This window comes from Cibotium barometz, chromosome 28 (assembly GCF_041138505.1).
Source record: "Cibotium barometz isolate CiBa-2024 chromosome 28, ASM4113850v1, whole genome shotgun sequence".
Lineage (NCBI taxonomy): Eukaryota > Viridiplantae > Streptophyta > Polypodiopsida > Cyatheales > Cibotiaceae > Cibotium > Cibotium barometz.
This window is the reverse complement of record NC_141073.1, coordinates 43184504-43256592: the sequence shown is the minus strand read 5'-3', so window position 1 is coordinate 43256592 and position 72089 is coordinate 43184504. Positions and strand designations below refer to the sequence as shown.

The following is a 72089-nucleotide window of genomic DNA, read 5'->3' as shown; positions in this document are numbered from 1 at the left end:
GGATGTGAATGAATGATATATGATGTGAATGAATGTGATAGCATGTGAATCGAGATGTGAATGAATGATATAGTATGTGAATGAATGTGATAACGTGTGAATCAAGATGTAAACATGTGAATTGGGATGTGAATGAATGATATAGGATGTGAATGAATGTGTTAGCATGTGAATTGGGATGTGAATGAATGATAAGGGATGTGAATGGATGTGATGTGATGTGACTCAGGATGTGAATGAACGATAAGTGGTGAAGTAATGAGATGTAAGGGTAGATACAAGTGGATGAGATTTGATGAGGATAAATGAGGAAATAAGTGTTGAGATAGAAAAAAATGTGATTAGATGAGAATGAGAATGCTTATAAAAAAATGTGGATTGATGCATGCATGGTGTGGATTGATGTGGATTAATGTGGGTTGATGTGGATGGATGTATGGATGATGTGGAGGATTGATGTGTGGATAATGTGGATTGATGTAGATGGATGTATGGATGGTGTGGATTGATGTGGATTAATGTGGGTTGATGTTGATGGATGTATGGATGATGTGGATTGATGTGGTTCATGTGGATTGATGTGGTTCATGTGGATGGATGTATGGATGAAGTGGAGTGATGGGTGGATAATGCGATTGGATGTGAATTGATGTGGGAATGATGTGATGTGATAGGGATCGATGAAGAAAATAAAATTGTGGGAAGATGAGAAAAGATGGGGGCTAATGTGAAAGGATGTGGAGTAATGAGAAAAGATGGAAATATCGTTGGAACTGTATTTGTATGTGAAATGTGTTTTTAAATGACTGTTTTATGTCAAGAATGTTGGGAAAGCATTTTGACTGCCTTGTGAATGAGGTCGTGGAGACCTATCTGCTAAGTTGCAACTCTTGACGGAGAGTCATCGGAGGACGTCTCGCGTAGCAAGGTCGGCCGAGGTCTTGACTAGCCTCGGTTTGATTTAAATGGATAATGTGGATTAATGTGTGAATAATGTGGATTGATGTAGATGGATGTATGGATGGTGTGGATTGATGTGGATTAATGTGGGTTGATATGGATGGATGTATGGATGATGTGGTTCATGTGTATGGATGTATGGATGATGTGGATTGATGCGCGGATAATGCGTTTGGATGTGAATTGATATAAGAATGATGTGATGTGATAGGGATCGATGAAGAAAATAAAATTGTGGGAAGATGAGAAAAGATGGGGGCTAATGTAAAAGGATGTGGAGTAATGAGAAAAGATGGAAATATTGTTGGAACTATATTTGTATGTGAAATCTGTTTTTAAATGATTTTTATGTCAAGAATGTTGGGAAAGTATTTTGACCGTCTTATGAATGAGGTCGTGGAGACTTATCTGCTAAGTTGCAACCGCTGTGAAACGGAGAGTCATCGATGGACGTCTTGCGTAGCAACATCGGCCGAGGTCTTGACCAGCCTCGGTTTGATTTAAATGGTGAGCTTCCAATACAGTGGATGAGGGACCAAGGAAGCGGCCTATGAGTGAAGTGCTAGGTGACCTGTGAAGGATCCTAGAGGGTGCTGACCATACGGTGCTCGGGCTCTGGGTCACTGAAGATACCCACAAGTACGTCGGGGAAGATATTGGAACAAGGAGTAAGAGTTGTTTTCTGAATTCGGGCATGGATCTGGTTGTTTACAATGAGGATGAAATGGGACGAGACCCTGTGATAATGTTCGTTAGCTGGAATGAAGTTAATGACTTCAACAAATCAATATGAGAAGTGGATTGTGCTAGCAGATTGCTGCTGTTAACACTTGACCCAGTGGATCAAGTTAAGGGGTGTCAAATTCAAAATCTGTAAAATTGAAAATTTCCACGAAGGACTGTTCAAATAGAAAATTTGATCTAATGGACCATTATTGTGATAAGGGTTTGAATGTTATGATCTGAGTGAGTTGTTAAGACTATAAGGAACCCCGGAATCAGTTGGATCTTAAGGAAATGAAGTGTCCTCTAATATTGCGAGATGAGGACATCTCGCGTTTTTTAAGTGGGGTAGGATGTAAGATTCCTCCCTCTAGCTTTTGAGGTGTGCAAGTGTAAGAACCTCCCCTTCTGATCTTATAATTATTCCCCTCTCTAAAATAAAAGAAAGGTCTTATTTTACCCTGTTTTGGCCTAGAGAGAGAAAATGTTCTAGAGAGAGATTATTCAATTTTTAGATATTTTTGGATGGAAAAATATCTCTTCTTATTAAAATAAATTCCCCCGAATCAGAAGTTCAAAGAGATTTTCAGAAGGTGCATTAGAAATAAATTATAATCTGTTCAAAAGGCCTTATCCTGAGGGTCCAGATTTTTGAATGCACATTATGGTCTTCTTTATGAGCATGGTAAAGGCTTGGATGTACATGGGCTCATGGTAAAGGCTTGGATGTACATGGCTACACAGACACAGATTAGGCAGGTAGCTCGTATGAGAGGAGGTCTACTAGTGGTTATGCCTTTACATTTGGAAGTGCAGTGGTGAGTTAGAGTAGCAAGAAGCAACCTACTGTTGCTTTATCTAGTAGAGGGGCTGAATACAGGGGTGCAGCCATTGCTACATGTGAAGGAGTATGGTTAAAGAGTCTCTTGGCTAATTTGGGTGAGCCTATTTGATGGCAAGGTTGTCATTCATTGTGACAACATGAGCAGCATACAGTTGGCCAAGAATCCATTTTTTCATGCGCGGACAAAAACACATAGAGGTCCACTATCATTTTGTCAGAGAGAAAGTGTTGGATGGTACAGTGGATTTGTAATATGTGAAGACTGAAGAGCAGGTGGCCGACATCTTTACAAAGCCACTTAGCAGGGAGAAGTTTGAGTACTTCCGTACTATGTTGGGAGTACATGGGATGAGCTTGAGGGGGAGTGTTGAGAGTTTTGATAGCCCAAGCTCATCTACATCTTCATCTATGGCAGTACATCATGAGCTTGAGAGGGGATGTTGAGATTCAAGCTTGATGTCAGCTTGTGCCAGCTGCACTATGTGCTGGCATGTTAGGTAGTAACATGTGTGAGACATAAATGACTGTGTCCAGCTGGTCATAGTGTGTGGACATTAGCTAGGGTTAGCAGTGTGTGGACACAACACATGTAGTGTGTTGTAGATTATAGATTATGGCTTTATGCATTGTGTGAGAAGGGAGATAGCTTCCCTCTATGGTTAGGGTTTGCAATATACATTAGGGTTTGCTCCTGTGTGTGTGTCTCCTCTCCCTCTACTTGTTTTTCATCAAAGGCTAACCCACATTAGGCTTGTGAGCATGGGAGCATGGGAATAAGCTCTAGTGGAACATGGGTTAGGACTAGCCTTAAGGGTTAAGGTTAGGGTCAGGTGTCCAAGGGTCACACATGGAAAATGGAAAGTAAAGAGTCACTTGAGGGCCCTCCTATATAATAGGGGCATGGGGCACAGTCAAGGGAGGCCAAGGCTATGTTATCTTGAGGCTTAAGCTATGGTCTCTTAATGTTATCTTGAGGCTAGGTTATGTTATGTTCTCTTGTGTTGAGGATCCTATCTACTCACCTACCATTTCACACTATAGCTACATGCTATTAGGTTGGAGTTATACCTTTTGATGATATGGGACATCAAGGTAAAGGTATGATGTACTTCATTATATTTCATGTGTGCATCCCTTGGGCTCGGGGGTGGTCAGGTGGATGAGTTTATGTTTGATTTATGCATGTTTATGCATAACAATTATCTAGAGAGATCTTAGGGTTTTAACAGTGGTATCAGAGCAATCTCTAGTTAATTGTTGTTGATTTTTTCTTTCTTATTGTAATTGTTGACATTTTTTGAAGTAAATTCTAATATTTACTAAATAAAAAATATTATTTTGTTGATTTGTGTTGATTATTTGCACATGGATCATGGATATGGCGGTTGGAACACCTGTTACTACTAGTCAATGGACGAATCGACGTTGCGGGGGAATTCCATGAGTTTAATGCTATTTTTTTCTATTTTTTATGGTTTAAAATAAGCATTAATGGAAAGTTTTACCAAAACACCACATATTTTATTATGAATATTTTTGGTAGAATGGATTCCTTGAATTTCTATAATTTTTAGGAGTTTTTCTAATTTTTTAGAAATTTTACGAGCATTTTTATGGTTAAAAATGTATTTTTTATACATTTTTGTGGGTTTTTTCGCGGGTATGCGATCAAATTTCTACCGATTTTTTGCTGAAATGTAGTAGGGGACAGCATGTTGATGCATTGAATGCTCTCCTGTGTGCGTGGGACCCTCTTTGTCTCTCAATTCTGAATTTTCCTTCTATTTTCCTCCCGCGTGTATGAACCTCTTAAAAAAGCACATTTTTTATTAATGTTAAACATAATTAGAATATAATTATTATTAAAAAGATTAATTAAAAGCCTCTCTGTTAACATAGAGAGAAGGAGGAGGTGAAGAGAGAAATGAATGGAGAAGGAGTATGAGATGAGTGGAAGAGAGGAGAGGGCTCCTCCCTCTCCATCTCTCTCACATCGCAACAACGGGGGAGGGGAGGGGATCCCCGACCCCACTGCGCAACGAATTTGGGGGTGCTAGCAATGAAAGTAGCACTTCTTGCGCAAGGTAGGGTCCCACACTCAGGGCCTCACCCACGGATATCCAGACAAGAGACTAATCCATCGGTTTTTCCAAAACCGAACTCGGAAAAACTTCCCTTGCCTGGAAAGCACGGGCGATTCCTCTAGGATAACTTTTCTCTAACGTAGTCAAAAGCCTGAACTAACTGAACTAATCTGACCAAACCCGTAAGTCCCATAATCAGATCAGGGAAAAGATTGTACTTGGATCATAGAGACCAACGCCTTTTTCCTCATTGAGAGGCACAACCATTGATTCTTTTCCATAGAACAATTTTTATCCAAGATTTACCTCATCTATCGTACTATACAGAAATTGAGCCTCGATTTACGAATCCATCAGTCCAGCCTAACCCCATCCAGTCCCATGGGTTAGCCAACCGCCCAACCACTGTAGTGATGGGATCAAAATAGGAATTTGGTTAGGTTTGTCCTGGGTACCAGGAAAAAGAGTTCCCAGGCCCCCTAGCCGGATATTCATGCAACATAAAACTAGTCACACCACTTACACACCCAATATGAACTTGTCTTTTTCACAGATTCAACAATCTTTAAAACAATCATTTAATGAAACCATAGTGTTATTGATCATAATCCTGTAATCATCCGGTTGAATCCTAATTTCTAATTCCTTCCTTCTCATCGGTGTACCTATGGCATCATTGGCAACAACCAGAACGCTCACCACCTGTTCACTCAGGGGCCTTTTCAATAGTTCCTAGCCCATAGTACCCGACAATATAATCACATAAAAATATCCAGATGGAATCTCCGTTGAAGATCTGCAAGATCAACCAACAGATCCATATAAAAGAGCCATAGACTCATCCGTTGAGAACCAGCAAGGTCAAACAACCAGATCCATGCCCGAATTGAGAAAACAACTCTTACTCCTTGTTCCAATATCTTCCCCGACGTACTTGTGGGTATCTTCGGCGACCCAGAGCCCGAGCACCGTATGGTCAGCACCCTCTAGGATCCTTCGCAGGTCACCTAGCGCTTCACTCATGGGCCGCTTCCTTGGTCCCTCATCAACTGTACTGGAAGCTCACCATTTAAATCAAACCGAGGCTAGTCAAGACCTCGGCCAACCTTGCTACGCGAGACGTCCTCCGATGACTCTCCATCAACAGTTGCAACTTAGCAGATAGGTCTCCGCGACCTCATTCACAAGACGGTCAAAATGCTTTCCCAACATTCTTGACATAAAACAGTCATTTAAAAACAGATTTCACATACAAATACAGTTCCAACAGTATTTCCATCTTTTATCATTACTCCACATCTTTTCTCATCTTCCCACAATTTTTTTTTCCATCAATCCCTATCACATCACATCATTCCCACATCAATTCACATCCAATCGCATTATCCATGCATCAATCCACATCATCCATACATCCATCCACATGAACCACATCAATCCACATCATCCATACATCCATCCACATCAACCCACATTAATCCACATCAATCCACACCATCCATACATCCATCTACATCAATCCACATTATCCACACATCAATCCACACCATCCATACATCCATCCACATCATCCACATCAATCCACACCATCCATACATCAACCCACATTAATCCACATCAATCCACACCATCCATACATCAATCCACATTTTTTTATAAGCATTCCCATTCTCATCTAATCACATCTTTTTCTATCTCAACACTTATTTCCTTATTTATCCTCATCAGATCTCATCCACTTGTATCTACTCTTACATCTCATTACTTCACCACTTATCGTTCATTCACATCCCGATTCACATCACAGCACATCCATTCACATCCCTTATCATTCATTCACATCCCGATTTGTTGAAAATACAAGTGAATAGGGTGTGTGTGGGAACAAGCTCTTGGATAGAGGCTATAAAAGAGATGTAATTGTGAAAGAACCTGTGAAAAGGTGAGAAGAATCTACTGGGAGAGAATAAAGGGTAGCATGAGAGAATTTAGGAGTGTGGAGTTATTCTGGGAGATATTCAGGGAAAAGAGAAGAGGTGGAGAGAATCAGGCAAGAGGTGGAGATATTCTAGGAGTGAATCATGGAGAAATCAGTGGGATTTGATGCTTGATGTAAACTCTATAAATTGAGGCATTGCCCTAATGAGAATTTGCTGGTTTTTGAGTATCCATGCCTACATTAATCTATTTGCTAATTATTCATATCCATGCCTACATTAATCTATTTGCTAATTACATCTTAATTATTTGCTAATCACTTTGTTAATGATGTTGATTCTAGTGTTTGATCCACCATAGCTCATCATTATGCTCAAATTTCAACATGGTATCAGAGCCATGCCTAGAATCCATCAGGTTTATGAGCCCATTAGTTAATTAATTAGGATTAGTAGATAATTAGCAAATAATCAGATTTTTAGTTAGTTTTTCACTTCCCCCTTCACCCCCAGCAGTGGAGGACTCCATTCTTCTTGCACACACAAAAATAGCTCATAAGCTTCTAACACAAGCTAGCTAACACACTTGGCTACAAGCCCATCCAAACCGGGCACCAAACTGCGAAGGAATTTAGGAGAAATCGCTATTTGCGTCGGCGCTTTTTTCTGAAGGAGATTGGAGATTTCTTCTTGCTCAATTCAAATGTCTCTAATTCCTCTTAGCCTAAGGTGTATTCAAGCATGCTCTACAAGCTGGTGAAGACAGAATTCAATTTCATCAAGTCTACAGTGAGATCCAAGCTCTTCATCAAAGCTACAGGTGACTTTGGTAAAACAGAGATTAAGCTTTCAATATTTGGTCAAATCTTGTGTTTCTTGGCTTAATCCTCTACTAGACTCATTGCTATTGATGCCTTTGAAAGCATTTGAGCTCATTTGAACTGGAAGGCACCAGATCTAGACTCCCCGCATACTCTGTTTTTTGCACACAAAACAGAGCATTAATTTGCTAATCAGTGATTAATCAGTGCTAATCATTGTATTTTGGTGCAATTGAGGGTTCAAATTAACCATTAGGTATCTGATACAGATCCCTATAGCTTTAGATTGCAAATCGGAGTTGGTTTGATACTCCAACCATCCCGTACAAATTGGTTACCCTTGATTTAGTGTTTCTGGTGATTTTATGCTGATAAATTTGTTGTAATCATCTATTAAACACCAGATTGAGTTGTAAAAGGGTAGACACTGTCCTTGAATCTTGAAATTGGATCAAGAGGTAAGACCCCCTTCACATCACCATGAGTTCAGCACAGGAAATAGCCAAATTTAATGGGGAACAGTTTTATACATGGCAGACAAAAACCATGTATTTGCTGATGAGGAAAAATCTATGGGGATTAGTTTAGGGAGAGATGAATGCCCAGAGAGAGGGAAAAATGAGTGGAAGAGCAGGAATGAAAAAGCATTGGGACTTATTGCACTCAGTTTAAATGATGAAATCATTCATCACATCACAGGGATACAATGGGCAAAAGATGCATGGGATGAAAATAAATTATTTGGTACACAAGCAAAAAATTCAAAGATAAATCTGTTAATGCAATTCTACAAATTGGACATGAAGGAAAGTGAACCTTTAATCACACACTTGAACAAATATAAAAGCATTAAGCAACAGCTAGCAGCTATTGGCAAAAAGGTAGAAGATGATGAAGCATTAGCTGTACTTCTGAAGAGTGTGGACAAAGGAGATTATGAAAACATTGTAGCAACACTAAAGAATGTACCTGAATTGAAGATACATGAGATAGAAGTAGCTCTAGTAGAGCAAGAGAGCAGAGGCAAAGAGAAGAAAGGGCTCGACTCAACACCAGGAGAGGAAAAAGCATTCTTCACCCGAGGAGGATTCTCTCGAGGATGAGGACGAGGACGAGGAAGAGGCAGAGTAGGAGGGAGGACCTTCACTTGCCACAAATGTGGAAAGCCAGGACACATGGCGAGAGACTGCTACAGCAAACCCAGTGAAGAAGGAACGACATCGGCAAACTTCATGGAGGCTCCAAAGGAAGTGGAGTCGGATCATCTTTTCTGAGAGAGAGAGAGAGAGAGAGAGAGAGAGAGAGACCCCACAACCCAATGTAACCTGCCCCAATAAAGTAAAACCACCTCTGAGCCACCGATGATGTAGGCCACGTGGTAGATGTATGTGTGAGCACTTATAGTAGCCTTGGACACATAGAGAGAGAGAGTGTCAAGGACTATGGAGTTTAGGGACTTGAGGCACTGGTCGCGGGCTATCAAGTAAGAGGGAAACTTGGTATAGGGTCCAGGTGTGTTAGGATTATTCACTTGAGGGGAGGTGTTGAAAATACAAGTGAATAGGGTGTGTGTGGGAACAAGCTCTTGGATAGAGGCTGTAAAAGAGATGTAATTGTGAAAGAACCTGTGAAAAGGTGAGAAGAATCTACTGGGAGAGAATAAAGGATAGCATGAGAGAATTTAGGAGTGCGGAGTTATTCTGGGAGATATTCAGGGAAAAGAGAAGAGGTGGAGAGAATCAGGCAAGAGGTGGAGATATTCTGGGAGTGAATCATGGAGAAATCAGTGGGATTTGATGCTTGATAAATCTATTTGCTAATTATTCACTAATTACGTCTTAATGATTTGCTAATCACTTTGTTAATGATGTTGATTCTAGTGTTTGATCCACCATAGCTCATCATTATGCTCAAATTTCAACACGATTCACATACTAACACATTCATTCACAGCCTATATCATTCATTCACATCCCGATTCACATGCTAACACATTCATTCATATCCTATATCATTCATTCACATCCCGATTCACATGTTTACATCCCGATTCACGTGCATTCACATCCCGATTCACATGTTTACATCCTGATTCACGTGCTATCACATTCATTCACATCCTATATCATTCATTCGCATCGCGATTCACATGTTTACATCCTGATTCACATGCTATCACATTCATTCACATCCCTTATCATTCATATTTATCCAATTTACATCACATCTGATTGTCTCAATTCTCGTTCATATCCATCACATTTATATCCACATGTATTCTCCCACATACATCCACATCCATACTTATCACATACACACATCCACATCCATTCTATCACATACATCCACTTCTATTCTTCACATACATCCACATCCATCCTTTCACATACACACATCCACATCCATTCTATCACATACATCCACTTCTATTCTTCACATACAACCACATCCATCCTTTCATATACACACATCCACATCTATTCTATTCACATACATCCACTTCTACTCTTCACATACATCCACATCCATCCTTTCACACATACACACATCCACATCTATTCTATCACATACATCCACTTCTATTCTTCACATACATCCACATCCATCCTTTCACATACACACATCCACATCTATTCTATTCATTCTCATCTATCTGGTTCATATCATATATCATCACATCTATTCTATTCATTCTCATTACTTCTATTCTCATCACACCCATTTATAGAATGTAAGAATTCTTATTTTTGATATAAAGATTCTTTACATCTATTTATGCATAAATTCAATTCTAAGGAGAATAACACTTTTAAATTAAAATAAATCTTTTATGCATCTTTCTATGCATAAAATCAAAATTGATGAAAATAACTCTTTTGAAATAAAAATAAATTTCTTTATGCATCTTTCTATGTATAAAATCAAAATTGATGAAAATAACTCTTTTGAATAAAAAAAATTTTCTTTATGCATCTTTCTATGCATAAAATTAAAATTGATGAGAATAACTCTTTTGAAATAAAAATAAATTTCTTTATGCATCTTTCTATATGCATAAAATCAAAATTGATGAAAATAACTCTTTTGAAATAAAATAAATTTCTTTATGCATCTTTCTATGCATAAAATCAAAATTGATGAAAATAACTCTTTTGAATTAAAAATAAATTTCTTTATGCATCTTTCTATGCATAAAATCATAATTGATGAAAATAACTCTTTTGAAATAAAAATAAGTTTCTTTATGCATCTTCCTATGTATAAAATGAAAATTGATGAAAACAACTCTTTTGAAATAAAAATAAGTTTCTTTATGCATCTTTCTATGCATAAAATCAAAATTGATGAAAACAACTCTTTTGAAATTAAAATAAATTTCTTTATGCATCTTTTTATTCATAAAATCAAAATTGATGAAAATAACTCTTTTGAATTAAAAATAAATTTCTTTATGCATGTTTCTATGCATAAAATCAAAATTGATGAAAATAACTCTTTTGAATTAAAAATAAATTTCTTTATGCATCTTTCTATGCATAAAATCAAAATTGATGAAAATAACTCTATTGAAATAAATTAAATTTCTTTATGTATCTTTCTATGCATAAAATCAAAATTAAACTTTTATATTTACATATTGCATAATGCATCTCACTGCATCCAAATAAGGTTTTCTAGGGCTCTGCATAAATTGTCTTACTAGCCCCATAGCATAACTCAGATCCGGGCATATGATAGTCATGTAAATAAGACTGCCAACCATCTTTCTATACATAGATGGATCATCCAACTCTTCACCAAAATCAGCCCGCAGCTTTACATTCTGCTCCAAAGGTGTACTCATTGGCTTACACCCTGTCATCCCATATTTTGCCAACATATCCAATGCATATTGGTGTTGCACTAACCATGTTCCTGCATGGTCTTTGATCACTTCATAAATTGTCTTACTAGCCCCATAGCATAACTGAGATCCGGGCATGTGATAGTCATGTAAATAAGACTGCCAAAGGTTTTCTAGGGCTCTGCATAAATTGTCTTACTAGCCCCATAGCATAACTGAGATCCGGGCATGTGATATGTAAATAAGACTGCCAACCATCTTTCTATACATAGATGGATCATCCAACTCTTTACCAAAATCAGCCCGCAGCTTTACATTCTGCTCCAAAGGTGTACTCATTGGCTTACACCCTGTCATCCCATATTTTGCCAACATATCCAATGCATATTGGTGTTGCACTAACCATGTTCCTGCATGGTCTTTGATCACTTCAATCCCAAGAAAATATCTCAATTCACACAAGTCTTTCATATCAAACTACCCACTCAATGTCTTCTGCACATGCATAATATCTGTAGCATGATCTCCTGTGATAATCGTCATCCACATAGATGACAAGCAAAACAATCCCATGATCTGTTTTCTTCACATAGAGTGAAGAATCTACTGAAGAAATCTAAAATCCAAGGGAGATAAGATATTGGCTTATCTTATCACTCCAAGCACGAGGTGCTTGCTTCAAACCATATAATGCTTTCTTTAATCTGCATACATAAGTGGGATACCTCGGGTGTATATATCCTTCTGGCTGTGCCATATAAACTTCCTCTTATAAATCACCATTTAGAAATGCATTTTTCACATCCATTTGATGCATTTCCCAACCATTTGCTACAGCCATAGCAATGACTACTCTCACTGTTCCCATCTTTGCAACTGGACTAAATGTTTCATCATAGTCCAAGCCTTGGGTTTGTGCATAACCCTTAGCTACCAATCGCACTTTATGGTGCTCAATGGAACCATCTGATTTGCATTTCACCTTATAAACCCATTTGCAACCAATGACATTTTTGCCTTGTGGTAAGGCAACCAAATCCCATGTTTCATTTTGAACCAATGCATCCATCTCAACATCCATTGCCTTCTCCCATACATGCTTTCCACCAATAGCTTCTGTATAGTACATGTAGGTTCCACATGCTTCACCAAAGATGTCATATATGCGTAATGCATAGCAAAGTCACGATATGTCAACCTGTCAACTGGATACCTGACCCTTTGGGATCTCCGCAATGCATGCGGATCACTCTGAACACCTGTCACTCTAGCATGTGGGGGCACATATCTATCCAGCCTTGCGCTAGGTGTGCGTAAAACTGGTATGCCAAGTTCCTCATCCAAACTTTCTAAACTTGACGACTCATAACCTATAATGCCAATTCCTTCAACCTTCTTTTTTCCTTTATCCATAGCACTACTCCCAGTGCTCACACTCTCATGTCTCAAGCATCCTGACCATGGACGTATAGTGCTACTCTTAGACTCTACTGGCCCAGACATAGAAATAGAACTTGCTTGTGGTGTGGCAAGTTCACATGCACATCAGCATCAATGGAATCAATGACACCCTCATCCTTTGCTTTGTACCAACTAGTAAGTTCATCAAACACCACATCTCGTGAGATAACAACTTGCCTAGTTTGTGGATTGTAACATTTATATACCTTGTTGCGATCTAGTGCATACCCAACAAAAACGCACTTTTCTGCTGCCTTAGGATCCAATTTCCTCCTTCTCTCATCAGGCACATGTACATAAGCTATGCAACCAAACACTTTGAGGTTTCCAATGTCTGGCCTAAAACCTGTAAGCCACATCTCTGGCGTACTTCCATGTATGGCTGCTGTGGGTGTCTTATTAAGTACATACACCACTGTGGGTGTCTTATTAAGTACATACACCACTGTGGCGCACACTTCTTTCCAATAATAGTCTGGCATGCTCTTTTCATTGAGCATCGCCTTGGCCACATCACAAATGACTCTATTCTTCCTCTTAGCAACACCATTTTGCTGAGGTGTGTACCTGCAAGTTAACTACCTTCTTATGCCATGCTTTCTCAAGAAATTCTCATAAGCATGTGAGGTGTATTCACCACCTCCATCTGTCCTCAAACATTTTATCCAAGAGCCATATTTCTTCTCTACAAAAGCTTTGAAGTCCATAAACTTTCCCAACACTTCACTTTTCTCTCTGAGAAAGTAAATCCAAGTCATTCTACTGAAATCATCAATGAATGTCACATAATACAAGCTGCCTTTAATGGATGGGTTTTGTGCAGGACCCCATACATCGTTGTGAACTATCCCAAGTGGCCTGCTACTCATGTTGCCTTCTTTAGGAAACAACAACCTTGCTTGCTTTCCAAACTGGCAAGCATCACAAACATGCATATTCCCATCATACTTGAATCTAGGTAGCCCACTAACAATGCCTCTTGCCTACATGTTCTTTAACCTTTGTATGTTCACATGTCCAATCCTTTTATGCCACATGTCAATGTCCTGTACCACATTTTGGCCTTTAGAGACTGGCTGATTTCAACTCAGGAATCCCAGCATCCAACTTAAATAACATGCCTTCTTTCTTGCCTTTGGCAATGACTCTACATCCATTTTTGAAATCCTCAATGAAGCAACCATGCTCGTTTTGAAAAGAACTTGTAAACCCTGTTCAATCAGTTGACCAACTAAGGCCAAACTTTTTGTAATAGACGGCACATACAAGACATCTACCATAGACTTTGTTTCACCATTGTGCATAACCAATGGTACACTTCCAACATGTGTGATAGCATGTTGGGTATCATCTCCTGTTTCCACATATCCTTTCACATCCATAGGCTTCATATGTTCAAACCATTCACCATGACAAGTCGTATGGTTTGATGCTCCAGAGTCCATATACCAAGTGTCATCACTTTCACCATTTGTCATCAGAGATCCCACAACATGTTTCATGGCAAACAAGTGATTTACGCTACCATCATTACTGCTTGATGCATAATTTCCACCACTTGCATAATTTCCACCATGTTGTGCATAATGTCCACCATGTTGTGCTGTACCCCCTCTCAAATCATTTTGTTTGCAGAAACAATCACGATCCTTTTATGGTATGATAGATGAAGTAAATCCCGGATAAAAATTGTTCTATGGAAAAGAATCAACGGCTGTGCCTCTTGATGAGAAAAAAAGCGTTGGTCTCTATGATCCAAGTGCAAGTCTTTTCCTTTACTATGGGACTTATAGGTTCGGTCAGATCAGTTCAGTTAATTAAGGCTCTTGACTACGTTAGAGTAAAAATATCCTGGAGGAATCGCCTGTGCTTTCCGGGCGAGGAAAGTTTTTCCGAGTTCAGTTTTGGAAGAACCGAGGGATTAGTCTCTTGTTCGGATGTACGTGGGCGAGGCCCCGAGTGAGGGACCCTACCCTACGCAAGAAGTGCTACTTTTGCTGCTAGCACCCCAGAATTTGTTACGCGGTGGGAACAGGGATCTTTCAGCTGGTATCAGAGTGAATTTGCTAAAGTGGATCAACCAAGAAACTAGAAATGTCAAAAATTTATGAAGTAGCAGTAAAAGGTTATAATTGATATTCAGAATGAAGATTCATAAATAGGTCATTGGGTCTTTAAATGGAAGTACCACAATTGTATGGAATCTCTGACTTGCTTGAGGCCTAGACATGATGGTATTTACCTTATAATTCTAAGGACCGTGACTACCTGTATATACCGAGGGTATAACTGCAGCTCTTTATTACTGGTAGTATATACGAGTAAATCTAAGACCTTGAAATTATAAACAAAAATGCTATCCAGATGATGAATTCGAATGTGGTTGATATGATTTTAAAACTCTGGTTGAGAACTGATGAGTTGATTTGGATTCTGATTGAAAAATAATGATTCTTAAATTTTGGTTGAAAAGCGATAAGCTGAGCAAAAACACAATGAGGATGAATGGGACGAGTCCCTGTGATGATGTTTGTAACTGGAATGACGATAATGACTTCAGCAAATCACTATGAGATTAGTGGATTATGCTGACAGATTGCTACCGACCCACTGGATCAAGTTAAGGGATGACAAATTAAAAACTTGTATAATTGAAATTCCCATGGAGGAATGTTCAGATGAAAATTTGATCTAATGGACCATTATTGTATAGCATCAAGGGAATAACCGTCAACTTCCAGTCCTCCATACTTTAGCAGAGTACCAAGGTAAGAAATTCAAGCTTTTGATTGATTCAGGTAGTACTCATTCTTTTATTTCCTCGGGATGTCTGCGTAAATTAGTCCTAAATCAAAAATCAAGGAAACCTATGCAAGTGGAATTGGCCAGTGGAAAGATTCTTTTCACACACCTTGAGACAGACCTTATTCAGCTTAGCCTAGATGGGAACGTAACAGAGTGCCAGCTCATAGTCCTACCCTTGGGAGTCTATGGATGGAATCCTTGGAATGGATTGGCTCCATAAGAATCAAGCTAATATTCATTGTCACAAAGGAACCATCTCTTTCCTTAACCTTCACGGGAATAAAGTTCAAGGAATTGGAATTTTTGGATCCCCAGTGTGCTGCAATTAGTCAAGGCTTCTAAATTATTAAAAGGGCTTAGAAAGAGGCAAGCTGTTTATGTCGTTAAGATAAATCCGGTAGACATAAAATGCAAGGCTAAAGAACCAGAGTGGTTAAGTGAGTATGCAGATGTGTTCCCTGAAGAGGTGACTGAGATGTCTCCGCCTCGCAAAGTAGATCATGAGATCGAGTTAACCCTCGGAGCTCAGCCAGTAGCCCAGCGTGCATACAAAATGCCAATCCCTGAAGCCATAGAACTTAAGGAACAGTTAAGACAACTGTTAGAGCAGGGATTCGTCAGACCCAGTGTCTAACCTTGGGGTGCGCCCGTTCTCTTTCAAAAGAAGAAAGATGGAACATTAAGACTCTATATTGACTACAGAGGATTGAATCAATTAACAATTAAAAATAAGTATCCTATTCCTAAGATTGATGAACTTCTGGATCGGTTAAGTGGGAACTAGATGTTCACGAAGATAGATCTCAAATCCGGGTACTACTAGATCAGAATCAAGGAATAGGACATCCTGAAGACAACAACAAATACTCGCTATGGGCATTATGAGTTCACAATCATGCCGTTTGGATTGACTAATGCCCCGGTGACATTTAATCGTCTTATGCAGGATATTCTCAGAGAATACTTGGATGATTTTGTTCTTGTCTTCTTTGATGATATCTTGGTATGCTCAAAGAATACTACAGATCATGAAGACCATGTGCGCAAGGTCCTGGAAATCCTAACGAAACACCAACTCTTTGTAGAAAAGAGCAAGCGTTCTTTCTCTGTCGACCAGGTGGAATACTTGGGATTCATAGTATCAAAAGATGGGATTTCTCCTGACCCCGCAAAGATCCAAGCAATCGTAGAATGGCCAGAACCCAAGACGGTAAAGGAAGTCAGAGGATTCCTAGGATTAACCGTATGGTATAGGATCTTTATACCTAGGTATGCTCAGATAGCATCCCCTTTAACTAACCTTCTCAAGAAGAGTACACTTTTTTAGTGGACTGTAATGTGTCAGAGTGCCTTTGATAAATTGAAGACAACCTTAGTAACCAACCTTGTCCTTATGTTGCCAGATTTTACCAAACCCTTTGAGTTGGTTACTGATGCCAGTGGGTTTGCCTTAGGCGGTGCTCTTATGTGCAGGAAGGTCATGCAGTGGCCTATGAATCCAGAAAACTCAGAACATATGAGAGAAATTATGCCATCCATGATTTGGAGTTACTCTCAGTAGTTTATGCTCTGAAGTTGTGGAGACATTATCTTTTGGGACAAAGGTTCACCTTGATGAGATCATCAAAGTCTAAAGTGGATCTTCACCCAAAGGGATCTCAACATGCGTCAAAGGAGATGGATGTAGACCCTGCAGGAATTCGATTTTGAAATTAAGTATCGACCGGGGAAAGAAAATGTGGTGGCAGATGCGCTCAGCAGAAAAGCCTCCTTGCTTGCAATTACAGTGGTGTCAAATCCATTGATCAGTGAAGTAAAGGAGAAAATCATGCAGGACAAATTCTTTGCCCCTATTGCTATCCTTCTGATGCAAGAAAGCAAGACTCCTCAGGAAATGAGTCGAGTTCTTGGGTACAAATTGGATGAAGGATGCATGTATTAGAATAATCGGCTATGTATTCCCAATGATGAGGGAATAAAGGTAAGAATTCTGAGAGAAACCCATGATAGCCTGATAGCTGGACATCCAGGGTTTATAAAAACCTATATGTCTATGAAGAAAAGCTTCTTTTGGCCAGGAACTCAAAAAGGATGTACTTGATCATGTGCAAAAATGCTTAATGTTTCAGAGAGTCAAGGCAGAGAGAGTCAAGATGCCATGGAAACTGCAGTCTCTAGACATTCCTCAGATGAAGTGGGAATGTATCAGTATGGACTTTGTCACTGGATTACCTTCAGTGCAATCAGGTTACAACTCCATTTTTGTGGTAGTTGACAGGCTAACCAAAGTTGCCCATCTAATTCCAATGAAAGAAACATACACTGCAATGGATGTTGCCCGAGTTTTCCTTAAAGAGATCTTCAGATTGCATAGCTTACCCCAGGAGGATAGTAAGTGACAGAGATCCCAAATTCACATCGAAATTCTGGACTGCATTCTTCAAAGCAGTAGGAACTTTCTTGGATCTCTATCACCTCAAAACAGATGGCCAGACTAAAAGAGTGAACCAGGTAATAGAAGATATCCTTCGGTCATGCTGCGGCAGGGAACCCAAGAAGTGGTTAAGCCCATTGCATCTGGTTGAATTCGCTTACAATGCTTCTCATCATCGAAGCATTGGGATGAGTCCTTTCAAAGCATCTAGTCGAATTCGCTTACAATGCTTCTCATCATCGAGCGAAGCATTGGGATGAGTCCTTTCAAAGCTTTGTATGGATAAGGTTGCCTTACACCGTTGACTTGGTCTGATCCATTGATCAGAGTCGAGATGACTAGATAAATGCTTGATGACATGGACCAACAAATGCAATCAATCCGTAAAGATATAAAGGCAGCCCAAGATAGGCAAAAGCAGTATGTAGATAAAAAGAGATCAAAGAGAGAGTTTGAAGAATCAAATATGGTCTTCATTCGAGTACGACTAAAAAGAAGTTCCTTATCCTTAGGAAAGTACAAGAAGCTCTCTCCCAAATACTGTGGACCGTAGCTGTTTTATAAAGAAAGTGGGCGATCTAGCCTATAAACTTCTTCTACCTCCCCATCTCAAGGTACATAATGTATTCCATGTCAGTTTGCTTAAGAAATATATACATCTTCATTCGAGTACGACTAAAAAGAAGTTCCTTATCCTTAGGAAAGTACAAGAAGCTCTCTCCTCCCAGATACTGTGGACCATAGCTGTTATAAAGAAAGTGGGCGATCTAGCCTATAAACTTCTTCTACCTCCCCATCTCAAGGTACATAATGTATTCCATGTCAGTTTGCTTAAGAAATATGTACCCAGACCGAGTCACGTGCTTAAGGATGAACAATTGATCTCTTCGACTCAAGGCCAGATGGTACTCCAACCTGAGGAAATCCTTGACATTCGGGAGAAGATTCTTAGGAGCAGAGTCCTTAGAGAATTTTTAGTAAAGTGGAAGTTCTTCCCTCTAGAAGACGCCACCTGGGAGAAAGAAGAAGAGTTGGCGAAAGATTACCCCCACTTTGCGAGATGATGACATCTCGCGTTTTTCAAGTGGGAGAGGATGTAAGATTCCTCCTCAGCCTGAATAATGAATAAGCTTTACTTCAATCCCCTATAATTATTCCCTATTTCTGAATACAAGAAAATATTATTTTTCCTTGTTTTTGCCTAGAGAGAAAAAATTCTAGAGAGAGGTAATTTAATATTGAGATATTTTTGGATACACAAGTTCTCTTAATATCAAAAATATGTTTCCCAAAAACAGAAATTCAAAATAAATTTTCCAAGGTGCATTAGGAATCAATTAAAAATGATTAAAAAGACATTAGCCTAAGGGTCAAGATTTTTTGAAATTTTTAGATTATGGTCCAATTAAGGTTTCTATGGGCCAATAAGATTAATCCAAGTGTTGAGATGAGATAAATCCAATGAATAAAAGAAAATACCCAAAAATGAGTAAAACTATGAGATATTACTAAAAAAATGAGATATTTTGAAATAATGATACATTTTTGACACCTTGGTAAGGAGGGGGGAAGACTTTAAGGAGGCACCTATTTCACACATGTGGATGAGTTTTTAATTAAAAAATATTAAGATATTTTTATCTCTCCTCTCTCCTGAATCAAACTAGATCAAAATGGAAGCTAAACTGGTCCAAATCTTGTCCAAATTCAGCCAAACTGAACTTGGAAAATTCTAGAACTTAGTTGGACTCAATTAGTGACCTCCCTCACCTATAAATAGACCCTCATTCTTTTGTATTCTCATCTGTGAGCTAGACCATGCCAGTATTACATTAAAATAAGCATATTTTCTATTATCCTTTAAAAATCCTCTACATTTTGGAGAGATTGGAGCTTCTCTCTCTCTTCAACCATCCTTGGAGCTTTCCTCTCAACACACTAACCAATTCATTGGTTGGGGGCTTCTTCTAAGATAGAGAAGCAAGCAAATCAAGAGGTAAGACGTAATTTCATGGTTTTTGCCTCTAATATTCTCCATGTTTTCACTTCTCAACCCCTCTCAAGCTTGAGAAGTTTCAAATGAATGGGTTTTCAATGCAAATTAAGCTTTTTAAAGAATTCTAATGATTAATCACAAAAAGTTTTCATTTATGCTTAATTAGGATGCTTTTTATGTATATATCTCTCTCCCCAAAAGAATGGTCATTCCTATGACCAATTCTTATTCAAACGATGCTTCTCATTGATAAATTCTCAATTCAAAGATCAAAGTCTATGCTAGTTAAGCTAGAGGTTAGAAAATGGCTTTTTTATGCTTTTATACTAATAAAATTATGGTAAAATTATGATTAATTTGATAAATTGGATTTAGGTCCAAATGATAGTTACTCTATCATAATCATATTACTAAGTCTTATTCTTTTAGAAAATATTAAAAATTATTAGTAATAGCAGTGAAGCTATGGTAAAATTTTTAGAAAATTAATACATAAATCATTTTTATGCATAATGTAAAAAGAGGACTTCCTACCATATTCTAGGATTAGTCATCCTATGCTAAAAGAATAATTTTCATCACAGCCATGGAAAATTAATTTTTAATATTTATGCATAAATAATTAATTAGAGAAAAAGAAGAATTTTTAGTAATTTCATTTTTATGCAAAAAGAGGAATTCCCATCATAATGGAGATCCATGTATTTCAATGAAGAAAGAGAAAATTTAGTATGTTAAAATAATGAATATTTTTATTTAAAATTAAAGAAAAATTTTAGATAAATTATTTTATGCATGAATAGATTTAAATGATGAAAGAGGAATTCCCATCATAATTGGAATTCAATCATTTAAATGGAAAAAGTGGAATTCTTGTCATATTTAAATTAATGGATATTTTTATTTAATTTTAAGAGAAATTTTAGTTAAAATTATTTTTATGCATGAGAAAAAGTTAAATGATAAAAAAGGAATTCCCATCATAATTGGAATTCAATCATTTAAATGGTGAAAGTGGAATTCTTGGTATATTTGGAATAATGCATATTTTTATTTAATTTAAAGAGAAATTTTAGATAAATTCATTTTATGATAAAAGAGGAATGATAAAAGAGGAATTTCCATGACAATTGGAATCCAATCATTAAATGAGGAAAAGAGGAATTTTAAGCTTATTCCAAAAAATGGATATTGGTATTTAGTTAAAAGAAGAATTTTTATGGTATTTAAATAGAGAAAGAATTGAATTAAATTTTGGTGACAAAAGAGGAGTTTTCACCATAATTCCTCCTAGAGAATCAGGGTTGATAAATTAAGATTGGAAGAAAGAATATCTTTAGATATTTTATGTGGTTAAATAGGTAATTGTGGCCCTTTAAGCCGAATTAGACATTTTAGGAGATCTACCTAGAACATTTCAAGGAAAGGTGACTCTTTAGATAAAACTCACAACACTAACAAATGGAGACAATATCACCACTAATATAGCAACAAATGGAGAAAATGCATGCTCAAAAGGAAAGGCTAGAATTGAAAAATAGGTTACTAGAGACAAAGGTGGAGAAAGCAAAGCTGGATTATACACAGGCAATGTAGTGTGCAGAAAATAGAGAAAAGGAATATCAAAGGGTACTTGCAGAGCATCAGCAAACAAACAATTCTTTTGGATGTTCCAAGAGCAAGATATAGCATAATCCACACTTGAGGATGACAGAACGGAGCACAAGATGGAGATACCTGCGAATACCACTTCACAATTAGATTCATTACTAATGGAAACTCATACATCATCACTTACAGTAACCCTCTTATCTAAAACACTTATCGTTAAAATTGTGGTGGATAGATCAAAGAGCCATTCATAATATGGACTAACATAGATTGCATTACTTAAAATGAACTAGTTACATAGGCTTATATAGCCTTTGAGGAGGTGCACTGCTGACATCACTAATGACCCCATAGGCTTATACAGCCTTTGAGGAGGTGCACTGATGACATCACTGTTGACCTCATAGGCTTATATAGCCTTTGAGGAGATGCACTTGCTGACATCACTAATGATGTGCACATAGATTCTTTTCCATTGATTTCTCCATGACCCCTTGAGGCTAGCGATGCCCCTTGACATGTGGAGTAATGCTACACACTTTGACTCTAGCTTAGGCTAACATTTTATCCAATGCACATTTGATTTATGGCTAAGGGACAAGTTGGGCTTATATTTCTAACACTCATGCTCTTTGCACTAGCCTTTGATGTCTCACTCACCTACCCAGTGCCTTCATATCATTTCTCTTCATTACTTGCATGCATTGACTCACAACATATTCTTTAATCACTAACCCGTTTTTCTCTTCATCCATCTCATTTTGTTTTTCTCTCTATATCTACTTCATCCATCTCATTTTGTTTTTCTCTAGATATCTACTTCATCCATCTCATTTTGTTTTTCTCTAGATATCTTCTTCATGCCTTTTCACCCCATTTCTCACACAACCTCTTGGGATGGTGTACGCTACTCTAGCATTCACAAAACTTCTCATGTGAAGAAGGCTTTGTAGAGATGACTATTATATTAGAGCCTTTAAGTATGCATGAATACAATCGATTCAAAGATGGTTAAGAACTAATCTCCTCCCATAATCTCCCTAGTTTTGAGCATCATAAAAAAGAGCACCTTTGCTAAGATTTGAGTGCAAATAAGATCCTCCACCCACTAGCTTCCCAAATAAGTTTCTCTAGCTGATTTGAAGGGCTGAATGGACCATATTATCCCTTGCTAATATTGGCTTTTGACCTTTAGAACCTATTACCTTTAGCCCCAATGTCACATACATGAGTATTTTGGTGTATTATTTCAATAGTGAGACCAAATGGAAGTGGTGCTTTTTAGCTCGGCCTAGCATGGGTAGTAGTAAGTAAGTTACCACGATAGTTATCACCTCTTTCTAGCCTGGGTTGGAGTAACAAGAGATCAAAGATGTAGAGAAGGAAAAATACCAAATACCATCTTAAATATCTTACGGGAAAGGCAACCTTTCCTTAGTTCCCTCCTTCCCTCCTCCTTAACCCATGTGGCACAATCCCGAAAAGCATGAATTCAATCACCAACTTCTGCTAGCATTCCATTAATAATGTCCTACATGCCGTATGGTTGGCTTAGCTACTTGGGTTGGCTTCAGTGACAACTTACCACCTTTATAAGGCCGTCCTAAACATGTGTTGCCACCGATAGAATTGGCCCAAAGGCTTTGCAAAAAAGTGTTTGAAAAATTGCACGTGAATATATATTTATCATATAATAAATATAAAAATAATGTGTATATATATGTGTTGTGGGTATATTTATGTGTGTGTGTGTGTGTGTGTGTGTGTGTGTGTGTGTGTATACATATATATATATCTTCAATATCTTACGGGAAAGGTACCACGTGGAAACCTTTTCCTATTTCCATCCTCCCCTCTTCCTTAAGCCACATGGCACAATCCTGAAAAGCATGAGTTCAACCACAAATTTCTACTAGCACTCCATTAATAATGTCTACAGACTGTAGGGACTGAGGGAGGGTTGGCTCAGCTGCTTGGGTTGGCTTCAGTGACAAGTTACCACCTTTACAAGGCTGTCTAAAACATGTGTTGCGGTCGCCTCGACAGAACCAACCTGGCCAAATTTACCCAACAGCTTTACAAAAAAGTGTTTGAAAAAATTGCATATGAATTTATTATAAATATATATTTATCATATCATGAATATATATTTATCATATAATAAATATATATTTATCATATATATTTATTATTATGTATGTATGTGTATATGTGTGTATGGATGTATACACGCACGCACGCACGTACACACACACACACGCACACACACACATACTATGTGCATTGAAATTGCTTGTGAATGTGTGTGTTTGTGCATACATACATATGTGTATGTGTGTATTCTCTTTGTATACATATGTGTATGTGTATGTGTGTGCACACACATATGCTATGTGCATGTGTATGTGTGTGTTCTCTTTGTGTGTTGTATGTGTGTGTCCATATGTTCTATGTGCATGTGTATGTCATAGACACTGACACGTACGGACAATGGTTTAGACCAATTAACAACTGACTTGCCGTCGAAGACGGGTTTAAGAGTCGTAGGTAGGTTGGGCCCACTTGGGAAGGGTTTCACAAAGCTGCTACGTGGCACGAATTTAGAGGTTCGGGAAGGGAAGGAGGTTCGGGTAAAATTTGAATTTGGAGGCCTCAAGAGACGTGCAAAGCACGGGTCCGCCCACTAGTTGTGAACATAGAGCGATGTGGTAAAACCATACATGGACTCTAGAGAGAGACATGTAGATAAGTTGAAGAGACACTCACTGAGTCACTAGTCACCAAATACCATTGAGAATAGAGAGCGATGGTAAAACCACACATGGATTCTAGTCATGCAAAGAGACACTAGACACTAAAAATTTGCAGAATCTCCTGAAAAAATTAAAGCAAGAGAAACATTATCCCAAGGTTGGGACTATTTATTTCATCAAGAGAAATGGAATGCATGAAACAAAACCCTAAAGCCTTGTGAACCGTTGATCCAGTTTGACGTGGCGTCTCTCTGGGAGGATCCAACGGCCACAAACACCCCCGTGCCGCGTCATAACGATTCTGGCGACGAAGGGTTCCATCATTACACAACACACCATCCGTCATCATCGTCTTCTTCGACTTCCCCTCTGCCAGACAACCGCGAGAGGGAGGGGGTGAGTCAATCTGTGCGCTTTCTCGGTCCTCTGTTCTGTCTGCTTTTGTTGTTTTTCAGGTGGGAATCGAGACAGCTGGAGGATTTCGTCCGTCAGAGAGAGAGGGCTTCCGAATCCATACGCATACACATCTGGCACAGAGCAAGCGTCTTGGGCGTGCCGCACAGGAACGCCCCTTTAGCGACCTCCATGAGCTTCACCTTCGCCGAAGAGCACCATGGATCCTGTTAAGGTTCCTGATACTCCCCTTGAGCAAGATTGGGGTAAGCCGTTCTTTTCTCTGTGTGTGCGCACGCTCCCGCGCTCTCTCTTTTTCCAAAACAGGGCTTCGATTGTGAAGTAGGGCTTCGGGTTGGGCCACCAAATTGGGGTCTTGGTATGGTGCAGTTAATGTCCGGCTTGGTTATGCTCGAACCACCCAGAAGGGTTCTGGCAGCTAGATCGTGGTGTAACTCTGTGTAGTTTGTTACTCCCCATCAAGATGGGGATAATTTTTTCTGTGTATCAGGGCTTCGTACATAATATTGGGGTCTATGTGTATTTTTCATATTAGGGTTTTGGCCACGAGCCTGCTTCCTAAAATTCTTGTATTTGTCTTTTTTGTCTGGATGCTGCTATAATTACACAGCTTTCTTTTCAATTGTATGCTTTCTGATATGCCTTTTGTATCTATTGCTGCAGATGCCGATGATTTTGAAATACCAAGCCTAAAACCAGAGAAGGAAGATTCCAATAAAGAAGAATTAAACGGGGTGAAGAAAGCTGTATTTCAGAAGGTTTCCCATTGCTATCTCTGCAGACAGTTTGTTATATTGCTCGTTTGCCCTTAATTTCCATGCTGATTGAGTCACTAATGCCATCAGCTTTTTTTTAGTGAAGGGTTCAAACTGGAGTTCTGAATATGCTGGCCCTATGTGTACAGGAGAAAGCTGAAACTGCCGTATGTGTACAGGAGAAAGCTCAAATTGGCACTATTTACCTCGGCCCCCATGGAGCTCCCCCATCTCAATTGAAGCAGCAGGAGCTGAACACTGCCAGTGGAAAAAAGAACAAGCGGAAGCAGAAGCTGAAAGACGCTGAGAAGAAAGGTTTTACTTTCGGTAGGGAGAACAAAGTGGGCTCCATCCGTGACCTAATGGGCAGCAAGGGCAATTATCAGAGCCCCCAAGGAAACCAAAGTGATTGGCTTGATCCTCATTGTCATGAGAGCCAGTTTCAGCGTCTTACCTGAGGAAAGAGTATTTGCTAGCAACTTAGTATCTTGGTGTGTGGATATACTGTAGTTGCTGTAGCTATGCTATCATATATTTGGCTGACTAAGAACAACATTGGCCTGGTACGGTCTCTGTTGAGCTGATTTGGGTTTTACTGCCATGGGCATTTGTGTTGCTTGTAACCTGATAATGGTTAATTGCTTTGCATCTATTCATAAGACAATGGCTTTGAGTGTTGATTGTCGTGCCCGCCTCGAGTGTTTGCGGAGTTGCATGTGTAGCTGCAGAGCACCATCTCTGCCTTTCTCTCCCAAAGGTTGTGCAATTGAACTGTTAACTTTTTCTCTAGTGCATAAATTTCACAGTGGATCCTGTGAAAGTTTCCTCCCTTCAGCCTAAACATGGTGACAGCTGTCCACCGTATCCAGCCGACAAACATTAATTAACATGGGTGGGCCTCACTATTATGGCGGACAGTTAGATGAGGCAGCATTGCCCATTCCTTCTGAGCAGCAGAGAGTGGTTCTAGGGCAGGTCTTCATCAGAATGAAAAATGTGTAGGTAGAACTTTGACCAGCAAAGGCTGGTAGAGGAGAGTGGGGAGTTGGTGGTTGGAATTGTATATCACAGAGAGGGGTGTGATAGAGTAATTATGCCACATGTGTATCTAAAAAAAGAGAGACCAGTTAGGGGGTGATTACTAAATATGTATTCTGATAAGAGAATAGTATATAACCATTCGAGGTGACATAGTTGATTACGTTAAATGAAGCAAGAAATTTTTGTTATTGCGGTGAGAGGAGATTCTTTCGTTTTCACTTAATGAACATAAATCATGTATGTTTTCTCATGTTTCCATAATGCACGTGTGCTTGTGTGTGAGAGATGAGTGGGAACATTTCAAGAGGAGTGAATAAAGAGAGATTTTGATTATTGAAATTGCAAGACCTATATATTTTTTATATTATTAAAAAAAGTTTTTGCTAGCTACTCATCAAAAATAAATAAAATTATTACGGTTCATTTTGTGTAAAAATTTCATTTTATATAAGGGCCTAAACATGGGGGTCTCTATTTTCTCAAATATGTAAATACTTCATTCGGCGTGTGTATTACAAAACTTAAGTATATTTTATTTATTTATTATTATTATTATTATTATTTTTCATAATACTTTTGGACCATCATTGTACATATGCTTCAACTTCACCATGCATATGTAAATCCTATGTCCTCACATTTCTACTCACACCATGTAGAAAGCTTACTATCCAAATCACTTTTTCTCTTAGATTATTTCATCTTTTATTCTCTCATTTACCTTAAAATAATGAGGATCTCCCTCTCTTTTGACTTCCATAGTTTAGTATTTTTGTATATATTTTTTACTATTAAATATTTTATATAAATATTTTTTTGTATATCAATTATTTTTGTATATTTTATTCACAATTAGATCTCTTTGTTTATTTTATTTTCCTATCATAATAACCATATTGTCATGATATGTTGACTAGTTAAATACTAGTTTGTTGGAAAAAATCTCTTCCATGTAAGTACACTCGAGTCTCTAAGGTCAGGGTATGATGTATTGGGGGGCTCACTCTTGGAGCTATCAAGAAATTCCACCAATGGGGACTAACACAAAGATTTTAAAAATTTAAAAAATACATGATTCTGCTGAATTTTTTGCGCCCGTCTCCATTCCGAATTTGAACTGGTCATCAAAAGACAAAAGTTAGCTCGGGAGCTCAGGAATATGCTCAATTTTTTTGAGAATTTTTAGAGCTAATGGCGGTGAGATATGAATTTTTTATTGGACCCCAGTCTGCCCACTTTTTGGCAAGGTACACCTAGTCTCTTTTCACCTCCCTTACACATTCATCACCTACATACTTACTCATTCCTTTCTCACTCCATCAAACCTGCAAACTTCATGTCCTCTCTCACCCTCTCCACCTTTTTCCTCTCCTTCCATCTCCATTTGCTCTCATATCTACTCTACACCCATACCTCATCTCCATTTCTCTCCCTACTACTCCCATATTACTAAATTATTTTCCCAATCTCAAAAAATACATAAAAAATCATCATGAATGTATCATATTAACCTCTGCAAATATGGGATTTTCATCTACAAAAACCCCTATGTTCTTCACCTCAATCAACTTTTGTGGCGTCAAATGCAAGAAGGAGATCAGCGGTTAACTTAAAGATCTACACATGGGAGAATCCAAGCTTCTTCGAGCTTTCAACCACACAAAGGATCTTTCCAAATCTTTACTCCTCTCACTCAACCTCTCAGCCTTTCTCACCCATTTTGTACATTGTATTACTAACCTTTTATAGTGATTACTAATAACTACTAACCACTAACATTTGTAAATAGGCACCCACTCTACTACTTTTGGAGTAGGCATTACTACAAGTTATTTGCTCAAACCTCTACATCACACTCTCCTCTCATCTTCAATAATTCTCTTACCTTGAGCCCACATCCATGTGACTCAAGGGATAAGAAGAGGCCCACTCTCATTTCAAAATAAAAAATCCATAATCTATGATTTTCCATAATAAGATTGATTAGGCTTAATCCTAATTGGGGCTTCTCAAACCTATAAATAGAGCCCTCCTCCATTCCTTGTAGAAGGGGATTACACACATTGTACACCACTCCTAACTCTAGTGTGTAAGGAGATAGTGAACTTGTGAGCTCTCTCTATACATCAATACCTTTGATTGCATAGAGAAGCTTGAAGCTTGAATCTAGTTATGTCATTGTGAGGGCTTGAGTGATGCCATACTCCCTATCATAATTGTATCTTGCCTTTGTGCATAAATAAGATTAGTAGTTTGGGTGCAATTGTGTACAAAATCTTGGACTCCTACATCTCCAAAGTTGATTTAGCAAAGCGGTCCGATGTTTGATTTAAGGTAAATTCGATCCTTGTATTTTATGGTGTGATCTTATGCTTGGCGGCTTGAGGGCCAATTTTTGATTTGTTGCCTTTCATTCCATGGTAAGAGGGTTGTATGGTGAGAGGGCTCCCGTAATCTTAAGACCATGTGTATATCGACAACAAAATCAAGTTTATATTGTCTCTCTAAGCTCTTCTCCAAGTTTGGTGTGCATCTATTTATGTTATGCTAGTCTCCTCCACACACAATATCATATGTTATGAGTGTTTGTTGAGGGTGTGTGTGCCTTTTGATTGATGTTATGGTTAGCTTGTATTGATTTGCTACAAGGAAAGATGTTTGGTGTCCTAGTTCACACACATAACTAGGTGGTGCCCCTTTTTTTGTTGGGTGTGTGGTTTTGGGGTTCTTATGTTTGTGTTGCGTTGTGCCCCAAGCCCATTGAGTAACACGGGAGCCTTGAGGAGTGCTTAGAGGCTGCTCTTCTTGTTGCCCGCCCCGGACTGCCTCAATTTTGGTGCCCCCACTGAGGATCGAGCAGTTTTTGAATGGGTATTTAAGGTACATCGATCTCTCTAACACATAAATTTCCTTGTTTGCTTGTTGGGTATCATATTTTAAGAAGGAAAGTGGTACTTTTGTGTGATCTTTCATGAACAATCCACCTCCTCCGAATCCTCTTGGGATTCAATTCAACCAGTTTCATTGGGTGCACTCCATTAGAGTGAATGTTTGCATTGATAGAAAGATTTTCTACCAACAACGCATGGTTCTTCTTTTTGGTCCAGAAAGACTAAGTGAAATTTTAGCATCACCTAATCCTGTCATACTTCCCATTGTAGATTACACCATTTCCTTTGATGTGCATATTTTCATCTTGTTTTAGCTTAGTTTTATGAATCAAGAAGACTTATACCGTAGGCCAATCTCTTATGCTAGGCAAGAAATACACATAGTTGTTGGTAGTAAGTTACAATTTCAGCGTGTCATTCGTCGTATGTTTGGACCTAGGCAAGTAGCAGCCATTAATGCCTCAGTTAATCCATTTATTTTGCCTTTGATTCGTTATGACATAAGCTTTGACGTCTACATTTTCATTCTACTTTGAAAAAGAAAAAAAAGAAAAAAAGAAAAAAAGAAAAAAAGGAGTGAGAGAGAAAGAGAGTGAAGGAAGACCTTTGTGCAATCATATTTGTGCTTCTTCTTCTTAAGCATGGATACAACTAGGCAAATGAGTGGCTACCCCTTATTCTTTGGAGAGCCCGGTGAGGATGCCGAGTTGTTCTTATCAAACTTTAGAATGGCACTCCACATAAAGAGAGTGGCAGGAGACCAAGAATGCTTAGACATGTTTGAGTTGGTCCTACGAAGAGATGCTTCCACTTGGTTTCAATCTCTACCTGCACCCGCACGAGTAGATTACAAGGGGGTCATGCAGCTGTTTAGAGACAATTACTTCACTCCTTTGAACACAAAAGCTATGGCAAGAAATAGTTGCTCATAAGCAAAAGGATCTAGAGGACTACTTGAGTTATAAGCAAGAATTCTTACGTCTTTGGACTCTTTGGTTGCGTAGTCTTCCTAACCCTGGAGATGGTGCAGAATTCTTGAAGAAGGAGAGATTTATTGCAGGGATGTACCCATCACTAAAACTGCAAGTAGAGTCAGGAGAGCCCACAACATTTGATGCTGCTGAGGCTAGGGCTACCAAGAAACTCCGAAAGATGAGGTGTATGCTTGGGGGGGGCTTTATCTTTGATGACTCAAAGCCTAGGGAAGAGGTACAGTCTTGCACTCGTAGAGAATTACCTGAGGTCACAGTCGAGGTGATAGAAAAGTTAAATGAGTCTTTAAATAACTTGTCTATCCACTTGGCACAAGCTGTGGAACAGAAGGGCCAAGCTAAAAGGGTTGAAGAACGAGAGCAACGACCTAGGCGACTCTTGCAATGTTGGAATTGCGGAGAGTCAGGGCATGGGATGTATAATTGTCCTTGGCCTCGTGGGGAGCCAGGGAAGCCTAACATGAATTATCCAGTGATGAATGCAGGTGAAGGCACTAGTCAACAACAACTGATGATTTTGCAGAGGCCCAATGCAACAAGACCACCTCCACGAGGAGTGGAAGGAATGCCACCCTTGCCGGATCCAAATGTACATGTGGTAGAGGTAACAAAGGCCAAGGAGGTAGACATTGAAGCAAATGGTGTCAAACGAGGGCGTGGAAAAGAGAAGGAAAAGGAGGGTGTGGCATCACAAAGTGACCATGGACGAGGAAAGAAAGTGAAGGAAAACAAGGAAGTCAAGAGGAGACGACGTCGTATAAACCTCCAAGATTTCCCCCTTGGACATGGTATGGCTCCATACAACCTTTTGGAAGACATGAGAGGTAAGGGTCCTGATATCTCGTGGCCTCAATTTCTAGCCTTATGTCCACAAGTTAGGAGGGAATTAACAAAGGCCGTGAGCACTAGGAGAAAAACAAAAGAGAATGTGCCTGTTGTAAAAATTTCACAAGCCGAGATGGATGAGGACATTACACCTATATTACATTGCTACATCAAGGGAAGGCTAGTTAAGAAGGGTCTAGTAGATGGGGGTGCACAAATTTGCATCATGACAGAGGACCTTATGCAAAAACTAGGCATGCATATTCATGAAACACCTGAAATTAAGGTGAAAATGGCAAACAATAGCAAAGCAAAGTGTCTTGGGATTTGTAAGAATGTTTCTGTGGAAGTTTTTGGCATTAAGAAGGTCGTTGATTTTTATGTTATGTCTACCAAGGGAAGTGGTTATCCATTTATCCTAGGTAGACCATGGCTAATGAGAATGCGAGCTTTGCAGGATTGGGAAAATGGAAAGTTAATTTGCAGGAATGAAAAATCGTAAGAAGATTATCTTTGACATGAAGGAGCAACGACAAGAGGAGATAAATGAAGAATCTTCTTAAGGCGAAACAGAGGAGGATTGGACCGATGACGCCTCAGAGGAAGAAAACAGCACTATGGACGAGGAGTCTTCCATTGAAGTCATGGGGGTAAGATTTAGAGCAAAAGACAAAGAGACACCCTGTCAAGGTTTGGAGGAGGTAGGCTCTCAAGAAGACCAAATTGTGCATGATGAAGAAATGTTTGATGCTATGCTCTCAAAAACGCTTACATTGGAGGAAGGAGAGGAGTTTAAATGTGTACTAAGGAAATTTCCTAGGTTTTTTGCTAAAGATTACACAGATGTGCGTGGCGTAGAGGCCATTCAACACAAGATCGAGCTAAAGCCAGAAGCCAAACCTAAGGCACAAAAGCTACGAAGACTAGGAGTCATCAAGGAGCAAGCATTACTCAAAGAGGTGAGGAAGCTTCTAGCAGCGGGGTTCATATATCCTGTAGAAAATTCAGAGTGGGTCTCTCCCGTCGTGGTCACTCCCAAGAAGAACGGCAAATGGAGGGTGTGTGTGGACTATCGTCCACTCAACGAGGTGACAAAAAGGGACCACTTTCCTCTTCCATTTCAAGATGAGATCCTAAATGAGGTAGCAGGTCATGAGAAGTATACAATATGTGATGGCTACTCGGGTTACTTTCAAATTGGGATTGCATTGGAGGATCAATTGAAAACAACCTTCATCACTCCTTGGGGTTGTTATGCATTCAGACTCCAGAGTCATGCCGTTTGGTTTAACCAATGCTCCAGCGACATTTCAACGCTTCATGAACATGGTGTTTCAAGCATTCTTTGGGAAATCCATTAGAGTGTTGATAGATGATTTTTGCATCTATAGCTCTAAGTCATTGCATGTGCAGAGGGTGGAAGAAGGCTTGAAGAAACTCTACGACATGGGGGGCTAACTCAATCCCGACAAATGTCATATTGGTGAGGATGAAGTAATCTTGCTTGGTCATAAGGTTTCTTCCAAAGGCATTGAGGTGGATCCTACAAAGGCAAAGGCTCTTATCGACCTACCATCTCCAAAGAGTCTCAAGGAGGCCATCTCATTTATTCAAAAGGTGAAGTACATGTCACGCTTCATTCACTTAGCCTCAGAGTTACTTCACCCTTTGCAAAAATTGACTCAACAAGTAGAGTTTGCATGGTCTAATGAGCTTGAGGAGTACTTTTGTAACATTAAAGTCATTTTGTCAGAGCTACCAACACTCATGCCTCCTTGTTGGGAGTACACTTTCTTTGTTAGCTCTAGTGTTGGAAAGGAAACAGTGGGTGCAGTTTTGTTACAGCAAGATCTCCACAGTACTAGGATGCAGCCCATCTACTTTGTTAGTAAGGTCATGAATGTCTTGGAGAAAGGCTACACGGAAGCGGAACTCGTGATGCTTGCTCTCATCCTTGCGGTGAGAAAATTTAGATCCTACTTGTTACCAAAACCTTTTGTAATTCTCACTACAGAAAATTTGTTTCCTTGGGTGTCTTCTCAAATGACTATCAGTGCTAGAATCACAAAGTGGGTTATGGAATTGCAAGAATTCCAATACTCTTTCAAGGTAGAAGATAGTGTGCGTGCACAATTGGCAGGGATTCTCACTTATAGAGTGCATGAAAAGGAGATTAAGGTGCCTGAAGTAAAGACCCTACCATTGCCACCACCCAAAACTATGCCTAATGCATTCACCTTGTTCTTTGATGGAGCTTTTAGAAAAGCCACAGGTAAAGCAGGGGGAGGGCTGGTGCTGCTCAATCCAAGTGGAGAGGTGGTTATGATGAAGGAGAAGGTCAACTTGCCAAGTTCTACTAGCAACAATGAAGCAGAGTACGACATACTACTTCATGGCTTGAAGGTGTGCATCAATCAAGGGATACAACGTCTCCTGGTAAAAGGGGATGCACTTCTTATTGTAAGGCAAATTTTAGGCATTTGGGCATGCAAGAATGAAAGATTAAGGCAAAAGGTTCATGCTATCCGTAGGTTGTTTAATCAATTTGAGGAGGTGCAATTGTATCATATCCCTAGGAAACAAAATGAGGATGCTGATCTACTTGCACAACAAGCTGTTGCATGTGTTAAGAAGGAAATGCAAGTAGTCTTGGTTGGAGCGGCTATTAAGCAACCATGGTACCAAGGAATGGAGGCACTGGCTCCTATAGTGAGCTACATCTTGGAAGGTGAATTCCCACAAGACTTCACAAAGGCACAAAAGAGGAGGCTCATGAAGAAGGCAAGTTCTTTCTTGTTCTTAGAAGGTGCCCTCTACCAAACAGGAAAAGATCAAGTGTGCAGAAGAGTACCAACAACCAAGGAGATTCCAACCATTTTAGAGGGTTTGCATGAAGAAGCATGTGGTGGCCATTTTGCTCAAGAACTAACTGTGAAAAAGATTTTGCTTGCTGGGTATGTTTGGCCAAGCTTACATGTGGATGTCCAACATTGGTATAGGAGCTGTCATAACTGCCAAGTCAATGGTAATAAGAGGTCGCTACATGGTCCACGCCAATTAGTCATTGCAAGTGGTCCATTTGAAAAATGGGGCATTGATGCTATGGGTCCACTACCTAGAACTAAAAATGGAAAATTGTATATCTTAGTGGCCATAGACTACATGACTAGGTGGGTGGAGGCTCAAAGTGTGGCAAGGGTGAATGGAAAGACTGTAAGCAAATTTGTTTACACTCATATATGTTGCAGATTTGGCACCCCCTTGGAGATTGTTTCTGACAATGGTCCAGGTTTTAGAAAAGGTTTGCTCACCGAAGTTTGTGAAGAGCTTCATATTTCACATCATCATAGCACACCCTACTATCCCCAATCAAATGGGTTAGTAGAAAAGGCTAATGCTGTCATTGCAGGAATCATAAGGAAGATGGTGGAGAACAAGACGAAGCTTTGGGATGAGTTCCTTGATGGAGCACTATGGGCATACCGGACTACCTACCGAGAAGCAACGGGGTTTACGCCCTTTCACTTGGTTTATGGTCAAGAAGCATTGCAGCCTATTGAGCTCAACATTCCAACAATGCGGCTACATGGAAAGGTGGACTAGACTAGCGATACCCAATCTATGTGCTCAATCTCATAAATGAACCCGACAAGCTTCTCTCTTTTTGAGGAATTCTCTAAGGATTTCTCTGAGAATAGTCCGGTGTTCGCGACACTTCTCCTTCATCATCTTCATTGTTCGAGGAGATGCTTGCTGTAAAACTTTCACTTAAGCCCTTGATTGGTGTTTTGGGATCTTGGGGAAAGACTTTCTTATTTCTCCTTTCTTTGCAAAATTGGTGTCTCTGTTTTTGGAAGCGTTGGGATCACAGTCCTGACTGAGATCATGTCTCTACTGTTTTAATCACAAAACTATGCTCCCATTCGTCGGTGGACATACATCCATCATGGCTAGCAAGTGCATCCAATTTTTCTCCTCATTAGGGCATAGTAATGAAGCTATGGAAGCTTCATCCTCTGATTCACGTCTTTTGTCGCTTTGTCCACTAAAGTGGTGCATGTGTATTGAATTAGAGCGAGCAGTCATATCTAACCCCAAGTTATTGTTGATAGGGGTTATGGTTACCCCTTTGTACTCATGGTCCATGGGTAGATCAACTTCTCACTTTAGTTGAGCTAGAGTGGAAAAGAGAAGCTGCATACGAGTGTTATAGAAGAAAAGCCATGCAAGCACAGCAGAGAAGTTCAATGCAACTTTGAAAGACAAGGGTATCAAAGAAGGAGATCTTGTGCTAAGGTATGACAATCGACTTGATAATCGGTTTGATGCCAAGTTTGAAACTAGATGGCAGGGACCATACATTGTCAAGAAAGTTTTCAACTCTAGCTATTATCAGCTCATGGATTTGGATGGCAAAGAACATTCTAAGAAGGTTAATGGCTACAGACTCAACTTTTCGCAGAACACAAGGAACAAAAGAAAGATGGACAAGAGAACCACATTACACCACTTGCTTTAGAAGGCCTACATTATGATGGTACATGAATATACCATCATCTAGGGGGAGGGCTAAATGATAGCCATTTTTTCGGCTATCCACATTACCACAAGGAGCTACCTCGGCCAAGGAAAATCACATAAACTCTTTGTCATGAATATATTTTTTACTATTAAATATTTTATATAAATACTTTTTTATATGTCAATTATTTTTGTATATTTTATTCACAATTAGATCTCTTTGTTTATTTTATTTTCCTATCATAATAACCATATTGTCATGATATGTTGACTAGTTAAATACTAGCTTGTTTTTTCTTATTATGTAAATCCTTTATAAAATAGAAAAAATCTCCTCCATGCAAGTGTCCACATACACTTGAGTCTCTAAGGTCAGGGTATGATGTATTGGGGGGCTCACTCTTGGAGCTATCAAGAAATTCCACCAATGGGGACCCACACAAAGATTTTAAAAATTTAAAAAATACATGATTCTGCTGAATTTTTTGCGCCCGCCTCCATTCCGAATTTGGAATGGTCATCAAAAGACAAAAGTTAGCTCGGGAGCTCAGGAATATGCTCAATGTTTTTGAGAATTTTTGGAGCTAATGGCGGTGAGATATGAATTTTTTATTGGACCCCAGTCTGCCCACTTTTTGGCAAGGTACACCTAGTCTCTTCTCACCTCCCTTACACATTCATCACCTACATACTTACTCATTCCTTTCTCACTCCATCAAACCTCCAAACTTCATGTCCTCTCTCACCCTCTCCACCTTTTCCCTCTCCTTCCATCTCCATTTGCTCTCATATCTACTCTACACCCATACCTCATCTCCATTTCTCTCCCTACTACTCCCATATTACTAAATTATTTTCCCAATCTCAAAAAATACATAAAAAATCATCATGAATGTATCATATTAACCTCTGTAAATATGGGGTTTCCATCTACAGAAACCCCTATGTTCTTCACCTCAATCAACTTTTGTGGCGTCAAATGCAAGAAGGAGATCAGCGGTTAACTTAAAGATCTACACATGGGAGAATCCAAGCTTCTTCGAGCTTTCAACCACACAAAGGATCTTTCCAAATCTTTACTCCTCTCACTCAACCTCTCAGCCCTTCTCACCCATTTTGTACATTGTATTACTAACCTTTTATAGTGATTACTAACTACTAACCACTAACATTTGTAAATAGGCACCCACTCTACTACTTTTGGAGTAGGCATTACTACAAGTTATTTGCTCAAACCTCTACATCACACTCTCCTCTCATCTTCAATAATTCTCTCACCTTGAGCCCACATCCATGTGACTCAAGGGATAAGAAGAGGCCCACTCTCATTTCAAAATAAAAAATCCATAATCTATGATTTTCCATAATAAGATTGATTAGGCTTAATCCTAATTGGGGCTTCTCAAACCTATAAATAGAGTCCCCTCCATTCCTTGTAGAAGGGGATTACACACATTGTACACCACTCCTAACTCTAGTGTGTAAGGAGATAGTGAACTTGTGAGCTCTCTCTATACATCAATACCTTTGATTGCATAGAGAAGCTTGAAGCTTGAATCTAGTTATGTCATTGTGAGGGCTTGAGTGATGCCATACTCCCTATCATAATTGTATCTTGCCTTTGTGCATAAATAAGATTAGTAGTTTGGGTGCAATTGTGTACAAAATCTTGGACTCCTACATCTCCAAAGTTGATTTAGCAAAGCGGTCTGATGTTTGATTTAAGGTAAATTCGATCCTTGTATTTTGTGGTGTGATCTTATGCTTGGCGGCTTGAGGGCCAATTTTTGATTTGTTGCCTTTCATTCCATGGTAAGAGGGTTGTATGGTAAGAGGGTTGTATGCCTTTCATTCCATGGTAAGAGGGTTGTATGGTGAGAGGGCTCCCGTAATCTTAAGACCATGTGTATATCGACAACAAAATCAAGTTTATATTGTCTCTCTAAGCTCTTTTCCAAGTTTGGTGTGCATCTATTTGTGTTATGCTAGTCTCCTCCACACACAATATCATATGTTATGAGTGTTTGTTGAGGGTGTGTGTGCCTTTTGATTGATGTTATAGTTAGCTTGTATTGATTTGCTACAAGGAAAGATAATTGGTGTCCTAGTTCACTTCACACACATAACTAGGTGGTGCCCCTTTTTTTGTTGGGTGTGTGGTTTTGGGATTCTTATGTTTGTGTTGCGTTGTGCCCCAAGCCCATTGAGCAACATGGGAGCCTTGAGGAGTGCTTAGAGGCCGCTCTTCTTGTTGCCCGCCCCGGACTACCTTAACGTGAGAATTTTTGGAGCTAATGGCGGTGAGATATGAATTTTTTATTGGACCCCAGTCTGCCCACTTTTTGGCAAGGTACACCTAGTCTCTTCTCACCTCCCTTACACATTCATCACCTACATACTTACTCATTCCTTTCTCACTCCATCAAACCTACAAACTTCATGTCCTCTCTCACCCTCTCCACCTTTTCCCTCTCCTTCCATCTCCATTTGCTCTCATATCTACTCTACACCCATACCTCATCTCCATTTCTCTCCCTACTACTCCCATATTACTAAATTATTTTTTCAATCTCAAAAAATACATAAAAAATCATCATGAATGTATCATATTAACCTCTGCAAATATGGGGTTTCCATCTACAAAAACCCCTATGTTCTTCACCTCAATCAACTTTTGTGGCGTCAAATGCAAGAAGGAGATCAGCGGTTAAAGATCTACACATGGGAGAATCCAAGCTTCTTCGAGCTTTCAACCACACAAAAGATCTTTCCAAATCTTTACTCCTCTCACTCAACCTCTCAGCCCTTCTCACCCATTTTGTACATTGTATTACTAACCTTTTATAGTGATTACTAACTACTAACCACTAACATTTGTAAATAGGCACCCACTCTACTACTTTTGGAGTAGGCATTACTACAAGTTATTTGCTCAAACCTCTACATCACACTCTCCTCTCATCTTCAATAATTCTCTCACCTTGAGCCCACATCCATGTGACTCAAGGGATAAGAAGAGGCCCACTCTCATTTCAAAATAAAAAATCCATAATCTATGATTTTCCATAATAAGATTGATTAGGCTTAATCCTAATCGAGGCTTCTCAAACCTATAAATAGAGCCCCCTCCATTCCTTGTAGAAGGGGATTACACACATTGTACACCACTCCTAACTCTAGTGTGTAAGGAGATAGTGAACTTGTGAGCTCTCTCTATACATCAATACCTTTGATTGCATAGAGAAGCTTGAAGCTTGAATCTAGTCATGTCATTGTGAGGGCTTGAGTGATGCCATACTCCCTATCATAATTGTATCTTGCCTTTGTGCATAAATAAGATTAGTAGTTTGGGTGCAATTGTGTACAAAATCTTGGACTCCTACATCTCCAAAGTTGATTTAGCAAAGCGGTCTGATGTTTGATTTAAGGTAAATTCGATCCTTGTATTTTGTGGTGTGATCTTATGCTTGGCGGCTTGAGGGCCAATTTTTGATTTGTTGCCTTTCATTCTATGGTAAGAGGGTTGTATGGTGAGAGGGCTCCCGTAATCTTAAGACCATGTGTATATCGACAACAAAATCAAGTTTATATTGTCTCTCTAAGCTCTTCTCCAAGTTTGGTGTGCATCTATTTGTGTTATGCTAGTCTCCTCCACACACAATATCATATGTTATGAGTGTTTGTTGAGGGTGTGTGTGCCTTTTGATTGATGTTATGGTTAGCTTGTATTGATTTGCTACAAGGAAAGATGTTTGGTGTCCTAGTTCACACACATAACTAGGTGGTGCCCCTTTTTTTGTTGGGTGTGTGGTTTTGGGATTCTTATGTTTGTGTTGCATTGTGCCCCAAGCCCATTGAGCAACACGGGAGCCTTGAGGAGTGCTTAGAGGCCGCTCTTCTTGTTGCCCGCCCCGGACTACCTCAACGTGAGAATTTTTGGAGCTAATGGCGGTGAGATATGAATTTTTTATTGGACCCCAGTCTGCCCACTTTTTGGCAAGGTACACCTAGTAACACCATATTAGATAATTTGGGAAAAATCCCATTCCCATTTGAAAAATGGGAGCACGGTGAACTTGTCCAAAAGTTTGTCAAAACGCTCTCATGTGACATATCATCAGAAAGATCTTGAAGAGTAGAATCTAAATCTATGATCTCCGATAAATTTGGAGTTAGTATTTTTAAGATATGTCCAAAACTATATGGAGTAATTGATTCCCAAAATGTGAGATTTTTCCCAAATTACCTAATATTGACTTTAGTCTCTTCTCACCTCCCTTACACATTCATCACCTACATACTTACTCATTCCTTTCTCACTCCATCAAACCTACAAACTTCATGTCCTCTCTCACCCTCTCCACCTTTTCCCTCTCCTTCCATCTCCATTTGCTCTCATATCTACTCTACACCCATACCTCATCTCCATTTCTCTCCCTACTACTCCCATATTACTAAATTATTTTTCCAATCTCAAAAAATACATAAAAAATCATCATGAATGTATCATATTAACCTCTGCAAATATGGGGTTTCCATCTACAAAAACCCCTATGTTCTTCACCTCAATCAACTTTTGTGGCGTCAAATGCAAGAAGGAGATCAGCGGTTAAAGATCTACACATGGGAGAATCCAAGCTTCTTCGAGCTTTCAACCACACAAAGGATCTTTCCAAATCTTTACTCCTCTCACTCAACCTCTCAGCCCTTCTCACCCATTTTGTACATTGTATTACTAACCTTTTATAGTGATTACTAACTACTAACCACTAACATTTGTAAATAGGCACCCACTCTACTACTTTTGGAGTAGGCATTACTACAAGTTATTTGCTCAAACCTCTATATCACACTCTCCTCTCATCTTCAATAATTCTCTCACCTTGAGCCCACATCCATGTGACTCAAGGGATAAGAAGAGGCCCACTCTCATTTCAAAATAAAAAATCCATAATCTATGATTTTCCATAATAAGATTGATTAGGCTTAATCCTAATTGGGGCTTCTCAAACCTATAAATAGAGCCCTCTCCATTCCTTGTAGAAGGGGATTACACACATTGTACACCACTCCTAACTCTAGTGTGTAAGGAGATAGTGAACTTGTGAGCTCTCTCTATACATCAATACCTTTGATTGCATAGAGAAGCTTGAAGCTTGAATCTAGTTATGTCATTGTGAGGGCTTGAGTGATGCCATACGCCCTATCATAATTGTATCTTGCCTTTGTGCATAAATAAGATTAGTAGTTTGGGTGCAATTGTGTACAAAATCTTGGACTCCTACATCTCCAAAGTTGATTTAGCAAAGCGGTCTGATGTTTGATTTAAGGTAAATTCGATCCTTGTATTTTGTGGTGTGATCTTATGCTTGGCGGCTTGAGGGCCAATTTTTGATTTGTTGCCTTTCATTCCATGGTAAGAGGGTTGTATGGTGAGAGGGCTCCCGTAATCTTAAGACCATGTGTATATCGACAACAAAATCAAGTTTATATTGTCTCTCTAAGCTCTTCTCCAAGTTTGGTGTGCATCTATTTGTGTTATGCTAGTCTCCTCCACACACAATATCATATGTTATGAGTGTTTGTTGAGGGTGTGTGTGCCTTTTGATTGATGTTATGGTTAGCTTGTATTGATTTGCTACAAGGAAAGATGTTTGGTGTCCTAGTTCACACACATAACTAGGTGGTGCCCCTTTTTTTGTTGGGTGTGTGGTTTTGGGATTCTTATGTTTGTGTTGCATTGTGCCCCAAGCCCATTGAGCAACACGGGAGCCTTGAGGAGTGCTTAGAGGCCGCTCTTCTTGTTGCCCGCCTCAGACTACCTCAACGTCAGAACCATTTATATGACCTTTCATTTGCATAATGCATGTAGCAAGGGAGGCATACCCAGATCAATAGATTTTGTGTTGTTCACCTCGGATTGAAGAGCGTCTTCACTCCAACCTAGAGCGAAATCGAGATCATCAGTCAATAGCGCTATCCTCTTCAATATAGTGGAGTGTTGCCGATGAAGGGTTGTCTGTTGGAGGGCATTGAGATTGTTTATGGGAGCAAAACCCTAAGCTTTCCACAGATACAGGTGAGCTTTTGAAGGGACACACTATGTATAAGTGCATAGTGGGTAGCTTGATCTACATGATCATTACTAGGCTAGATTTGAGCTATGTTGTTGGACATGTGAGTTAGATTATGCACGTCCCAAGGAAGCCACACTTGGATGTGGCTAGATGGATTCTTAGATACCTAAAGTCCACTTTTAATTATGGACTTTTCTATGAGGCTAACATAGAGATATAGCTACATGGGTATACAAATCTGATTGGGCTAGTAGTCTCTTAGACATGAGGTTTATCAGTGGCTTTATGTTTTCTTTTGGGAGTGCTGTTATGAGTTGGAGCAGCAAGGAGTTGCCTTGTTAAGTATAGTGGCATAGTATAGGGGCAGTTCTATGGCAGCGCCCTTGTACTCTACCTTGTTGAGTATAGGGGCAGGGAATATAGGGGCATTGCTGTGGTAGCTTGGTTTCAAAGGCTACTTGGTTATATGGGTGAGCCCGTGATAGGGCCATTGTTATTTATTGTGAAAACTTATAGATTGTAGTAACCTAGTCTATCATGCTAGAACGAAGCACATTGAGGTGCGTTATTATTTTGTGAGGGAGAAGGTTCTAGCAAGTGATATGGATGTGGTATATATCAGCATAGAGGATTAAGTGGCTAACATCTTTACAAAGGCATTGGGGATAGAGAAGCTCCATAAGTTTTGGATTTTACTTGGATTGGAGTGTGTGGACTTGAGCTCAAGGGGGAGTGTTAATATCTCGGGGGGTTCACCTCAAAAATTTTTAGTGTACCATGTGCGATCAAAAGGAGGGGTATTTTAATTCAAATTTTAGAAAAATTTTAACAAGATTACAATAAAACAGGAGGGATATTTTAATTTAACTTCAAAAAAAAATCCGTTAGTTCATAAGTAAAGAGGGGTAGTTTTATTGGGGAAATTTTTTTAGTTAAGGGGTTTTTTAAATGCCCCTTGAACGCACGTGATACATATGATTTTTTAGAAGTGCACCCCCCAAGGTTAATATATCAAGCTCAACACTTGGGTGATAGCTTCTACTCTTACACCACTGGTTAGGTTGGTGAGATTATGAGCGATATGCGGCTAGTGGTTTACACACTATGTTGTGAGCCACTTTGGTGTACTAGAGATATGGCATACTTATAGTGCCAGCTTATGTAATTGAGTTCACACTATGGACCTAGGTTTGTATATTATAGTAGGAGAGTACTTTACCTTATAGTATGTACTCTTATCTCTTTATGTTATGGTTGTAGAGAAGAGAAGAGAATAGAACAAAATTTAGCTATTCATCTCTCTTATGTGCTCGCGTGTGAGTGTGTTTTCTTGCAAGGAGCTCAAGCTAATCCTCTCCTCTGCATTCTTCTCAAAAAAGACCATACACAAGATATAGTGGAGAGATGGCATAATCCTAGCATGATTCTTTCCTCAAGTTTATAAATGTATTGTAGGGAAACACATTGTTTCCTCATTTAGAAAATGCATTTTAGTATTAAAAGAGTAAAGAATGGATTTTCCTTCACAAACCTGTATAACATGGAACGTATTGCACTTATCTTGATGCATAACATGGAATGTATTGCACTTATATTGATGTATAATTGAACTTATTGTTTACAACGCTTTTTTATTTTCCAGTGTGATGATGCCACTCTTGTTAACTAGTAGTGCTAGTACCAAGAGCTGGCCATCTATAGTAGCCACCTTGAGTATAATACATCTCTGACAACCACACACATGTTGATGTTGACTTTAAACAATGGGTGGAAAATTATATGTAAGTATGCATAGAGAAAATAAGGCATATCATGATAGAAGCATGAGCCACTTATAACTATAGTTAGGCTTTGCTTTCACTAGATTATAAATTATTTGGGAATTTGTTTTGTGATGAGCTTTGGTGTGTATGTGTGTGTGTGTGTGTGTACAATGAGTCATAAAAGAGAAAGTGGCAATTTTTTCTTCCATCTATAACATCACTATCCGAGATTGAGCACTATCTTGTCACACTTAAACTATTAACATAATTAAATAAATATATAAATTACATAACACAAGACAAGAGACAATGCAAAAAATGGATAAAGAGTAGTACTAGGACTGGAATATGGACTCACTTGCCCCTTTTTCATGATATATTATCAAGGAGTGTTTGTGATACAATGCAAAAAATGGATAAACAGTAGCACTAGGACTGAAATGGAATGACTCCCCCTTTTTAATGATATATTATCAAGGAGTATTTTTGATACAAGATGCACAGGCACCTTGTGCTAGATTTCAAATAACTAGAGTACGAATACTAATACTAAAGTGTTAAAACCACTTTATAGGTTAACATGGTTTCACCTGCTTGACCTACCGTAAGGCCCTATGGGCCATCTTCCTACCCACCGAAAATACACTTATCGTTTGTAAGAGGTTGTTGGACTATATAAAGAGGCCTCACCTTGTGCTTAATGTCAAGTAGGGAAAGTCTAACGATTTTGTGTACATACTTACTTAAGACTAGTAATAGACACCGTACCATTTTTAAGTTTGGTCGGCTTAGTGTGAAAACTAGTCCCTTGATTGAGCATATTTAACATGACATACTTGAATATATTTGGCGTGAAATCTCAAGTCCAGAGCTTACCTTAGCCTTGCTAAATCATGTGTTATTGAGTCTTGTGTTAGAAACATAATTGTAACTTCCATATGCGGGTGTGCCCGGTCGCATCCTCACTTCGTGTCACACTAGAATGCTTCACCAATAGGGTGAAGGGGTCGGATCTCTTCAACTAGACGGATGCAAATAGATATGATCCTTCACGATAGAGGAAAATAGAGATGGTTCTTCACCTAGGTGGAGGAAAATAGAGATGGTTCTCTCTCATAAAAGGTCCTTCACGATGGTTCTCTCTCATAAAAGGCAGAGGAAGAAGAAGAAGTTAATACAAGAGGAAAACCTACAAACAAACCTTCACAATGTTTCTCTCTCATAAAAGGTGGAGGAAGAAGATGAAGCTAATACAAGAGGAAAACCTACAAACAAACATATCTAGCATACATCCATCAAGATTTAATAGTATACAAGCAAGAAAGAGTAGACAAGTAAGCAAGAGTAGAGAACTAAGATTCAATAGTATACAAGCAAGTAAGAGTATATAAGAGCTCACAAGTATTCTCTTATCAGGGAATGCTTGTGTATTGTTTATTGTAAAAAACGACTTCTATATAAGTGACTAGTTTTCACACTAGGCCGGACCAAACTAAAAAATTATTTGACCTCTAGTACTAGTCTTAAGAAAGTATGTATGCAAAATCCTTAGACTTTCCCTATTTGACATTAAGCACAAGTCAAGGTCACTTTATATATTCAAGCACCGTCTTACAAAAGGTAAGTGCATGTTTGAGCAAGTAAGATGGCAGTGCCTTACATTAGATTCGAGCACGCAAGATGGCAACACCTTATGGTAGGTCAAGTGGGTGAAACCATGCTAACCTATGGAGTGGTTAACATACCCCCTTCCTAATGCTGAATACACCCTCAAGTCACCCAAGTTGCTGCCGGGGTGACATCTTCCCAACTAGTCATAAAAAGAATGCTAACTCCACCATGAAAGCTCATCACCCAAAAATTCCACTTTAAAAGACTAAAGTGAATTAAAAAGAAAAAACCATCAAAAGATTTATCTTTGAAAAACTCCCTCACAAAATATTTCCATGAAAGCACTCCACCCAGATGACTCCCATCTTTGGTTTTAATTGAAAAAGAAAAAAGAGTAACTAACTTCTAAGCCTCAAATGTTTATTGAGCATAGTGTGTATATGACTTTTGAAACATTTCCTTTCATGAATTTCTTAAGCTAGAATAGAAACCCTCACCTGCGTGAAGCTTCGGGAACCTATGAGAAAATGCTACATTTAACTTTGCAAGCTTATGCATGTGAACAACAGCTTATGGAAGTCAGGTCACACCAATATTTTTTAAACTTTGTGTAATTAAGTTCAAAACATTAAACCTTACCTTCTGCAATCAATCCACCATGTGTGTGGCAGCGGTAAGCTGTAGCTTGAGATGCAAGCTAATCATCACCAACCTTCAAAGCTTATAAATAACAATCTGAAATGACGATGATGGTGTGCAAATGTGCCCTGCCTCTAGCTGATGTCAGACTTTGCTTGAGCGGCCACCCTACAGATTTATAAGACTCCCACATTTCTTTGCTTGATCATGGAAGGTGATAAACACTTAATCTCACAGGCGGACATTTGGAGCTAATCCATCTACTACTGCTGGTGGTGACCGTGTGCGAATTCTGCAGGATATTTGCCACTAAGACTTCAACTAAAGCCAAGCCAAAGCCCCCTTCAGGATTACGGAGGCTTGGACTCAGGTGGCTATGCCTGCTTTAATGGTGATGCTTTCTTCTTTATGATCTCCTATGAGTTCCTTTATGATCTCCTATGAGTTCCTTTATTGGCTGGGCTTTGATGCATGCTGCTTCTTTGCTTATTGCACTGGCAATGATGCCTTGTACAAAGCATAGGGCTTGGTGCTACTCATAACATGGTGCACTTCTACATTGTCAGGACAAGGGTAGGACTAGGGGGAGTCAGGCGGTTCAGGGGAGTCTAGACTAGTGTGGACGGCCATGACTAGTTAGTCGGCTAGAGTCTCTATATTTGGCGGTTGGGTGGAGAGTTTCCCTATTCTCTTCTAGTAGGTTTCGTGGAGGTCTCATGGTGGCCTCTCACTGGTATCAGAGCTACCTCATCCATTCTTTACTTTCCTTTACATAGGAAGCTCTCATAACTAACAATACCACAATAGTCCCACTCCTTGTTTGCATTAGCATGTGGGAGAAGAGTTGTGTGCTCTGAAGCCGTGGAAGAAGTTGTTATATGCACATTATGTATGCATATACTAGGAGGCTAACCCAAACTAGGCTTAGGAGCATGGGAGTATGGGAGCATGGGAGCAAGCTCTAGTGGAGCATGGGTTAGGACTAACCTTAAGGGTTAAGATTGGGGTCAGGCATCCACCAAGGGTCATACATGGGAAATGGAGAGTTAAGAGTCACTTGAGGATCCTCCTATATAATAGGGACATGGGGCACACTCATTGGAGGCTTAGGCTATGGTCTCTTGTGTAGAGGATCATATCTACTCACCTACCATTTCACACTATAGCTACATGCTATTGGATTGGAGTTATACCTCTTGATGGTATGGGACATCAAGGTAAAGGTATGATGTATTTCATTATATTTTATGTGTGCATCCCTTGGGCTCGGGGGTGGTCGGGTGGATGAGTTTATGCCTGATTTATGCATGTTTATGCATAAAATTTATCTAGAGAGATCTTAGGGTTTTAACACTGGTATCAGAGCAATCTCTAGTAAATTGTTGTTATTTTTTCTTTCTTATGGTAAAATTTTGGTATTTTTTGAAATAAATTTTAATATTTACCAAATAAAAAATGTTATTTTGTTGATTTGTGTTGATGATTTGCACGTGGATCCTCGATATGGCAATTGGAACGCATGTTACTACTATTCAATGGATGAATCGACGTTGCGGGGGAATTCCGTGAGTTTAATGCTATTTTTTTAACTTTTTGTAGTTTAAAATAAGCATTAATAGATTTTTTTTACCAAAAACACCACATATTTTATTGTGGATATTTTTGGTAGAATGGATTCCCTAAATTTCTACAATTTTAAGGAAATTTTTTCTAATTTTTTAGATTTTTTAAAGCATTTTTATGGTTAAAAATATATTTTCATATATTTTTATGGGTTTTTCCGCAGGTATGCTATCAAATTGCAGCCAATTTTCTAAATGTAGTAGGGGGCAGCATGTTGATGCATTGAATGCTCTCCCGTGTGCGTGGGACCCTCTTCGTTCCTCAATTCTGAATTTTTCTTCTATTTCTTCTCTCGCGCGTATAAAGGCCTCTTAATAAGAAAATTTTTGATTAATGTTAATCATAATTAGAATTTAATTATGATTAAAAAGTTTAATTAAAAGTTAACCTCTCTGTTAACACAGAGAGAAGGAGGGGGTGTAGAGAGAAATGAATGGAGAAGAAGGAGAGGAGAGAGGGGAAAAGAGAGAGGGAGTCCTCTCATCCTCTCCCTCTCTGGTTTTTTGTGCACGCGGGGGGGAGGGGGGGGTTTCGCTACACGCGGGGGAAAAAATCGCCACCCCCCCAAATAAAATCTATAAGGCTTTATATTAAAGCTTAATAAAAGCTTTATTTTTGATTTTTTTTAAAAAGTTCTTTTAAAAAAAGGCTTTTCAAAAAGCTTGGAAAAAAGCGTTAAAAATAGAAGAAATTTGACATTTGAGGAAAACAAATCTATGAAAATTTCTGGATTTATCTTCTTGAAATCCTTTTGCTTTTCGCATTCCCGATAAACCTTTTGGCTTTCCAAATTCTAAAAAATCTTTTGACCTTTCGGATTCCAGAAACTTTTGACCTTTCACATTCCATTTTTTTTGTCTTTTCATTTTACTGAAACTGTTGGCTTTCCGTATTCCAAGAAAACCATTGGGATTTCGAAATTTTTTGACCGTTCGTATTCTTATGCGTTCGGGGTTAATAAAATTTTTTTTTGACCGTTCGTATTCTTATGCGTTCGGGGTTAATAAAAAATTTTAAAAAATTCTTGAAAATTAGTGAAAAATTAGACAAAGGTTATTTTAAATTTTTAGAAAATGTGGGGTTGGTGTTTGGCATGTGGTGTGTCCATTCGGGCGCCCGTGACCATTCAAATTCCTTTAAAAATATATTTTTTGACCCAAAAAAATAGAAAATCCATTAAAATTATAAATTTTCATTGGATTTGAGAATTGTCAAGCGGAATTAGAAATTCCGTGAATGACGGGATTTTCATAAAAAATTAGAAATTTTCTAGAAATTATTTTTAGAAATCCTAAAAATTGGTATTTTTAAAATATCAATGGTATTTTGGTAAAATTATTTGCTATTTTTTTTGAAAAAATATAGGTTTGGAATGCCATAAGATAGACTTGGTGGAATTCAAAATTATCGTATTTTGAAGCCCTATAAAATTAGAAAAAATTTAAAAAAATTATGATAATTTTTTTTCTCGAGAATTTAATATTTTTTAGGATTATTTAATGTTGAAGTAGGTTTTCTTGTGCTGACATTAGATTCATGCGGGTTATTCGCATATTATTAATACGATTGTACCTCGTATTAGTAGTTATTTCTATTTGGATTAATTCTAAACGATGTTTTCATGATTTTTTACCATTGTTTAGCCATTCTTTTTGGACATGTTCCGTAGTTTCTTTTGATGGCTATAATCTGCATTCAAAGTGTGTTTCACCTTTGACACTTTTCCATGATAATTTATTTTGCACTTGTTTAAGTGTGGTATGTGCTTAATTTCTTAAGCCTAAGACAATTTCTATCATGGGTTAGTTGATCGGTTTGTTTTGGTGGATTTTATTGGATGTTTTCCAAGTTTTATATAGACTCATCAGGTTCTACCTAGATCACTTGTATCTAGGGGTTTTTTTTAATGAGTGCTACATACATGTGTTTCACTCATTAAAAAAACCCCTAGATCACTTGTATCTAGGGGTTTTTTTTAATGAGTGCTACATACATGTGTTTCACTTGCTTACTTTGGAGTTTTGCTTGAACGACACCATGTTCATATACTCCGGGATTGATGAGTTGGCCACTAATTTTAATGCTTCTTTTCTCTTAGCCTCTCATTCCTTCTATGAGAGTTCACGATTTTGTTTCCTTCTAGTAGCTGAGCGACTCAATTTTGGTTCATCAGAGACTTCATCAGAGACTTCAACCTTAGCTATATCAATTTTGGTTCATCAGAGACTTCAACCTTAGCTATATCAATTGGGGGTGGTCTACAATACTTGACCTTTTGTTATTCCTCTCGCCAATTGTCTTCAAACTTTTGATGTAAGTTAGCTACACCCATGGACTAGAGCCATTGGGCACTAGTTGTTCTTCCTTCCAAACTTTTATGATGATTCACTGCATTTACGTCTTTGTAATCTTTGGAGATTCTCCTTAGCATCTTTGGGTGAAAATAAGACTCATTTTCCTTTCCTTTGTCAGCTGCTTTAGCTTCACTCTTAGCCTCTCATTCCTTCTGTGTGAGTTTATGATTTTGTTTCCTTCTAGTAGCTGAGTGACTCAATTTTGGTTCATCAGAGACTTCAACCTTAGCTATATCAATTGGGGGTGGTCTACAATACTTGACCTTTTGTTACTCCTCTTGCCAATCGTCTTCAAACTTTTGATGTAGGTCAGCTACACCCATGGACTAGAGCCATTGGGCACTAGTTGTTCTTCCTCACAAACTTTTATGATGATTCACTGCATTTACGTCTTTGTAATCTTTGGAGATTCTCCTTAGCATCTTAATGAACTTCGTCCCTTTCCTCATATCGGGAATCCATATCAGATTTGGAGCTACTCCCTGCAGTTTCTTTTGATGTTGTGGGCTGTGTTTTTCTTGTGGTGATCGATGAGTTGGTGTCACTTTCAGTCTCTATTTTAGACTCCTCACCACTATTGGTGCTTGATCTTGAGTCATCCCATGTGGACTCAAATTCACTGTAATGAATCCCCTTTTTATTACAAGGTAGGATCTTGAATCATTCGGAGGGGCATGACCTTAGGGCATGACCTTAGGGAGCTCCTCACCATCTGGTGTACAACCAACCTTTTGAAAAATAAGGCTTAGATTTCATTGCCCTATTAGTCCTACTGCACGTGGCACACAAGCACGCTTCATCATTGTTGTCACGCAGATTATGTAACCAAATGGGCTGAAGCAAGAGCTTCACAAAAAGTGGATGCCATGGCGATTGCTAAGTTTCTCTATGAGAACATCATTACCCTCTTCGGATGTCCATTTAAGCTGGTGAGTGATCAAGGGAAGCATTTCATCAACGATGTGATAAAAAATCTCACTAACACATTGATGATCGCTCATCATAAGTCAATGCCATATTACCCACATGTAACTGGCCAAGTAGAGAGTCAAACCCGATGCTAGGATTGAAGAAACCCAAGAAGAGATATTGTTCGCCCACCATAGGTGAATGTGGTCAAGCAGAGCGTCGAACCCGATGCTAGGATTGAAGAAACCCCAAAAGAGAAATTATTCAACTTCCTTCTCAAAATTGGTCAGCATCATCGCCATCCCAATAACACGTATGTTTTCTTGCAATGTCTCCGTCGCGTACATGATCATGTTTACACGCTCGTATCTCTAAGTGCAAGAGCATCAATACCAGGAGATAACTTCAAATGATAGAGCCATCCTGTACAATGTTTGATATGTTCATGTCAATGATCTTGTTCCTTTGACATGTTGAGATATCGAGCTCGTCTAGTGAGGCGGTGGCCACTGATGACCCGCCTGGGGGATAGGCCCCGCACTTACACCACTGGCATGGTTGGTGAGATCTTGGGTGATATGCGGCCAGTGGGATGACAGGCTGTGTGACAGCCATTCTAGAGACTGGCATAGTTATAGCACCAGCTCATTTAGTCGGGTTCACACTATAGAGAACCCGTGTATGTATTGGTTGAGTACCTTTCATATTGCGTGTACTCTTATTCTTGTATATGGTGTGTTGAGTGTTGAGTAAAGAAGAAGAAGATTTTCAGCCTCTCACCTTGTGTGTTCTCTATTAGGGTTTTGTGAGTGTGTGTGTGTGCTTGCAAGAGCTCAAGCTCTCCTCCCCCCTGCATCTTTTTATGGTATCAGAGCCTGGTTCGTGCTAAGGGCTGAGCTGCAAGCAAGAGAACCACAGGAAGCGGTACGAGGGTAAGAGCTTCAACTACTCTTCCCTATTGTGTTGGTGACTACACCCTTGTCGGGAGCTCTACGGGAGGCACCGACAAACGATCTCCGATTGAGGAGCTTTCTTCGCGGGAGTGAAGCTATAGGGCAACTATACAGTCCTTCGGACTGCAGTCCTTCGGACTGAAATTTCGGGCGAAAAACGCGTTTCGAGCACGTCTGGACCTCCGTTTTTCAGAAAGCAGGCGATTTCGAGCACTGCGGGTAAGTCATCGATTCTCTGCAGAACCCTGTTTTAAGTACTGCAGGAAGACAGATTGACTGTGCAGACACTGTGGGTGCTGCAAAGAGGTCTACAGTTGCCATTGGGTGTATGTATGTGCATTGAAGTCACTGGTTGTGACATTTGAGAGTGCTGCAGTACCGCTGTGCAGAAAATACTGCAGGTTGTGCAGAAAAACCAGAGTGCAGTTTCTGGTGAAATTGTGTGTTTGGCAAGATGTCTAATGATGGCATAACACAGATTGTGGCTGAGAAGCTGGATAAGAATTACTTCCATGCTTGGAGGTTCAGGCTGACGAATTTCCTGATGGGAAAAGGTTATTGGGACTACATAGAAGGTGAGCATGAAGAGGCACCGGAGATACCGGATATAAATCCGACTGCTGCAGATGTGAAAGAGTTTAAAGACTGGAACCAAGGAGCTAGGAAAGTAATGTATTGGCTTTCCATTAGTATACAGGACACTATGATTGGGCACATTCAGGATGCCAAGTCCCCCAAGGAGGCGTGGGACACCTTGGTAAAGCTTTATGAAACAAACACCAAGGCTCGTAAGATACAGTTGAAGAATGAACTTCATACTGTGGAGAAAAAGAGCATGTCTGTGAATGACTATGCGCTGAAGATAAAGGGTATTGTGGAATCCCTTGCATCTATTGGTGTGTCAGTAGATGATGATGATAAGGTGGAGGTCTGTCTACGTGGTCTCGGGCCACAATACAAGGCGTTTAAGACGTCTATTCAGACTCGGGAAAACATTCCCAACTTTACAGATTTGGTGTCTATGCTGATTATCGAAGAGAAGAACTTGGGTGAAGACCAACAGTCTTCACAAAGCAAAAACAGTTCAGAGCAACAGGCCTTCTACACGAGTTCAGGAAGAGGACGAGGTAGAGGAGGCCGTGGACGCGGTCAAGGAGGTGGCCGAACAGGTAATCAAAATTATGGCCAGCAGCAGAGCAGCAGCAACAACAACAGTCCCAGAATAAACAACAACAACAACACGCAGGTGGAAGAGGCAAATTCAGAGGCAGGGGGAGTCAAAGAGGCCGTGGAAATTGGCAAAGGCAATATAATGATGCACGTGAATGCTATTATTGTGGTAAGCCTGGACATGTGCAGGCAGAATGTTATAAAAAGTAGGCTGACATGCAAAATGGGAAAGTGCAGCAAAACAACTATGCATCCTCAAGCAGAAATAATGAGGATAATGAAAGGTTGTTTGTTATGCAGCATGTTGTGAATGCCATGTCTGAAAATGTTGATGCAGCACAAAAAGATAATGTATGGTATGTGGATTCAGGCGCTTCGAACCACATGACGAGTCATGGGGAGTGGTTCAAGGAGATGAAAAACCCGGAAAGACCAGGTTTTGTGGAAACAGGGGATGACACTGCTCATCCAATTGCCCACGTTGGAGATGTGCCATTGTCTATGCAGGATGGCAAAGTGAAGTACCTTGCAGATGTACTTCATGTACCGAACATAACAAAGAATCTGGTTTCAGTTGGCCAGATGATTGAGCAGGGGTTGCAGGTTCGGTTTAACCCAGATGGGTGTTATGTTGAAGATTTCAAAGACAAGTGCAGGTTGGTTGCAAAAGGCAACAGAGTGGGCAGAATGTTTACGTTGAATGTAGACATGCCTAAAATGAGTGCTGCGATGTTTGCAAATGGTTCAGGAGTTGTTGCAGACACAGACATATGGCATAAAAGAATTGGACATGTAAATGTGCAAAGATTGAAGTCTATGCAGACAAAAGGAATTGTGACAGGGCTGCCAAAATTTAAAGTGGAAGGTATGCAGAAAATATGTGAAGCATGCCAATTTGGGAAGCAAACAAAGCATGTGTTTCCATGTAACAGATATGTGAGCAGAAATGCACTAGATCTTGTGCATTCAGATGTATGGGGTCCTACGAAGACCGTGTCTATGGGAGGCTACAGGTACTATGTCACTTTCATTGATGACCACACAAGAAAAGTGTGGGTATATTTCATGAAGGAGAAGAGTGAGGTGTTCACTCACTTTCAGAATTTCAGGTTTTTGGTTGAAAAGCAAACAGGGAAATATGTAAAGTGCCTAAGGTCAGATGGAGGGGGAGAGTACTTCTCCAATGAGTTCTCTGAATTTTTGAAGAAGAATGGTATTCGGAGACAGTTTACATGCAGATACACTCCGTAGCAAAATGGAGTTGCTGAGCGGAAAAACAGGCACATTGCTGAGATTGCGCGAGCATTGATGGAAGAGAAAAATATGCCGCATTGCTATTGGGCTGAGGCTGTTTCTACAGCAGTATACATCATGAACAGGACTCCAACTGCAGCCATACATGATGTAACTCCAGAGGAGAGGTTTACTGGCAGAAAACCAGATTTGTCTCATCTGAAAGTCTTTGGATGCATTGCATATGTGCATGTGCCAGATGAGCTGAGAACTAAGCTGGATCCGAAACCTGAAAAATGTGTGTTTATTGGATATTCCCTTGAGCAAAAGGGATACAGGTGTTATAACCCTACTACACGTGAGTTGAGGGTAAGCAAGGATGTTGTATTTGATGAGATGAGCAGCTAGTATGCTGCTGAAAAAGAAGCTGTTGGGGCTGATTTGAGTGGAAGTGTGGTTGCACAGAATGCAGGTCAGCAATCACAGTCTTTGAGTGGACCAAGAGAGTCCTCATCTAGTGGGTCTGTTGATAGACCATGGAGTGGCAGGCTGCGTCATAATACCAGTCCTGCAAATGTGATTACTACATCATGTAAAGGAAAAGAGAAAGTGGTTGAGCCCCTTGGTATGCCTGACATTTCTGCAGGGCATTCTCATGTTGATGGAGAGTCTAGTGGCTCAGATATGAGCCTTGATGAGGAGCTTGGGATCCCAGCTATGAGAACACCTGGTGTAAAGAAGGCTATGGAAGCCATGAATGAAAAGCTGCGAAGATCAGGGAGAGTGAAGAACCCTGTGCAGAGATTTACCTATGATGGTTATGTGGCACATCACTATGCATATATGGCAAAGGTTGTGCAGGTTGTTGAGCCCACATGCATTGATGAGGCTGTTGGAAATGTGTGTTGGGAGAAAGCTATGGATGAGGAGATGGATGCACTATATGGAAATGAAACTTGGGACTTAGTGCAATTGCCTGAAGGCAAGAAAGCCATTGGATGCAAGTGGGTGTACAAAGTTAAACATAACAGTGATGGAAGCATAAACAGGTACAAGGCTAGATTGGTAGCCAAAGGATATGCGCAGACATATGGGATTGATTATGAGGAAACTTTCAGCCCAGTTGCCAAGATGGCAACGGTGAGAGTTGTGATAGCAGTGGCTGCGTCAAAGCAATGGTCTTTACATCAGATGGATGTAAAGAATGCATTCTTGCATGGGGATTTGCAAGAAGAGGTGTATATGCTGCAGCCACCTGGTTATGAGGATGTGGGTCACCCCGAGCATGTTTGCAGGTTGAAGAAAGCCTTGTATGGCTTAAAGCAAGCACCAAGAGCATGGTCTGACAAGATCTCTGAATATCTTGTCACTATTGGCTTTCATGTAGCCAATGCAGATTTCTCATTGTATGTGAGACATGGTGATAGAGGGGTTGTGCTTGTTGTCATCTATGTAGATGACTTGATCATTACGAGGGACCATGATGCAGAGATCTTTGATGTAAAGATCTTGCTAAGACAGAAGTTTGAGATGAAGGATCTGGGGGAGATCAGATATTTCTTGGGCATTGAGGTGATTAGGTCACCACATGGTATTGGATTACTGCAGCGACAGTATGGCTTGGACATGTTGTCCAAGTATGGTATGACAGGCTGTAAGCCTATTTCTGTGCCATTGGATCAGAATGGCAAATTGAGTGCAGATTCAGGAGAGATCTTGGAGGATCCTACTATGTACAAACGCATAGTAGGAAGTTTGATCTATATGACGATCACCAGACCAGATTTGAGCTATGCTGTTGGGTTGGTGAGTCAGTTTATGCAGGTTCCACGAAAACCGCATTTGGATGCAGTGAGACGCATACTGAGGTATGTGAAGTCTACTTTGCATTGTGGACTATTCTATGAGACTGGGACAGAGATATGTGTACATGGGTACACAGATGCTGATTGGGCTGGTAGTATCTCAGACAGAAGATCTACCAGTGGATTCATGTTTTCTTTGGGGAGTGCTGCTGTGACTTGGAGCAGCAAGAAGCAGCCTACGGTTGCTCTATCGAGTACGGAGGCCGAGTACAGAGGAGCTGCTATGGCAGCATGTGAGGTAGCTTGGTTGAGAAAGCTACTTGCAGATTTGGGTCTATCAGTGGATAGACAAGTTGTCATTTTCTGTGACAACATTAGCAGTATACAGTTGGCCAGGAACCCAGTCTTTCATGCTCGTACGAAGCACATAGAGGTCCACTACCACTTCGTCAGAGAGAAGGTCTTGGCAGGAGACCTTGACCTTGTTTATGTCAGCACAGAGGATCAGGTAGCTGACATCTTCACTAAAGCATTGGGTATAGAGAAGCTCCGTAGATTCAGGGCTTCACTTGGTGTACATGAGATGGAGTTGAGCTCGAGGGGGAGTGTTGAGATATCGAGCTCGTCTAGTGAGGCGGTGGCCACTGATGACCCGCCTGGGGGATAGGCCCCGCACTTACACCACTGGCATGGTTGGTGAGATCTTGGGTGATATGCGGCCAGTGGGATGACAGGCTGTGTGACAGCCATTCTAGAGACTGGCATAGTTATAACGCCAGCTCATTTAGTCGGGTTCATACTATAGAGAACCCGTGTATGTATTGGTTGAGTACCTTTCATATTGTGTGTACTCTTATTCTTGTATATGGTGTGTTGAGTGTTGAGTAGAGAAGAAGAAGATTTTCAGCCTCTCACCTTGTGTGTTCTCTATTAGGGTTTTGTGAGTGTGTGTGTGTGCTTGCAAGAGCTCAAGCTCTCCTCCCCCCTGCATCTTTTTATGACATCCTTTAAACAAAAGGTACATGGATATTTTTAAGGTGCCAGAGGATAAGAAGTAGACAAACAGTAAGTGCCCCATCCACAACTGCAAATGATTTCTTGTCGACTACCACTACACAGTGGGTTTATTTTCTAATAGAACGTGTTTCTTGAAGATGATAAAGTTTTACTTAAAGGAGTTGAGGACAGAGAAAAGGAACCTCCAAGAGTAGAAGATGAGGTTTAAGAGATTGTGAAGGATATAAACTTGGCTATGGAGAGGGACCTCAATTGAGTAGCTTGATATTAATGCCCTTAAATAGAAGACACCCAAGTGGTAACAATTGATGAGGATCCTTGTGTGGCAGAGGAAATAGAGCACATTCTGACCTTAGTCCTCCCCACCTATCCTATAGGTGACAATCAGTATGTCCTAATAACAAATATTTAAGTTGTGTTTGACACTAAGAAAGACTATTGTCTCGCCATCATCGCACAAAATCTTGAAGAAGATAATGATTTTGTTGATCCGGATGTGGATGAATATATTGTACTAGATTCAAATATCAAGGACAATGATTTCCTACTCCTTTTGAGACATTAGCAATGATATAAGGATGCATTTTGATATGAAGCCAACCTTCTCACCATTGAAGAGTAATTTCAAGCTACTTAGCAAAGACTGAGTATTTTTCATATGGGAAAGGAAGGGGATTCTTCATCCATCAAAGGACACCAACTCAACAAAATCAACATATGGACAAATGATTTACTTGTTAAAGTCAAGAACCTTAAGGTCTGCTTACAATAATGTTGAATATCGTGAAGTTCCCTATTTCATATGTTTTGATGGCTGTGGACAACATTGTTTTGTAGTTGGTGGTGTATGAGGATGATTTTATTGGACATGAATTAGGAAAACGGCAAGTGGGAGGACTGGAAAAGGTCTCAGCACACTAGGAGAGTATATTAACAAATTGAAAATTTAATAATTGATTATATTTCACAAAACATTCTCAAAGGATAATGCAAAATTTCCATTGTTTGTTATCAAGACATTATCTAGATATCTTGAGGGATATCCTATCAAGTGGAATGCAAACAAACTCATGCTTTTAGAGAAACAATTAGTGGTGTAAATCTTTGGGAAAGGCCCTAGAGCATATGCTCTGAGTAAATATTACTTCGCCTATACCACGCCACATGAATTAACATCACGTGTGATATGGAATCCCAAGATGCTACGGGAATATGGCAAAAGGGAGCTTCATAGATCCAAAAGATCGAGAGTTTCGTAAGTTTTACAATCACAGGATCATGCCAAGCCATTTTCAAAGAGAGCAAGGCTTCACGCATTGGAGGATGCTAATCTCAAGCTAGTGTGCAGGATCAGGAGTGTAGACTCCTATCTCTTGTAATAATTGGTTCTTTGATGTAATACAATGACACTTCAAGCTATGCTCATTTCTGAAGTAAAACTTTTAACCATAGATCTATGGGTATCTAAATCTTTCCATGTCTTTGTTTTATTTGTGCTGCCATTCAACATGCTTAATACTTGCATTAGATCTCCTCCATATATCGTTTGTTTTTCCTCTATTTAAAAGTTTCACTGCTTGATTAATTTTGGATAATTTAAATTGCTCCTTCTTTTTCTCTATGATCCCCCTCTAAACAAATTTCACACTTCTTTTTCTTCTTCTTCTTCCCCATCATCATGATGATGATGAGTGTGGGCTCTTACGAATGACACATCACGTCGATGCAAGACCAAGCTCACACACGATAATAAGGAGAGCTCTGTGCTATACCAAGGTCCATGATGCAATGCACAAAACCTAGGTGCTCACATAGCCCAACATCAGATTTGGAAAAATAAACCAATACATCCTTCCATAAAAACTCTTCATTTAGATGGATTCCATTAAATTATTATTGAACAAAAAGATGGCATGAAATAATAACAAAATTATAATTTGAGAAAAACTCCACCTCTAATTTTGGATCTTGTGAACCCAAGTTGTCAGATTCCAGATGACTCGGCCTCTAGATCTCTCGACATTTGATTGGATTGCTTGGCCTATTTGGGATGAACCACCACATAGATGCTATCCCATCCCCTCTTGGTAGAAGGCAAGTTGGTAATGAAATCCATAGGAATATGCGTCCATTTACCCTCTGGAATGGGTAGAGGCTAAAGCAAACCACCAGGCTTTTGTGTGGGATGCTTGTTGAGTTGACCAGGCATACACTTAGCAACATATTCTTTGACTTCCCCCTCCATAGGCCTTTCCAATGGAAACTTTTCTTTATGGCATCATAGGTTTTGAACAAACCCAAATTTCCTACCATGGGAGTGGAATGCATCTCATCCATGACATTTTTCTTGAAGGATGAGTGGGGTACAAGATACACCCTTTCCTTATAATATAGGAGACCATTATGCAATAAAAAATGAGGTAAATCATCACAAACACAATGTTGTAATTTCTGCACTATTTGTTGTGAAGCCTCATCATCAAACATATATTCCTCTTAAATCTCATCAACCCAATCATTATGCACTTCCATGATGGCCAATAAAGAACATGCCCACATTCTAGAGAGTGAATCCACCACCATATTCTCCTTTCCCTTCGTATATGTGATCTCAAAGTAATATTGTTGAAGGTTAGCCAACCATGATTCTTCTTTGCTTAGGTGAGAGGTTTGATTGAGATAGGAAGAATTGAAGAACCCTATGGTCACTTCACACGTAGAATTTGCTTCCATAAAGATAATGATGCCACTTCTTGATTGTGTGAAAAATAGCAATCATCTCTTGATCATACACATGCATATCCATCTCTTTGTCATCAAGTTTGCGGATTTCATAAGCAATGACTCCATGGTCTTGATACAACACCGCACCAATACCTCTTTCACATGCATCCGCTCTCTAATAGTGAAGGGCTTGGAGAAATCCAGGTATACTAAGATAGGTGCTAAAGTAAGCATTCTTTTCAGCTCATCAAAACTCTTTTGTACCATTACATACCAAAAGAATGCCTCTTTCTTCAACTTATCCATCAAAAGCCACTATATGTGCATATCTCCCAATGAACCAACGATAGAATCCCCTCACTTGAGTGATATTGGTGGGAGTAGGCCAATTCTTCACACATTTCACCTTCTTGGGGTCCACATTTAGGCCATCAATGCTCACAATGTGACCAAGGTATTCCACCCATTTTGCCATGAATGTATACTTGGTTCCTTTGGCATACAAGTGGTTAGCTCTCAATGCATCAAATACCTTCTTCACATGAATGTATAATTGGTTTCTTTGGCATACAAGTGGTTGGCTCTCAATGCATCAAATACCTTCTTCACATGAACCATTATGTAGCTCTTATTTTAGTTGCAGTTTCCTTGCCTTTGTTTTGGTTTAGAACATTTGCACCAGGTTTTTCCATGCAATTGCTGGAGTGTTAGCATCTTGTATGTGTCCTATCATTGTGTCTATGACACTAATAAAAAGCCAATACATGACTTTCCTTGCACCCTAATTCTAATATTTGAATGACTTTATATACTGGAACGGCATTCTCTTAAGACAACTCTAGAGGCTCCTCATTGTCTCCTTTGACATACTCCCAAAATCCTTTACCCATCACACGAAATTGATCATTCTCTAAACTTCCAGGCAAGTTGTTCTTGTGTAGCTTCTCACTGACAATCAGATTGAGTCTATCAAAAATTCTTGCCTGCAACAATCAAAAACCTTACAAAAAGATAATTTTTGTATGCAACCTATAACACAGCAGTATCTTCTATAATTGCTGCATAGCAGTACTTTAGTACAACTTATATGTCACCAGATATATCCAGAGTACATGTATATACACCCAATATATAAAATACATGTGCATACACTGTTTATACTCCCAAAATACACTATTGCACTGTAATAACCAGATTTCGACTAGTGACAATTCTTTACCCAAACTTCTCGAAACTGTCAAAAATACTTGTAGTGGTGACTGAATGGAGACCAGAACGTGCTTGAAATGAAAATATGGCCGCCAAAATGCAGTACAAAGTACTATGTACCTCACAAGAACCGCCAAGCTTGTGAAGACAGCTCCTCAATCGAAGATGTGTGTCTCCCAGAGCTAGCAAGGGGGTGTTGTACCTAAACCAAGAAGGGGAAGACATGATGATGCTCTTACCTTGTTACCACTTCCTTGCTTTCTTTCTCTTGCCCCTTTCTTGCCTCCTTAGCTTTGACACAAATTGGGCTGTGATACCATAAAGAGAATATTGGGGAGAGGGAGAGATTGAGTTCCTTACAAGAAAACACACACACACAAGAGAGTGCAAGACATAAGAGAGAGATGGATGGCTGAATTTTCTTCTATCTTCTTATCTTCTCTACAACAACCATATAACTAAAAGATAAGATTACATACATAAAGGGAAAGCACTCTCCTACAATAACATACAAATGGTCAATCCATAGTGTGAACCTGACTATATGAGTTGGTGCTATAACTATGCCATAACTCTAGTACTCTAAAGTGGCTACTGTTACATAGCCTATCATCCATTGGCAGCATATCAATCATAATCTCACCAACCATGCCAGTGGCATAAGTGTCAAAGCTATCACCCGTGCAAGTCATCAATGTCTGCCATAGCAATAGTTAAGCTCGGTATCTCAACATCCATGCCCTTCACAATGTTTTCATCACTAACCACCTTCGGGATAATACGGATAAGGATAAACAAGAAGAAAAGAGGACAACACCTACTCGGTGTTTAGTCCCATAACCTCCTATATATTTAGTGTATATGATAATCAAAATAAGGGAGAAACTAATGCACCACTAATAGAGAGTGACAACTTTCCTTCTTCTTTTGATTTCAACACTAATTCTCTCAACTCCAAGGAAACCTTGGACAATCAACCGCAGGTAGATCCATCTGAGTCAGCACATTCAAGGGGAGTGGATCGCTTATACAAAAGACCCTATCTTGGATTTTCCATAGATTACACCTTTTGATCCCATAAACCTTATGCAAGCAGAGGTATATGCAATAGCCCCCCAAGCCAATAGTTTACCATATCCTTTGGTAAGGGACATGCCAGAAACAATTGAGCTTGGCAAGCTAGAGCAACACAAGACCTTATGGATCCAATTTCACAAAAAGCTTCAAGCTTACAAATCCACGACTTACGAATCTATTGGAAATATGCATCGTCACCTACATGATGATCACCCATGCTTATAAGAGGTGTAAGCAACAAGAGTATGCAATAGAGTCATGTGGTGGGGCTATGAAGAAATCAAAGTTAACACTGATGGGCCAGGTCTTAGCTAAAGACTTTGGTATCTAGCCAGCTTGCTATAAAGCAATATGCTAACATTTAGAGAGAATCCTTGTGGCATCTAAGAATCGATCCCTTGCACATGTCCATTATTTGAAGAAGATTTACAGATGGGGAATTTAGTGAAAAGGCGGGCCAAGGATTCACATTTTGTTTATAACTTTCCTCATTTTGAGCATAGCATTTTTGATACATTAAATTAATAGCATTAATTTATGCTCAAGCATGGTGAAGAAATTTTAGATCCAGCAATTGTCACCCCACTATAAGATTCTTCAAGCTTATCATACTTCTCGTTGATAAAACAAGATGATTACTTGCATAATTAATCGTGAGGGAATGTTCTTTGACCTTAATATAGGGTCTTCCAATATGTATTATTACCATAGGCTCATGTGTCTTCCATCCTACATGGGTGTGAGAAAGAAGGGCAATAAAGCATTGTCCTTTTGATAATGCTTTGGGTAGGGCTTTAAAGTTGGGAATTTTGAGACATATGCATATATATAATTTTTGATATACATGGTGGTATATTTAGTCTTTTTAAAATTTTGGTGAAGTGGGAATTTTGTATATATGCTTATTTTGGAATTTTGCTGACGTGGGTGTTTAAAGAAGTAGCTATAGGTTTTTACATAATTGATATAATTGTGCCTGTAATGTTCCCCCTTCTAAAATAGGAGAAACACTTAAGATAGTCCACTAAGTCTTAACTTTGGAGAAAAATTCCTATTTATCGACACCTTGATCATGTAGCGGTTCAAGGATACGATTCATAGGTAAGACCTAGTCCTATCCCACAGGGGAAGCGTGATCTTCTAAAAGTCAAATCACCCATAGGGTAATTGGTCATAAATTGGGCAACTACTAGACTTGATTTCTAGAGACAATGCTTTTTTCCTCATCCATGCAAGGCACAGCCGCTGACCTAGTCTTCTAGAATAGAGTTGCCCAAGAACCTAATTATCTAGCGTAGGGCTTTCACTTGATCTGTTGGAAAGCTACCCAACTAATCGGGTCCACCCGTCCGTAGGATGGTGCCATCGGGGCATTCCATCCTCCCACTTTCCACCCTACTCATGCTTCAATTTGTTTTCTAATTGATCCTACCACACTGTTTGACATAAATAAACATGTTCCTTAATTATGGCCCTTTTCACAAGGTTTGTTAAAATAGCCTTTTTACCGAATACAATAATGCCAAAGACAAGATATATATATAAAAAGTTGATACATGAATCAATTCCATACAAGCCAAACCGACTCTCTTATTCTTTTCCTTTATTCTGCCGATGATCTAGAATTCGGCCTTCCAGCCACTACATGATGCTAGGCAAAACCCTACGGGACCATATATCTCATCGTTGGTCGCTCGCGAGGACTCAAGCTGGCCTGTCGCCCTCTCAGGCTCCATCGCTCGATCTTCCCGCCCCTTAGAGGGATGTCTGCACACTAGGGTGGGCTTATTTACCGCACTAGCCTGGGCCCTCAGAACTAGGCAGCATCATAACCTCTCGCCTCAATCGGCGAACCTTATTCTTCCCTTGGTACGAGGGATACCTTGGGACATTCCCTTGGTATGAGGGATACCTTGGGACATTCCCGGGCTTTGTTAACGACACCACCCGGCTACACAAGCACGGAACGGAGTTAGCGTTGAAGCCAGAAAAACTTGTACTCTTTAAAGACAACAATTTCAATGGAATTTATTAAATACAGCATCACACAATTCGTAACTTCATACAATTTTATGTCATTATTTCAAAAAGAAAAAGATACACATTTATTAGCAATATTTATAACAAAAACTTTTCTTTTAAAATATAACCAATCTAACCTGGTCACCATCTCCTTGAGGAGCTTGAAGAGGGAGGGCTGGAGCCGCATTGGGATAATTTCGTTGTTGCGTGCTCCTCTCGGGGCAATATTCTGACGTTTCCAGGATGGGGCCATCTTGGACGTCGACTTGTAGGGCTCGCTGGTGCGGTCGAAACGCTTCAGTCGGATCTCGATTCTGAGATTGTTTGCTCACCGTATGAGCAAAAGACTATAGCGTATGAACTCTATCTGAAGGCAAAAATCCCTTATTAAAGTCTACGCAAATGGGGGGGAATTGTGAGATGTCCTTAAGACCAAAAACATGGAGGAGGGCTGAGAGGGCTGTTGTAAGTCTATTCACACGGGGGGAGGAGTTAAGGACACTGCCTCTAAGCAAGAGGGGGATGGAGGAAAATGAGGGGGTGTGAGAGGGGTGGCTGTACTACAACAAGTACGCTACACAGGGAGGACGGACGACGGTACAACAGGGCATACGCTACACAAAAATGCGTGCCGTCTGTGGAGCACCTCGGGATTTTATATAACGAAGAGATGAGGGTACGAGCGCTGTGCAAAGCAAGGACGAAAGGACGGTGTACCGTCAAAGGCTATGGATTAGTGGCCTGCATGGGTCTAGGGGAAAGGTACGGTGTCAGTTGTCCGGGAAAGGAGTGGTCTTATCTGGTCTGGGGCAGCATGGGTGTCCACGTAGGGGTACGTGTGGACCATACAGTGGGCGACCGTCCTTTGTTCTTGGGCGGCCATCGTACGGGCACCCTAGTAAGTGTGTACGGCCCAAATTTTGGGACAGGGTACCCAAATTTGGGGCACCCGCCTCGATTTGCATGCTGGACCGCCCCGAGGGGCGAATTTTTTTTTTATCCAGGAGGTTTTCTTGGTCGTTTGGGTTCAGACTGTTCGTCAATCTGACGCCCGGTCGTGCATTTATTAAGGTTTAAATGTCGTCGCTTTTTAACTAAAATGACTGAAATTTGCGTATAAGCTTGATCCGGTGTCCGTTTTGGATGCTATAAAATCTTATATTAGGGTAAAATCGCACGCAGATTCTAAATTTAGGCTCAAAATTTGAAGATTCTAAGTAGAAATGACTCAAATAATAAAATCATTGATTTTTATATCATAAAAACTCATAAATTTATCTATTACATGAACATTTCTTTATTAGTGAAGATGGGTATGTTACATCCTTCCCCCCTTAAAGAAATCGAGATGTCCTCATCTCGTCATGAATTGGGGATAATCCCTTAAGAGTGTTGCCTCATCTTCCCAAGTTGCATCTTCTTCAGGGTAATCTTTCCACTGTACTAGATGTTCTACAAGAGTTCTATTTCGGAGTTGCCTTTCCCTAGAATCTATGATGCTATTGGGCTGTAATTCAAGGACTCCTTGAGTAGGGATTACAACTTGTTCATCATCAAGAATATGATCGAGACTGGGTACATATGGTTTTAATAAACTTACATGAAATACATTGTGGACTTTGATATGGGCTGGTGGGAGCTGGAGTTTATAGGCACTTTTACCTAGACACTTCATAACTGTATAGGGACCACAATACCTAGGGCTGAGTTTCTTATATTTCCCAAGTGATAGGGAACTTCGTTTGGGTCGCACTCGTAGAAGAACTTTGTCTCCTTCCTTGAAGATCCTTTCAGACCTCTTGGTGTCAGCATAATGCTTTTGTCGATCTTGGGTAGCTTTAATATCCTTTTGGATTGCCTTGGTTTGTTCCTCCATCTCTTCAAGCATTTTCCTGGATGTCTCAACTCTTATGGTCGGATCAGAGAAATTTAGAGGAGACAAGCATTCTTGCCCATAGAGTGCTTTAAACGATGACATTCCTATGCTTTGATGATAAGATGCATTGTAGGCAAATTCTACCAGAGGAAGGTATTGAATCCACCTTCTTGGTTCCCGTCCACAGTATGCTCTGAGAATGTCTTCAATTACTTGATTTACTCTCTCAGTCTGGCCATCGGTCTCTGGATGATAAGCTGTGCTAAAGCAAAGTTGAGTTCCCAGGGCTTGAAATAAAGACTGCCAGAACTTTGAAGTGAAGTCAGAATCCCGATCACTTACTATCCTTTCTGGGAGACCATGAAGTTTGAGGACTTCCTTGATGAATATTCGAGCAACATCAAAAGCTTTGAAGGTCTTCTTAGCTGGTATAAGGTGAGCTACTTTGGTAAGTAAGTCCACTACTTTAGTAAGTAAGTCCACTACTACTAGAATGGAGTCATATCCTCCTTGAACAGTGGGAAGACTTGTGACAAAATCCATACTAATGCACTCCCACTTCATTTGGGGAATATCTAAGGGTTGAAGTTTTCCAGGCATCTTGACCCTTTCAGCTTTGATCCTTTGGCATGAGAGACATTGCTTTAAGTACCGAAGCACGTCATTTTTCAAGCCTGCCCAATGAAAGCTCCTTCTTACGGCATTTAATGTTTTTGCATAGCTTGGGTGTCCTGCAGAGCAGGGCTATCATGAGCTTCATGGAGGATTAGTTTCTTTAAAGCAGGATCCTTAGGGATACATAGCCTGTGATTGAAGTAGAGGCTTCCTTCATGAGTGGAGTATCCCTTGATTAGATTCTTCTCTTTCTCTGAATTTCCTCCTTCTTCTACTAACTTCATCATCCTCTGATAATCTGGGTCATGAGATGAGACTTCTTCCACCTTGACCAGTATGGGATTATTTGGCATTGAAATTGCACTCAAGAAAGATTTGCGGCGGCTAAGTGCATCTGCTACCACATTATCTTTCCCAGGGCGAAATTTGATGTGGAAGTCATATTCTTGTAGAATTTCAATCCATCTCCTTTGTCGCATGTTGAGGTTAGGCTGGGTGAAGATCCACTTTAGACTTTTATGGTCAGTTACAAGCTGGAATTTGCCCCCTAAGAGATAATGTCTCCATAATTTGAGGCAATGAACAACTGCTAAGAGCTCCAAATCATGGGTGGCATAATTTACTTCATATAGCTTCATCTTGCGGAAAGTATAAGTGACTGGTCTTCCTTCTTGGCCTAAGACACCACCAAGTGCTAGACTACTAGCATCAGTAAACCACTTCAAATTCCTTGGCGAAATCAGGAAGTTTCAAGACTGGGGCAGAAGTAATAATGACCTTGAGCTGATCAAAACTGTTTTGATGGATTGGCAGCCACACTATCCTTCTTAAGAAGATCCGTCAAAGGTGCAGCTACCAAGGCATAATCTTTGATAAAAATCCTATACCATCCCGTGATTCCCAAAAACCCACGAACTGATTTAGGGGGTGGCCACTCCAAAATATCCTTGACTTTGGCGGGGTCTACTGAAATGCCATCTTTGGAGACGATGAATCCAAGATACTCAATTTGATGAGTAAAGAAGGTACATTTGCTCTTCTTGGCGTAGAGTTTGTGTTTGCGCAACAATTATAGAACTCTACGCACATGCTCCTCATGCTCTTCCATTGATTTGGAATAGATTAGGATGTCATCAAAGAAAACAAGCACAAATTCATCCAAGTAAGGATGAAATATATCTTGCATTAGGTGGTTGAAGGTTGCAGGAGCATTGGTTAACCTGAATGACATTACAGTGAACTCATAGTGGCCATAACGGGTATTGAAGGCTGTCTTGGGTATATCTGCTTCCTTGACTTTGATCTGATAGTAACCAGACCTCAAATCTATTTTTGAGAAGATTTCAATGAGTTGGGAAAGTTGCTCTTTAAGTTCAATGGCTTCAGGAAGGGACATTTTATAGGGCGTTTTTGAGACGGGTTGAGCTCCAGGGATCACCTCGATTTCATGATCGACTTCTCAAGGAGGCGGTAGCCCTGTAAGCTCGTCAGGGAAGATGTCAGAGAATTCTTGGAGCCAAGAAGGTTCTGTCTCCATACTGGGTTCAATGGCTTTGTTGAGCTTGACTAAGAAAACTTGCTGACCTTTACGTGTTCCCTTGAGAAGATGTTTTGCCTTAACTACCCTAGGTTTAGGTTTTCCTGTTATCCCCTAAACAGATATTACTTGGCCATGCTCATTTTCAAAAGTGATACTCCCCTGGTTACAATGAATGCTAGCTTTGTTTGCAATCAACCAATCCATCCCAAGGATTCCATCATAAATTCCTAATGGCAAGACTCTAAAGTGGCCATGAGTTTGCTCATTACCCAGCTCAAAATCAAGGTTCCCTATAGAGTGGCGAGATACTACTTCTTTCCCACTGGCTAACTCTTCAGTCATTCTTCTAGCTGTTTTTTGACTCAAGTTTAATTTTTGCAAGCACTTAGGAGAAAGGAATGAATGGGTACTACCACAATCAATCAAAAGCTGAAATGGCTTACCGTGATGAGTGGCTGGGGTTTGGATTACACCAAATTGTTTGTTCGGACCTTGGTGTTCTACTGCCGCATGGACGGTGGCATGCTCTTCTTCAGCCATTTCCAAGGTCAGTTCTTCACTTATAATACAGGCGGTCCTAGCAACTGCTCCTCCGTGGTCTCTGCCATGCCCACCGCCTCTTGCACCTTGGTTGATAGGGGTTCCACGGCCTTGATTTCATCTGCTACCTTGGGGAAATGATGTTGCCATCTTGGGACAGTTGGCTCTAAAGTGTCCCGGCTCATTGCACTCAAAACACAGAGGGCCTTCTCTAGAAGAAGCAGCATATGAGCGGGGGAAAAAAAGAGTTGCCTTGTCACCCTCTATTGTAGTAGGGAAAATTCTGTTGGGGTTTCTTGTAGGGTTGATCTTTAGGATTTGCCTCAGGGTAAGATCTCTTTTGATGCTTAGGTTTGTCAGTCTTCATTTCTTTCACAAGGGGCTTTGCTCGTATGAGAGCATCCTGTAATGTGCTTGGCCTCATTGCTTCAAGGCGGGAATCTAAGGGTTCATTTAGCCCTTGGCAGAAACGAGCCACTTGCTGGGAAGTGGTCATAGCTGGGGCATACTTCCGAAGAGTGATAAATTTGGAATAGTAGTCTTCAAGAGTTAAGTTGCACTGCCTAAGACTAAAAAACTCATTCATCTTTATGGATTCATGGGATGGGGGAAGATATCTTTCCTTCACTGCCTGCTTGCCATGTTTGAGAATGCTCGGTGACTTCCTTGTCACGGCACCACTGTTTCCACCAGAGTTTAGCATCTCCGATGAGGCGAAACCGTGCAAGCATAGACTGATTTGCTACTCCAGTACCGGCGATGACAGAGAAATAATCGTCCATCGCCTCAATCCAGACTTCAGCATCCTTCTCAACCTTTAAACCTTCTCCTTTAAAGGAGGGAGGTTGCATTTGCTTGAGCAGGAGCTTCTTCTCCTGGGTATCAGTGTAAAGCGCATTGGGAAGTGGAGGGTGATCGTCCTGGCCATCATTGTAAAAAAAAATTTAAGATTACAAGATTCATATTTGCGCAATGCTTATTTTTGGAGAGTAAAACATTGAAATTATTTTATTTCCAAATATTTACAAGGACAAGTTTTATTACAAAGATCTGAGACTAATACAATTAGTCTTCTTTGCTATCAAGGGAAATTCCTAGGCTTGACTATGAGAAAAGGGTAGAGCGGTCCACATAAGCGAAATATGGGGGTTTCGTTGTAGTTTCTAAGACTCTATAAACTGATGGTAAGGGTGGTAGACTCTGGATTGGGGTAGATCCCAACACAGTTACTCTATTAGCAGGTAATATCTGCATCACTTTGTCATACACCCAGCGATCGTGAGGTATGCGAATCCCATCTATAGTCACGGAGGTGTCGGCCCTGGTGGGGGTATGACAAACCAAAATAAACGGATCATATTCAACTTTTCAATCCAACGAATCTGCTTTAGGTCAGTGGGGTGAGGTTCCCAAGTCGATCTGCTCAGATGAAGAAATATCTCGGCCCACGACTCTAGAAGTCTCTACCCCATCCTCTTTCAATACGAGGGAGGGACATCTTCTCTAGTATCTGCACCATGGTGTCACGGAACTCGAAATTCGAGGAGTGACTAGCAATCTCGAAGATGCATTGGAAAACTAGAAACTTGGAGTAGGCATCTTCCTTTTCCTACAATCATTCAGACATCAATTCAACTTATTTGTTTTAGTAGGATGTTTTTACTAATTAGCATTATGTTAGGTAAAACATTCATTGCAAAACAATCCTTAAATGGCAATTCCTAGGAGCTAAGATCGGCTCTGATACCAATTGTAATGTTCCCCCTTCTAAAATAGGAGAAACACTTAAGATAGTCCACTAAGTCTTAACTTTGGAGAAAAATTCCTATTTATCGACACCTTGACCATGTAGAGATTCAAGGATACGATTCATAGGTAAGACCTAGTCCTATCCCATAGGGGAAGCGTGATCTTCTAAAAGTCAAATCACCCATAGGATAATTGGTCATAAATTGGGCAACTACTAGACTTGATTTCTAGAGGCAACGCTTTTTTCCTCATCCATGCAAGGCACAACTGCTGACCTAGTCTTCTAGAATAGAGTTGCCCAAGAACCTAATTATCTAGCGTAGGGCTTTCACTTGATCTGTTGGAAAGCTACTCGACTAATCGGGTCCACCCGTCCGTAGGATGGTGCCATCGAGGCATTCCATCCTCCCACTTTCCACCCTACTCATGCTTCAATTTGTTTTCTAATTAATCCTACCACACTGTTTGACATAAATAAACATGTTCCTTAATTATGGCCCTTTTCACAAGGTTTGTTAAAACAGCCTTTTTACCCAATACAATCATGCCAAAGACAAGATATATATATAAAAAGTTGATACATGAATCAATTCTATACAAGCCAAACCGGCTCTCTTATTCTTTTCCTTTATTTTGCTGATGATCTAGAATTCGGCCTTCCAGCGTTGGGCAAAACCCTACGGGACCATACACCTCATCGTCGGTCGTCTGGCGAGGACTCAAGCCAGCCTGTCGCCCTCTCAGGCTCCATCGCTCGATCCTCCCACCCCTCAGAGGGATGTCTGCACACTAGGGTGGGCTTATTTATCGCACTAGCCTGGGCCCTCAGAACCAGGCAGCATCATAACCTCTCGCCTCAATCGGCGAACCTTATTCTTCCCATGGTACGAGGGATAATTCTTCCCATGGTACGAGGGATACCTTGGGCCATTCTCGGGCTTTGCTAACGACGCTGCCCGGCTACACACGCCCGACTACACAAGCACGGAACGGAGTTAGCGTTGAAGCCAGGAAAACTTGCACTCTTTAAAGACAACAATTTCAATGCAATTTATTAAATACAGCATCACATAATTCGTAACTTCATACAATTTTATGTCATTATTTCAAAATAGGAAAAGATACACATTTATTAGCAATATTTATAACAAAAACTTTTCTTTTAAAATATAACCAATCTAACCTGGCCACCATCTCCTTGAGGAGCTTGAAGAGGTAGGGCTGGAGCCGCATTGGGAGCATCTTCCCTAATTTCGTTGTTGCGTGCTCCTCTCGGGGCAATATTCTGACGTTTTCGGGATGGGCCCATCTTGGACGTCGACTTGTAGGGCTCGCTGCTGCGGTTGAAACGCTTCAGTTGGATCTCGATTCTGAGATTGTTTGCTCACCGTATGAGCAAAAGACTATAGCGTATGAACTCTATCTAAAGGCAAAAATCCCTTATTAAAGTCTACGCAAATGGGGGGGGGATTGTGAGATGTCCTTAAGACCAAAAACGTGGAGGAGGGCTGCTGTAAGTCTATTCACACGGGGGGGAAGAGTTAAGGACACTGCCTCTAAGCAAGAGTTAAGGACACTGCCTCTAAGCAAGAGGGGGATGGAGGAAAATTAGCTTATCTCAGAAGAGGAAAATGAGGGGGTGTGAGAGGGGTGGCTGTACTGCAACAAGTACGCTACACAGGGACGGACGGCGGTACAACAGGGCATACGTTGCACAGAAACACGTGCCATCTGTGGAGCACCCCCCGGGGGTTTATATAGCTGAGGGGTGAGGGTACGAGCGCTGCGCAAAGCAAGGACGAAAGGACGGTGTACCGTCAAAGGCTATGGATCAGTGGCCTACATGGGTCTAGGGGAAAGGTACGGTGTCA

At 40.0% G+C, this 72089-nt stretch overlaps 2 protein-coding genes across 2 annotated transcripts; both read left to right on the top strand.

Moving 5' to 3' along the window:
- The first annotated feature begins 24585 nt into the window (after positions 1-24585).
- Positions 24586-26101, top strand: LOC147622839 (uncharacterized). The gene is made up of 3 exons (XM_086822476.1): positions 24586-24932; positions 25351-25445; positions 25592-26101. The coding sequence occupies exons 1-3, from the start codon at positions 24887-24889 to the stop codon at positions 25898-25900; spliced, it is 450 nt and encodes a 149-aa protein (XP_086678602.1). The 5' UTR covers positions 24586-24886; the 3' UTR covers positions 25901-26101.
- A 7166-nt stretch (positions 26102-33267) lies between these two features.
- LOC147622838 (uncharacterized) lies at positions 33268-46191 on the top strand. Its single transcript, XM_086822619.1, has 2 exons — positions 33268-34700; positions 46101-46191. Exons 1-2 carry the CDS (start codon positions 33268-33270, stop codon positions 46189-46191), a joined length of 1524 nt encoding a protein of 507 aa, XP_086678745.1.
- The last annotated feature ends 25898 nt before the right edge of the window (positions 46192-72089 follow it).

Coding starts and splice junctions, on each gene's coding strand:
- LOC147622838 (XM_086822619.1), top strand. CDS start 33,268: ATGGAATTGCAAGAATTCCAATACTCTTTCAAGGTAGAAGATAGTGTG. Junction 34,701..46,100: donor ACCTACCGAGAAGCAACGGG/GTTTACGCCCTT, acceptor CGAATTCTGCAG/GATATTTGCCACTAAGACTT.
- LOC147622839 (XM_086822476.1), top strand. CDS start 24,887: ATGGATCCTGTTAAGGTTCCTGATACTCCCCTTGAGCAAGATTGGG. Junction 24,933..25,350: donor TCCCCTTGAGCAAGATTGGG/GTAAGCCGTTCT, acceptor CTATTGCTGCAG/ATGCCGATGATTTTGAAATA. Junction 25,446..25,591: donor AGAAAGCTGTATTTCAGAAG/GTTTCCCATTGC, acceptor CTATGTGTACAG/GAGAAAGCTGAAACTGCCGT.